General features: G+C 39.8%; 1 protein-coding gene across 1 annotated transcript; it reads right to left on the bottom strand.

Annotated features, from left to right (window-relative positions):
- Positions 1–23,657: 23,657 nt before the first annotated feature.
- LOC103033177 (cytochrome P450 26B1) lies at positions 23,658–58,015 on the bottom strand. Its single transcript, XM_007248099.4, has 6 exons — positions 56,700–58,015; positions 40,214–40,438; positions 28,712–28,987; positions 28,238–28,393; positions 25,275–25,556; positions 23,658–25,149 (listed from the first exon to the last, which is right to left on the bottom strand). The coding sequence occupies exons 1-6, from the start codon at positions 56,901–56,903 to the stop codon at positions 24,757–24,759; spliced, it is 1,536 nt and encodes a 511-aa protein (XP_007248161.1). The 5' UTR covers positions 56,904–58,015; the 3' UTR covers positions 23,658–24,756.
- Positions 58,016–72,089: the final 14,074 nt, after the last annotated feature.

Genomic DNA, 72,089 nt, shown 5'->3' with positions numbered 1-72,089 from the left:
GTGCCTGTGGAAGTCTTTTAACTCTGATTTAACAAAGAGACATAAGACCTGATAAGGTGCCTTGTAAACCACACTGAGACAAAACCGCAGTAGATTACTAAGAGGCTGGGGACGTAGAATTTCCACTCTGTTTAAACACATGACAGGTGAAAGAGTACGTGAGTAGACTCACTTAAACACACACACACACAAACTGTCAGTAAAAAAGGTACTGTAGAGCAAAGGCGTCAGAAGTATTGACTTTTATACAATGTGGATTATAATAGAAAATAAAAATAAAAAATTGATGATAAAAAAAAGCTTATGGGCCAAGCTAGCTAGCTAACTTCCTAGCTACTGGGCCCATGCTAGCAAGCTAGCTAGCTAGCTAACAAAATATTGGGTGAGCTAGTGTGGGCCCATATGCTGGCCCATACTGTTTCAATGTGGACATTTAACACTTTTTGTCTGTCCTGTGTCAGAATATTTAGGAAAGAAGCAAGTTGAGTGCTGCGCGTACCCGGAATTCGGTGTGGCCAGCTACCTAGCTAATAAAGCCATGCCCAGCTCAAAGTCGGTCTTTATTAAAAACCTGTAAAAGTACTAGTTTCAAAACTACTTAAAGTATCAAAGTTAAAGTAATGTAATGAAAAATGACTACAGTAAAGTATAGATAACCTAAATTTCCACTTCTGTTCCAGCAAGTTGCAGTTCATAGCAGGTCTGTGCCTTGTTGGTTATTGGGTTGTTCCAGACAGAGGTGGAAAAAGTACTGAAAATTGTAATTAAGTAAAAGTACCTTTACTTTGCTAAAATTCTACTCTAGTAAAAGTAAAAGTACCCATCTAAAAATCTACTCAAGTAAAAGTAAAAAAGTACTCAATTTAAAATGTTTTTTCTTTACTGTTAAAAGGTTATGGTCATATAGGTTACTATAAACCATATTTTTATAGTTTTACAGTCATTATTATTTTTTAACTTGCCATTGCTATGCTTTAACTGCAATTTACATGTAAAGTAAGTTTTCCAATGTAGGGAAGTAAATTACTTGTGTCAAAATTAATTTAAAAGTAAAATTACCTATTTTAAAAACTACTATTTACAAAAAAGTAAAAAGTAAATTACAAATTACTCATAAAATCACAGTAACGTGAGTAAGTTTCCACCTCTGGTTTCAGACTATTCAAACCAATTTTTTCAGCTAAGGGAGACAGTTTGGATCTTCTTTCAGACCTTGGCAAGACATCCACACCTCTCATTAACTTGTAATTATGTAGAGTTGTTTAAACTGATGATCTAAAGCTTTAGCCTAAAATCTGCAGTTTGGAAATGACTTACATCTGCACTGAGCTTCCACTCTTCCATTGTATTGTGTTGATCAATCCATTGAGTGCTGTCAAACAAAGCCTTTTTATGTGGCCACAGAGACGCTACCAGCTGTAGTCGATCATGATCACTAACAGGAGCACTTCTTAGCACTTTCGCTGCATCTCAAAAACCTTGGCAAAGTGTTCTTACCATGCTGATATTTATGTTAACAACACGGCCTTCTCACACTAAATCTGTATCACTCTGCGGGCGCGTTGCTGAGTAACGCCATATACACACATATACAAGACATTTTTGTATCATCATCCATCTTCAGCAGCATTAGCATTAGCTTAGCATAGAGGCTAGCACCCGCAGCCTGCAGCGCTGGCTCATTTTTTGTGAAAAAAAAGAAAGAAAATCCATCAGTCACCTCAGCTGCAATCTGACAGCCAGAACAGTAACCAGCCAGGCTAGAAAAACTGTTGTATAAAAGGAAAAAAACACTTATTGCAAATAACATCACACCTGTGATTATCTATGACACTCGCCTTCGGCTCGCTATAACACACTCCCTCTTATGTTCTATTGCTTAATTGAACTCTTTGCTGATAACAAGTTGGATGGTCCTTTATCAGTCTGCAGGAATAGTTTTCCACTTTGCCTCGGTCCATTTTAAAATTAGGGCATGGTGGCATTTTTTGTGGCATTTTTGGATTATGTTAACAAACTGATTCTTCTTTTCATGACACAGCTTTACCTTGGATTTGTTAATTGGATTATTTATGGAAGTGTAACTCAGCCTTGCAAACTTCCCGTAAAGAATCTTGCCAGTTTTTAATGAAGTGTCATCTGAGGGACTGAAGACTGATCACCAGCTTTGTCCCTTGTGCACAGAGATAATATTAAGTGTTTGAGGATATTAAGTTTTAGGTAGCAGTAAATTCAAAGTTCTCACAATTTTACAATAAGAAACATTTTTTTCTGGAATCGTTCCACATTTGTAGACACAGTTCTTGGTTAACTTCTGCTATAGCTTTGCATCCGAGAGATTTTTCACAGCATCCCAACTTTTTGGGAAAATGATATTCTACAATTTAAATTTAGAACTTTGTCTTTTTTTATTTTCAGTACTTTCAGTCTCAGTGAATAAATATATGTTTTAACCAATGGTTTTTCCTCATATTTGGATTGCCAGCCGCTGGATTAGACTCATTAGTTTGTTCAGAAGAATTGTCAAATATATAAACATTTATATCCAAAATCAGCCGTGTCAGGACAACAAAGAGAGAGGTTTGACACAGTTGTTGTGAAACAGTCCAGTAAAGGGTCAGGGTCTGTACTGTTTATGGAACACTGCTGAATCTCATTAATGTTCATGTGAATCCAAACGGTTTGAAATGAATACAAAGGATTTTGATTTTATGGCCTGTGAGATGCATTCCCTTGTTTTAATGAGAGGTTTCCACCGATATCACTGTCAGAACTCTCAAATATGGGGACTCTGTGTGGTCTAGCGGGCTAAGATTGCTGATTTGAATCCCGGTCATGTAGCTTGCCATCAGCTGAGTAAGCTGATGCATCAGAACCGAGTCTCTGCGCTTTCCTCCGAGTATGCTGTGATGCTACTTTGCAATTCTGCATCTGCAGCAGTTGGAAAAGAGGTGGTGGCTGACTTCACATGTATCAGAGGAGGAATGCGATTTTATTGATAAATCTTCACTTTAAGTAAGACACCTGTCAGAAGGTCAGAAAGTATTAGGTTACAGGCTAACCTTCTTGGAACATTTAAAAAATATTGCTTTCTTTTATAGGATTTTTATAATGTTCTCAGTTAGCTGGGTGCTAAAGCTATAAAATGAGTGTGAGTTTTTGTTTTGGGGGGGTGGATTTGATGTCTTTAGCTGGCTGTTGCATCGATGGTTACATCAGCGTTTTATCATCACTGCTAATTTATGGATGTGAATGTAACATCTGCCTAAGACATGCTAAAGGGTTACCATGAACTCATCGTAACTGGTGCATCTGTGTGTGTGTGTGTGTTAGAGACAGAGAGATATGAAGCATGCTGACATGCATTTTCTGGTGGCTGGTGAAGTCATCTGTGCAGACGACAGCGCTAAGGTCACTAAAGGTTCAATTTAGTGTCTTATTTTGTGCATTAAGCAGAAGCATCCTAGCAAAAAGCAGATGCATTACTTGAACCACTCTCTCTCCACCAGTTAGGATTATCCTAACAGAGGAACAGGCTGTTTGGAGGGCAGGGGTGAAAAAAATGCATCTACTGCATGACATGCAAAATGCAAAAAAATCTATGCTGTGTCATATATGATAAAATAGTCTTCATCCTTGTTTAAGATCAGAGGCGTGCAGACATAGACATCAGGTGGTGCCAAAGCACCATCAACTCTACCCTTTATCAACCAAAGTGCCCTTTTGAAACTTCTTTTTTTTTTTTTTTTGCTATTATTAAGATTTTACTGAGGCCGGTTTGAAATTATCTTTTGAAAACCTGAGCCATTAAAAACGAGTGAAAACAGAATGCCCTGAAATCAGCTCGCACACACCCGACCTCTCGCTTCCTCTGTCACGTGACCCCGCGCGGCCGCGCGCAAGGCACACTAGATGCGCTGCAGCAGCAGTTCAGTTCAGCGAGTCTTCAGCACAGCACGCACGGCAACAGTGCCCCGTGTCCCACCAGCCAGGTAACATACACATCAAGTAAAATCCTACCGTTTGCCCTCTAAGCCCAACGTGAAATCCAAAATGTCTGTGCACGCCACTGTTTAAGATGTTATTTGCATAAAACTTGATCACCTTCTTCCACACTGCTTCAGAGTTCCAGAGTTATGGTCCAGACTGCGTCAGGCATCTGAACTTTCTAGAGTGGCTGTGGCTTAAACTGAAAACTTACATCTTACATGGATAAGATGCACGTTTAACAACTGCAATAAATAAACACTTATTTTCTCCCATTTTAGACAATAAAACAAAAAACCTCTGTGAAGCAATTAGGTGGCTCTTATCTGGGGTGCTGTTAACTTGCAGGAATCAGTGTCATCATGAAGTTTTGGACAGTCTTTGTGACTGCTCTTAAGGATACGGATATGTCTATATATATATAGTCTATATGTATATATATATATATATATATATATATATATATATATATATATATATATATATATATAATATACAGGTGTTGGACAATGAAACTGAAACACCTGTCATTTTACTGTTTTATGGCTAAATTGGAGCAGCCTGATGGCCAATCTTCACTAATTGCACATTGCATCAGTAAGAGCAGAGTGTGAAGGTTCAATTAGCAGGGTAAGAGCACAGTTTTGCTCCAAATATTGCAATGCACACAACATTATGGGTGACATACCAGAGTTCAAAAGAGGACAAATTGTTGGTGCACATCTTGCTGGCGCATCTGTGACCAAGACAGCGAGTCTTTGTGATGTATCAAGAGCCACGGTATCCAGGGAAATGTCAGCATACCACCAAGAACCACATCCAACATGATTAACTGTGGACGCTGGAAGCTGTCTGAAAGGGATGTTCGGGTGCTAACCCGGATTGTATCCAGAAAACATAAAACCACGGCTGCACAAATCACGGCAGAATTCAATAACTTATTGTGGTCTAAAACCAGGTGTATCTATCGTAGGATATACATTTTGGTCATATCATCCAGCCTTTCCACACTGTAACACTGTGAGCACACTCTCAGAATCAGAATCAAACCAGTGGAACTTCTCTCCAGTGTTCAGTGTGGTTTTGGTTAGCAGGCACGTTAGCATGTGTTTGTTTGGAACTAGTCAGCAGGACCGGGACTGCGTGTTTTGGTGACACCTGGCTCCATCAGAAAGGCTAGACTAAATTATCCTGGGATCAAGAACATTTAATCTAATGACTGGGATGGCCACGAGCTCTGCCAGACACAAAAGAAAGCCTCTGATCTCCACAACTGGAGAAAGGGAAAAGTCCTGTGGTGAAATGCTAATCAGTTAGCGCTGTATCTCCTGGAGCTGTGGAGAGCAGGGGGACTTTGGCTGCCCTGTTCAACCAGTTCACATTAGTGACACTTCCTAAGTGCTGTCCAGAAAACTGTCTGAACTCAAAGTTCATATTCCTTTTTTGTTCTAAACCATTTTTATTTTATTTTTTTACTTTTGCCGAAGTTTTCCCTCCGCCATCATCAGAGGGATGCTGTGATAGGAGCGTAGGAACAAGGAGAGGTACACGCATCTGATATTTATTCTCGGCATAATCTTTTCCAGATAGCTCTGAGCTTATTGAGGTTTGGATCGTGACCTGACATGACGCTACCAGACATGAACTTGTGAACCCCGAGTAGCAGATCCTCATCTGAGCTGATTTAATTGGCTATGAACGTGTGTTTGTATGTAGGATTGTGTCTCTGTTAAATCTATTAGGAAAATGCGTAAAGGCTGATTCTTCATGAAGTTATGCATGAAGTTGATGGTCTTTTTTCTTCTTCGCTCGAATCCTAATGCAGGATTCTCACTATAACTCACGGCTTAGCCACTAGATTCACATAAAAGTGTCAAGATTGAGAGTGTTAAACTCTTGTAAAGCTGCCAGTAACCCAGATGTGTCATTTGGCATGTGTGTGTATGTGAGCATGTGTGTGCATTAGGAACACAACGAGGATCAAACGAGTCCCCTGCAGGAGCTCACGCAAAGTGTGACAGAGTGTGTGTGTGTGTGTGTGTGTGTGGGGAGTGCTGTGACACTTGAACTTTATCTGATATGGATGGTTAGCACATGTCGCTATGACATGCTAATTGACTTGTGCAAGAGCCGTACACACGCATTGTCTGTTTTCCGTGACCATTTTTGCGATTTTTCATCTCTAGCCGTTCAAAGAGAAAACATCTTTCATTTATTGAGTTTCCTTCATAACAAGGGACAAATGGTTAGAACAGAATATCATATTATTATGTAGTATCAATATTAAAATGTGGCTTTTGTGTCTGATTGCTCAAGATTTCCGACATAAATATCAAGGATTTATGACTCTGGAAAAAAATAAGAGACCACTTAAAAATTATGAGTTTCTTTGATTTTACTAAATTGAAAAGCTCTGGAATATAATCAAGAGGAAGATGGATGATCACAAGCCATCAAACCAAGCTGAACTGCTTGATTTTTTTGCACCAGGAGTAAAGACATAAAGTTATCCAAAAGCAGTGTGTAAGACTGGTGGAGGAGAACATGCCAAGATGCATGAAAACTGTGAATAAAAAACAGGGTTATTCCACCAATATTGATTTCTGAACTTTTAAAACTTTATGAATATGAACTTTTTTCTTTGCATTATTTGAGATCTGAAAGCTCTGCATCTTTTTGTTATTTCAGCCATTTCTCATTTTCTGCAAATAAATGCTCTAGATGACAATATTTTTATTTGGAATTTGGGAGAAAGTTTGTCCGTAGCTTATAGAATAAAACAACAATGTTCATTTTACTCAAACATATACCTATAAATAGCAAAATCAGAGGAACTGATTTAGAAACTGAAGTGGTCTCTTAATTTTTTTTTCAGATCTGTATTAGATGCATTTAGACACATTGTTAGAACATCATTCATCTTCACTTTAAAATACTTTCTATACATGTTATAGAGTTTTGTTTGCTGTAAGATGCTTTGCCCTGTCTGCAGTGCTGCCTAGTTAGGATGAATGATTTTCCAGCTTTATAATAAGTGTCTCCAGTAACTGTGTAGTTACAGATTAACAACCCATGTAATAATTCAACCTCATTCTAATGTATAATTCTGTAAATATAGATTCTGACATTTTCATTTTGACTTTTGTTCTCTTTCTTGTTTGAAAGGTGCCTGTTCTGTGTGTGGTGCTTGTAGGTGCATGACATACCAGACTACTCTTCCCTGATTGGCTAGGCGCAGAGCAACGTACTCATTTGAATAATGTTGAGCTCTGCTAAACTTTTTGCTATACAGCTGAGTTTGATGCAACACAACCCATCATGTACAGCAGTATGCTGTGGCTCGCACAATTGAAATGAATAGGACATGTCAAGTCTAAAATGCTAGTGGACGCGTACCATAAGCAAAAGTCAGGAGAGGAAGAATGAGTAAAATGAGAGTCATAATTCAGGGGTGTCAGAAGCATTTTTAATGTTGGGGAACACACTGGGGGGACGAACCCTCAGAAAATATTTCTAATATACATAATTTTACTAACAAAAGTGACTTGATTAGAGAAAAAAGACTAGTTTAGAGACAGATTCAACAATACAACAAGTCCTGATTCAACTAGTTTATATGTTCATTTGACACACATTTCATTCATAACCTGTCCAGAACGCTTTATCACTCACCACAGCAACAGAACTCTCTCCACATTTCCTATATAATGAGTAAAGAATTTCCTTATGTCCATTTCCTTATTTCCGTTTCTGGGGATGGAGCAAATATTGCAAACAACTGATCATCAACAAAGAGTAACCGCCTGTTTTTTTTTTTAGATAAGACAAAGCTTACTCCTAATATTTCATTGTTTAGTTCATTTAACGTGGTCTAGGGTTGATTGTGAGGGCATATAACAAAAGAATGAGTTTTTAGCAAATTGTCTATGCACCTTTGCACTGAAGATTCACTTCACTTGCATGAAATTGTTGCTGTAGGCAACCTGGAAAACCAAGAGTGGACTTTCAGCTGTATATCTATTTTTTTATCAATCAACTGGAGTGGATTCCAAACAAGTAATTATGATTTTTCATTATGGCTTTAATGGTAAATATGTACAAGAAGAAGTGCAAGACTCAGAGAATGGAAAAGGAGAGAGATGGGAGTCAAAAGAGGTGGAATGAAGGAACAGACAGAACATTAAAGGGCTGTGGAAGGAGAGTCAGATCAGGGAACAGAAGTAAAAGAGTTGAAACAGGGGAAAGGCAAGTCAAAACAGAATACAAACAGGAGGAAAGTGCCAGATCTTTAGATCTGATACAGCAGCTAACAGATGCCTGTGCTGAACAGCATCTCCACAGTAGGTGATGTGTGGAGAGAGAGAGAGAGAGAGAGAGAGAGAGAGAGAGAGAGAGAGAGAGAGAGAGCACCATCTACCCACCCAGATAGAGCATGAATGCTGCTGATGGCCAAGCAGTACGATGCAGATTTTAAACTGGCAATAATAACAGCTCCATAGTCTGCAGGATACTCTCAATGAGACAAAACACAGTGCAGTGGATTGTCAAACTTGTTCAGAAAGAGAGAGAGAGAGAGAGAAAAGAGAGAGAGAGTATGTGACTAATAAACTGTTAAACAGTCTTGAAGGGTTTTGTGCTCTCGTATTTGTGTGTGCGTGACTCTTAATGCAGATGGGAAAAGCAGCAGTCTTCCTGTGTCATCAGAGTGATCATTTTCAAAACGTTCCTGTTTTGCATTCTCCGTGCTTAATGAGGGGAGGAAATTGCCCAACTTAACGAGGGATTGATTTCAACTCCAAGGTTCATCATAATCTGAAGCTGAAAACTATAGCAGCTTTTTAAAAAATGCACTTTCCTTATGCTGCTCCTAAGCACCTTCAGATGTTTCTCAATAATAAGCAGCGGCGTGCAGTTAATATAGTGCAACACAATCAACACATTGATGAATATTAGTATAACTACATATTCTCTGTCTTTACTTAGTTTTATGAAATTAATACACATTAACAGCCCACAAATACAGCTACAAACTACAAAAGTATACAATAGACCAACAATCAATGCTTAAATTCCCTACAAGTACAACAGTTCAACAAAGATCACTCAATTGTATAACTACAGTACACCAGAGCAGCCAAAACATTAAGTACACACAAAAACTCACCAGTCAGGCAGCCTGTTATTGTGCAATAGTTTCACATTGAGGAACAGCCTTTAAAAAGGCTTTTTAATATGATGTGATACAATATCTGTCTCATTTGCAGTCGCAATTCCATGATAGTTAGCTAACTATTGAACTAATCCAGCATGAGCTCCGTTTTACACTAAACACAGTCATGGCCCCGCCCCCGTAGTGAAAATCATGAATCTGATTGGTTAGATTGTCCAGACTCATTGCTACACCCTTCTTAAAATCAGGAGAAGGTTCATGCAGACACAAGGGGGCAGAATCAATTTTAAAAAGCAGTTTTGATTGGTTAGAACTGCTGTCAATCAGATATAATTGATAATAATCAGAGTTCCATAGCAGCTAAAAAAAAAGGCAGACAGATGCTTTGATTTAGTTGCTGTTTTTTTTTATTTTAGTTAATTTATAAAATATATGCTTATAGTTTACAATAACTATATATATTTCCTTATTAAATATTATGTACTCATTTACATGCACCTATTGTCATCCCTTCTCTGAAAAGTTAGAAGGGCCTCACTGCACACCACTGTTACTAAGTCTAATTAAACTCATTTCATCTTTTTTTTTAGAGGTAATTTCTCGTAACTACACATTTGAATTCATTCTTCAACAGACAGACAATAGCACATCACACCTGGATACGGAGGCGTTCAGATATAGGAGGTGAGGTCATGCACTTTCTGCACCATACCTGATAAGAGCTGATATCTCTTGTGCTGGCGTTCCCATGGTTATTTCTGCACGTGGCTGGCTTGTTGTTTTTTCATGTGGTTTGCAGGTGGTCCTCCGATACCATTCACAAAAGCACGTAGCCCTGTTTTCCAAAACGTGTCCTCCTTTGCCATATATAGTGCTGGCTGCAATAACACTGGGTGAAAGGCTCATCTTTATTTTGTCTTCAACTTTAGAACTGTGGAATTCTCTTGTGTTGATTATTTTCAATCAGTGAATGAATAAATCAACCTTTATTTTCACTTTTCACTCAGTATTTACAATTTAAAGAGACTGAAAAAGTAAAATGATGTTTGATGAAGTATTTCATCAGGTTACGCTAAAATAAGGAACTTCATAAACAAAACATTAATAGTTGAATGGCAAAAGAACTAGTGTCAGAATCAGTTGTGTCACTTTCTGTATGTCTGCCACTGACCTGAGTTTTCTTGTAAAAGACTCCATTTTCCAAGATGAACCACTGCTTAACTCTCCAGACATGCCACTTCACGTGACGCATCAGTGTTCCAGCTCACCATGCTATTGAGATTGCTTACACCTGGACTCATGTGTATATATAGCCCCTGCTTTCACTCACTCCTCTCCTGGTATTGAATCTATTTTCATAGCTTTTCTACCTCATATTTCTTTTGTTGTTTGATCTTTTGTTTCCAATTCTTTTTGCTACCTCGACCACTCTTTTGCATAGCCTTTTTTGTTTATTGCTCACTCTGGAATGTTGTTTGTTTATGATGCCATTTTGTTTTTGACCCTGCCTGTCCCTGACTATTCTAATAAGCCTGACCCCTCATTTAAAAACTGTATGTTTGGTATCCACGCTTGTCTGTCCAGTGTTTGGCTCCTGTGATAAACAAATAATAACGAATGAATTTAAAAAATCAAAAACAAAAAAATAGTAGAAGGCCATACAAAAAAACACTGAGATAATAAAAAAGTAGGGTAAAACAGAAAAGAAAATAAACAAAAGGATTAAATCAATGTAATAAATAAAAAGGTAAAAGCTGAAACAGTTACAGGGTGTCTGAAGGTGGTTAGAAAAAAAAAAAAAAAAGTATTTATTGACACCAGCTAGCTTAGTTAGCTCTATCAGCATATTGATCCAGAAAGTCATTACATTTGTGGAGAAAGGCAATTATATTTTTTTAATATTCTGTAAATACATGCATGGTAGCAGGATTAGCAGAGGGATTTTCTAAAGAGGGCATCTAATATTTAAAGCAAAAACAAAAGAAGTGTTTTCTTTAGTAGCCAATAAGTTTTAATAGCATAAACATATTAAACTGTATTGTGCTGAAATTAATGATTCAGTAAACTAAAATAAGTTTGTTTTTGGACAGATATGATATGTTCTAATGAAAAGTAACTTCAATTTTAGTTTCTCTGTGGATGTTTGAGAGTCAAACTCCAGTTCAAGTTTCATGTTTAGCTCGTTTGTTATATAACAGTGAGACTGAATCTGAATCCAGAATACTGTGGTTTTTCTGTGCATTTCATCACTTTAATAACCCTGATCTGATTGGCAGCTTGCTGCTACAGTACATCCCAGCCCTCCTGAAGCTGAGCATAGGAGAATGAGTTTATTGGTGTGATTATTCTCATCCTCTGCTCTCTGACAGTGGTTTTATTTTGGTCTCCAGGTCTACCCGGTGAGTGTTTATGAATCATGTAGTAAATTTCTGACTATTATTCTCCTAAAACAGTACATTGGATCCTTCCTGACTTCGGAGCGCAGTCTATTAACAGAGCTCTGGTCCTCCTTCCTCTGAAAGGCCACGTCCATAAACAACTTCCAACTCATACACACATATACACACAGTCTCATAGCCCACATGCTGTCAAAATACAATCAAGAGTAGAGCCTGCACTCTCTGTTCGCCAGATTCAGAGGACAATGGGAGCATTGTAAATTTGGAGAAAGAGAGAGAGAAAACTAGAGAAAGAAAGAAACATGGAGAGAATGAGAGAGAGAGAGTAATAGAGAAAGAAAGAAATATGGAGAGAACAAGAGAGAGAGTAGAGAAAGAGAGAGACATGGAGAGAATGAGAGACAGAGAGTAATAGAGAAAGAGAGAGACATGGAGAGAATGAGAGAAAGTAATAGAGAAAGAGAGAAACATGGAGAAAATGAGAGAAAGAGTAATAAAGAAAGAGAGAGACATGAAGAGAATGAGAGAGCGTAATAGAGAAAGAGAGAAACATGGAGAAAATGAGAGAAAGAGTAATAAAGAAAGAGAGAGACATGAAGAGAATGAGAGAGCGTAATAGAGAAAGAGAGAAACATGGAGAAAATTAGAGAGAGAGTAATAGAGAAAGAGAGAGACATGAAGAGAATGAGAGAGAGAAAGTACTAGAGAAAGAGAGAGACATGCAGAGAATGAGAGAGAGAAAGTAATAGAGAAAGAGGGAGACGTGGATAGAATGAGAAAGAGAGAGTAATAGAGAAAGATAGATACATGAAGAGAATGAGAGAAAGTAATAAAGAGGGAGACATAGAGAGAATGAGAGAGAGAGTAATATAGAAAGAGAGAGACATGGAGAGAATGAGAGAGAGTAATAGAGAAAGAGAGAGATATGGAGAGAATGAGAGAGAGTAATAGAGAAAGAGAGAGACATGGTAGTACGAAACAAAACATGTCGGTAACAAAGGGAATAAACAAAGGAATTGCGCTGTAGAAGAGCTAAATAACTAGATTTAATACTCGGCAAGAAACAGATGCACTGCATTAATATTGCATGGGAGGATTCTCACAGGACACCATTAAGAACCTCTACAACTCCATACTGAGACGTGTGGCAAGTTGAGTAACACATGCATACCTCTGTATTTGTGTCTTAATAAATATACCCTATGGTCTTGAAAATCTTTATTTTCTTTCTGAATAGTATTACAATCTCACACTTCCTTCTGTCTGCAACTAGTTTTGGAACCATTTCACATTTGATAATCCGTGTATTTATGTTTTAAATTGTGCAAATTATCACACGTTTCAGCTTGAAGCTTAAAGCTTTGGTTTTGTCAGTCGGTTGCTGTAGCCAGCTGATATTAGATGCCTCCATTATCTGAAAGTCTTTATCGTGTTACTTTTTTTTGGCGATGGTAAAGGCGGTACAGCCACGGGGCTCATTCCTCCTTCCAAACAATTAGCTCGACACACAAAAATCAACTTAGTTCTGGATGCAAAACACTGATCTTTTCAGCGTCAGTCCTATCCCTGGATGGATCTCATTTCAAATGATACATCGCCGGACAACGAAACACAACATTATTCCCTCATCATCCTGCTGCAGTTGAAAAGCCTAGGCCAGCATGTCCAAGGATCTCTGTATCAGCTCAATGAAACCTTTGTGTGTCTAATTGAGGAAAATTGGCAAAACGTCTGCAGGAGAAATAAAAACATTTGAAATCTCCTCAAGAATGCTGCGCAGACGAGGGACTCGCTGGCTCGGAGGGGTCGAGGCCCAGCAGCGACCGTGTTTCCCTCACTGAGTGTTCTCCTCAGAGAACAATGAAGGAGTCCAACCGTCCTAAATGCATCTCCTCCTTCTCCAAATATCTCCTTCCAGGCACACTCCCAGACACTGCGGTCGGAAATCAGCATTCCTGGCACGGAGACGGGTGCTGGGGGGGTGAGGGCTGAAAGCACTCCATTGTTCTTCATAGTAGCTGATAAGAAGTAAAGGGCAAGTGGAGTCACACAAGCAACTGCGGAGAACGAGCCTGATGTAAAGATGAGCGAGGGGGCATACAGCTTAGCCTCATATCTCATATTAAAATTCAATATATGACATATATAACCCTATATCTCGAGTTTCTAAATATGTTACCTGAATATGTCAGATACAGATATGTAATATTATTATCTGGAATTAAGTAGATTTAAGTTTTTACTGTAAATGCGAAATTTGTATACTATCTACTGTACATATAATATACATTTATACAGAATTCATTTTTATTGCGATATACTGTAAAAATACTGTAAAATAAATACATGCAAGATATTTATTAAAACTTTTTTTATTTATATTAGGTCTGGCAACATTAAAGCGCTAATGCACGCAATTCATGTGGAATCAGTAACTCGCCATACACAAATGAATTACGCCACCGAGTTTGACTTCAACTTCTGCCGTAATCTGCCCCCGCCCCCACCCAACGCACATTTGTTGTCTGGAGCGGTTCGCTTGTGGCGAGAACGTGATCTGGTCTCGATCCGACCCATCAAAACTCTCGACCTCGACCTATCAAATATACTAATATATCCGATTAAACTAGGTGCGGTTTAATCTGATATATTAGCCAGATTTTATGCTTTGAACAAACGTTGTCTCTGCTGCTTCATGGTGTTTACACACATTAAGATATGGGCAGCGTTCACTGCTCGCAGACACGACACTCCATTTACTACTGCATTGCACGTCCCATTGAAAACACTGTGTTTAAAAGTGCAGTGGAAAGTTTTTAAAGCTTTATGAATAAATTTTTTTTTCCCATTTCTATTAAGTTTCATATGCAATTTTAAGCCTATATGGCCATTTATTTAATATATGACATTACATTTGTGGAAGGAATGTTGTGTAAAGTTGGTGTTCTGAACAAAGTGTGTACAGTGGCAATTGGCCTTTCTATGGCCATGAATGCTTTATATAGTAGCCGTATAAATAAATAATCTGATTAGCACTGTTACACAATTACCCTGACATGCCAAAAGTCACGGAATAGCAATACTGCTATTCACGCATAAAGTGTTACCTCAGGATATAGCTTGAAAATGCGCACACTTCAATAGGATATGCGTGTGAGGTTTCTAACACTGAATGTGGATGTAATTTCTGCTGAAGTCTCTTGTCTGTTCACACAGACAATTCTAGCCAGATGCTGCTGGTCACGATCATTAGCACTCACTGACCTGTTCATTGATCTGGTCATTGACGGGTCATCGTAGCAAAAGTCATGGGACACAATGCTAGCTTCTATCCTTTGACTTTTTGTATGTCAGTCTATGTATCATCATCATCATTATCAACATAATCTTAATGCCATAGTGTGGCCTGAAACCTGAGAGTTAAAGAAGCAGCTTCCAGCTTTTCCTGCCTTCGTTCGTTCATGGATACAATCTTTAGTCATTCAAGGCACTCACTTCCCTTTACCCAGCTTTCCTTTCTCTAATAGCTTACACAAAAAAAAATCAATATCATAAATCATTCAGCAGATCTCAGATTTGCTGGGCTTAAACAGTATTATATGCAAACTAGAAAGTACCATAAATAATAAGTAACTTAGTGCCACATATTAAATGGCAAATTTGGTTGGCTAAAGAATCATGTTTCAAAATGAGAATTTGTTAAATGTTTAAGGAACCTTAACACACATTTTTTACCACTTTCCAATTTTGTGATACCTTTGATCAATTACAGTTAATTAATGGGGGGTGGGGCAAACACATTTTCACACAAGGCTAGATTGGTTTGGATAGTTGTTTCCCTTAATAAATGAAATGGTTATTTAAAAAATGCTTTTAGATTATATTTTGTCTGATATTAAAGTGTTTTTGATAATCAAAAAAATATCATAATGACAAAAATGCAAAAACAAAAGAAACCTGAAAAGGGGGAAATAATTTTTCACGCCATTGATTATTCCATTCCATTGATTAATTTAACTTACATTTGAAAATCCATTTTTTTTTATTTCAATGTTTAGAATAATGTGATTAAGTGTGGATTGTGTTCTGATAACTCACTGTCACGCCTGACCCTGTCAGCGCTCTCGTTTCCCCCACACTCAGCTCTATCTGTGATTCAGCACCTCAAGACTACAATACCCAGAACACACCACTCAGAGACTCTTTCGATCATGTGACACTTCCAGGAAGTAATTCTCCTAATTACTAACCCCTGTTTGGCCAGGTATTTAAGCCAGTTCAGAACTTTGCTCAAATTTTGCCTTCCCTGTATTATAGACCACTGAAGTCGTGTCGTCATTTTGTAGTCGGCGCCATGTTGTTTATGCCCATATTTGGGGTTCCTTTGGGGTTCTGTGTCTAAGCCGTCCAAGTCAATACAGGATTTGAATGGGCTTTTCAAAAACTGGCCTCTGTCACATTCTGTGGTAAATAAATACGTTCAGAACCCTGTATGTTTTGTTCTATGTACATTTACCTCCTAAATATCACTGGATCCTCTGAATTTTGAGATCGTTTAAGGGGAGTAATCAGAAAAATGCTAACTTTAAGCTAATGCTTAACTGACGTCACAGCACAGCGGCTACTAATGACCCCGGACTGGAGTCTGCACAACACCGGTGAACTCCCATCAGAAAGCGTTTTGGATTATTATGCTTCTTCACAGAGGATCATTAAAGCATTTAAACAGGTGAAAACTCTTTCAGTAATGTTGAGCAGTGTAGTCTGTGTTAGAGCTTTAAAAGGCAGATAATGAGAGAAAGTGGCTCTCACTTCGGCAGCGCTTTCCTGCGGGTTTAGTATTTAATTACGGTCATTAGTTTATACTAATTACAACACCTGACCCAAATAATCAACTAACAACTAACTAATCAACCAATCAACTAACTACCTGCCCTCGCTGAGGCGACAACCAACCAGAAACACCCATTTATTTCACTGCATAATAAAGAGGGTAAATATTAAAACGTATTACAGCTGGTTCTGGAGTATCACTGACCTGTTTTAGTGATTTTATGCTGTGAGACTCTCAGCTCTCCTCAGTAAGCGCAGTTAGTTGATTAGTTTTATCAGCTGTGTGTAAAAAACTCCTAACTTACGGCTGGTGTTGCGGCGAAAACAGTCCCCTGCTAATCTCTGCAGCGGCGCCGGGAGGTCAGTTCACTGCGCTGTAGCATTAGCTTAAAGTTAGCATTTTTCTTAATACGACCCTTAAACGATCTCGTGATTCAGAGGATCCAGTGATGTTCAGGAGATAAATGTACCCAGAATAAAACGTACAGGGGTCTGAACAGATTTATTTACCACAGAATGTGACAGAGGCAGGTTTTTAAAAACCCCATTCATTTTTCTCATAGGGAAAAACCGCTAAGACACGGAAGCCGTACGAGCACTACAGAATGACGCACAACTTCAGTGGTCTATTGCTCTGCCTGTGTTTTTTACCATTGGACTGTGTACTCCACTACGGTATGTTTAACCCTGTATGCCCCTGTTTATCAGTATTGGCCCTGCTTTGTTTGACCACTCTCTGTGCTGCCTATCTATCTATTAAATACTGTTTTATACATCTGCGTTTGTCTGAATTCTGGTACACTATGACACTCACACATTTTATAAAAAAAATCAGTAAATAGAAAAAAGGGAAAAAAAAGAATCAATAAATTACAAAGTTAGACAAAAATAAAACATTTACAGCTTTTTCTCTTATTGTGGAGGACATTAAAAGGTTAAGGGTTCTTTCTAAAATTACTCACTGACTAAAGGAAATTCTACCCTCTCAGCTAATCATATTTGGACGAGTGTGTATAAAAGGGCTTTGCTGTACATACTGTGCTAGAACGCAGAATAAATAAACTTCAGAAGCTGCGAGTGTGGAACGGATGGTTCTCGGTGGGCGTACTTCCAGTCAGAGTTGTCTACCAGCGCCGGGTTTTGATGTGAACATGCTGGTCCGCACATGTTGCTTCTGCTGTTGTTTGTAAACCGTGCTCTGTGGCTGTTCCCTCCGCTCTTCCACTTGAAAGGGAGATGAAATATGTGTGTGTACACGGCGCAGAGTATCAGATGAATAGATCACTGCAAAGGAAATTTGATGTCATGCTATTGTCATTTTCTGGACAGGATATATGTCTGCAACAAGGCACTTCCTGCATCACGGATGACCCCGCTCTATGGTTGCCATACATTCAGAAGAAGGGAGCCCGTCCTATAGGCTATAATTGATTGAAAACTGCTTTTTATCTTCACAAAACAAGCATGGATTAATGACAGAGCTTCACCACAGATCATCAAAAGAATGTTCTGCGGTCTCCAGGAAATGTGGGACAATGACAAAGAACTGTGCGGTTGACAAGTAAAATGTGTTTAATCGTAATCAGAAACTCATGTTGATCCCAGTTGAAGCGGAGCAGGAAACTGTGGGCCTGGGTGAGGAAGCTAGTAGACTATATTGTTTAGATTGCATGTTTATTGTTACTGTCCCTCATGCCATCCCGTGCTGTACCATCTACTACTACTGCTCTCACGTCTCACTTTATTGTAGAATACTGTATATCGTCAATATCTATATATATAAAAAACTTTAAAACTCACCTGTGTTCTAAGAAAGTTCCAGTTCACTCTAACCTTAAATCCTGTATATATTTACAGTTTGTAAACAAACTTTGTGAGGTAAGGTTGATTTCCGTTGCGTACTGAACATTATTATTCTGTATTTTCTGACTGTCCTCTCATTACAACCTTATTTTTGTGTATATCGGTTTTTGTTTTTTGTCTTTTAATGCATTATCAGACTGTCTTTTGGTTACGATCCTGAACTGTTTTTTTCTACTACGATTTCTCTGTGTCTGGTGAGAGTTTTGTTAGCCTGGCTATTCTGGTTATTTTATTTGATTTACTGCCTGTAAATAAACCAGTCATTGCCATTTACTCAGCTAGCGTCACTCCATTCTGTCTGGCGTTACAATTTTACAAGTCAAATCTTAACAATAAAAGACTTCAAAAATGAAATACTAAAAGGTTACATACAGTTTCTTTTCTGTGAATAATAAAAAAAAATAGTAACCAAACCACTCATTTTTACATCTCTTTTCTGGAAAGTACTCTTGCTCAGCGCTCATAATGGAAATGTTCTGCAGTTATTATTAATTTAACAGCCAGCACTGTCATTTTCGCATTTATTAGTATTTTTTTAATACATTTTGACTCTGTTAAATGAGCTAGCTATCATATGAAATGTACTATTATGTATATTACACATTGCTACCATACATTTTACAGTACAATTCCGGAAACTACAACTGCCATTATTTTACTATACTGCCCTACAAAGCAAAAAGGCAGTAACTGCACAGAGCACCAAACTGAGAAAAATGACCTTAAAGTTATCTTGTTGTCCAGCCCAAGTACTTGTAGGTAGATTATTGGACATGAGGCAGTATTGTTACTCCATATAACCTTATTCTTTGCAGATATCAGTAATTTTAATATTTTTTTTATTTTACCCCTTTTTTACAGTTACTGTATTTTTGCTTTGTATTACTCCTACTTTCGAAAGTTCCATACCAAGTAAGAAGGCAGTAACTTAATATTCTTCAAAAACCTTTTTTGTCATAGCTAGGGTTTTGTTGTATTTGAGTTGTACTGATTGGAACCATTTGTATCCTGCAAGACATTGTTGCCACAGCTAATGTAATTAAACCATTTAAGGTGTTAATAGTTCACTCAGATTTTTTTCTGGTGTTTATCACATCTAAAAAAATATAAAATTTCCAAGCTGCATCAAGGGCCAAATGAGCAGCGTTCATATTTTTATATGGCCCTATTATGGGAGTGTACTTAGTGTGTATTCTTAGTTAATTTATGTTCATTAATCTCAAACACATCTGAATTATCTGCAATACATAATATACACTAGTTTTAACCTGGATGCACTGAAATACAAGTTCATCGTCAAAGTTGTTTTTCAAGTTGATTTAAAATGTCATAGCCTACACAAACATACTTTTTCACGGAACCCCCTGTCACCTCAGACTCCGGACCTTGAGAACCTAATACACAAAAGTGATTAATGAAGTGAATACTCAGGATAATTTTTATTATTATTATATATTAAGTTATTTTATTAAAAATAACCTTCTGTACATTAATTCGGCTTATGACTAAAATATTGCTTTCATTAGGCCAACACAATAATAAATAAATAAACATGCGTTTTAAATTAGATGAAACCAAACATAATATAAGTAATACACAAATCATTGTGAATATGTAGACTGATATATGTGATCAGGTGTAAATTATATGTCTAAAAAATGTTGTTTTTTATGTCACAAGAGGGCGAAAGAGCACACTAAAGGGCAAACGATGAAATACATACAGTAATCATTTTGATTTGGTCTATTATAACTTAAGGTAAGAGGCTATTTTTTTTTTTTTTTCATGTCTGAAATGGGATGGAAGAAAATGTGCACGACTTGGAGTTGCAGAAGTTAGATTGGGGTTACAGTCAGTGTTACAGAACTGTGTACAGAACCCCCCCTTCTTAACCCCTCCCAGCACAGATCTTTCTGGTGAGGGAGAAAACTCAGATATAAATATAAAGTTCAGCCGTGATATGTGAGGAGCCCAGCCGAGCACAGCACAGAGACCCGGCCACTCGGAGGGACAGTGCCGCTGTGCACACCGTGCTGCGGGCGCAGAAGGCTTGTTAGCCAGCTAGCTTCAGCACGGGTCCAGCACGGAGCCTCACTGTCACTAACACCGACTTACCGGGTCTCCGCGCTCGCCGTGAACCTGATCCTAGAGTGAATTTGCGTGTATTGTAAAGTAAGACGTTTTCTTAGATACAGAACATATAATATAAAGTTAGGGAGGATAAACTAGTTTGTAGGGGCGGGGTGGAGAGTGGGAGGGGGCACGGAACGTCTCCTGACAGAAAACAGCTGATAGCGCTGACAGGAACTTTTGTGATACGTTTCTAATCAGTCATAATCATTCGCTGTTGTTACTTACCATACTCCGGATATTTTCTTTTTAATGCCAGTTCCACCATCTTTTTCCCTCTGGATTGGGCCATCGTAACAAGAAAGTGCAGTTTCACAGAGTAAAATTGCAGCGTCAAAAGAGTCCCGCGCTGTGTTCTCTATGGCAACAGTAACATCGCTGTGGCAACAGCGTAATTATTACGTGAAGTGATACAACAAAGAATGACAGTAACTGTCACGCTACAAGGCAAGAATACAGTAATGGCGCTTACTGCCTTTTTGCTTTGCTTTACTAGTAGTTTTTGTAGTTACTGTACAAACACCCACCAATTTTCTCCAAAACGACACACATTTGAGATGAGATATTTTGTTACATGACAAATAATGCTTTGAATGTTACAAAAAACACAATAACTCATTTTCGCCAAAAAATGCAGTTACTGCCTTTTTGCTTTGTAGGGCAGTATAAATTGTGTGGATTTTTATTGATGTGATCTGGACATGGACATCTCAACATGTTGGATTTTTTTGTGATTATTTACCAAGTTTGGCCATGAGCTCATTCTATTTACAGAGCCTGGTGATACAGTAGCACTTTTATTTAGTCTTGTAAACAAGGCATCACTGCTGTTCAAAAGGTAGATTACTTTTAATTTATTTCAAAATATGGAATTAAATCTCATAACTAGCTCTCATTTTCTTACACCTCCCTTCTCTCTGCATTTATCTCTCACTCTCTCTGTCTCTGATCACTTTTAACAGTCTTAAGCTTCTTTAGCCTCTATATTTTATTTACACTAGTATTTATACAGGTTCTGTTTATACTGTTATTGTCAGTCCCTTTTTATTCCCCCCATCATACTTTTTTTTACGCTAGGAGGGGGTGGAAAAGTTAGAATATCGCATCGCCAAAATTCGGAAAAACTGGATGGAAAAGGGTTTTTCGCATAAAAAATGACGTATCACCTGTGGTATATGGTGCGCCGCGTTATTGCGCTGTGCTATTTCTCGCGCCTCCGTCGCGTCCGGTAATGCAATGTACCGGTTCATTAGTTTTATTCGTATTGCTTGGCATACAGCGTACACACAACGATGGACTGTTGTTACGCTTACACCAAATGTTTCACCCACTACTCTGTACTCAGCACAGGTGGCCAGCTTGTATATGGCGATGGCGATTCTCTTATCAGTTGGCACAGGTGGGCGATGACTGGAAATACGTGGCCCTACATATGGTCCAATCATGACGCACAGCTTTTCAAACGTTGTTTTGGACATTCTAAAATGCCGAATCCAAAGCTGATCAGAAAAATGGCTCTGAACGATGTTCTCCCAGAACAGTTTGTTTCGTTTGCGCTCCCAGGTATACGGTGGCTGTCGCCGTGGTCGCGCCGAGATTTCCGCCCTTAATAACGTTTCCAGTGCTCGTCCTGCCCGGCGTCTTTGAACAGCAAACACCATCACCATGTAGAGATGGCAAATGGACACGAAAATAATTCTGCACAGAGCAAAAACAGAATCAAACCTCCCCATGCTTGTTTGGCGTCCTCTCCTGTAGTGAATGGAAACACTGCTTAATTCGCATTTTTTTCTGCCGAAATTTGGAAATTGCGCATTCTTTTTTCGAAAGGTTTGGATGGAAACCTGCCTTTTGTCACACACTCTTTCACACTCACACCCTGTTGATAAAAATTGGTCTTTAAAATAAAATAAGAAAATGCTGTCATAAAGATATACTGTAATGTCTTACACATAGTAAACATATATTTTATGGAAAAAATTCCTGAAACTGCAACTGACAGTATTTTATCTGATTTTTATGTAATTTTATCTAATCTATCTATCTAATTTTGTTAAAAAGCATCATTCTAAAAATCACCATTTTATTTCAAGTAAAATAAGAGTCAGATGTCCACATATTGACTTTTCACATTATAGTTTATTACAGGGTTTTATAAAATTGCCAAGTACATTTAAGAATCATTGTAACAAAAAAAAAGGAAAGGGAGGAAGAAAAACATTCATATTTGAACTAAGTGAAATGTGGATTTGTAAAAAGACATAAAATTATGTACAGACAAACTCAACAATCAACAGAGAACAGAACATGTAGTCGCATGGCACTCAATATAAACATACCTCACAAGTGCTTCTGTGTTTATTAAAACTAAATGCAATGATGATAATATTGATAAAAGATAAAAAATAATTACAATAACATAAAACCATATTAACATTTTAAACACTGTTTACAATATAACTGCCATATTCATATTCTAAATATAACAATATTTACCAACAAACTTTATTTATACTAGAACTCTATTCTGAAATATAACAAAAATAGCACTTCAAATAATATTTTATTACAATAATATTAATAGTAATAATAATATTAGGATATTAGACGATGCAAATAGGCGTTTACCCATGGCTTTCTAAAACGAGTGTAATTCCGAAGCCTCTTTGCGCACACAATCATCACGATTTTGCTTTACGGCCGGCAAACTTCACTTTTTGTGGACTACTGTAGCAATCTACTCTCTGTTAGAAGCAGCAGACTTCAGCTCGACTCGTCCGTTTATTAATAAGAGAAAGATCAGTGGCATGGTTTATCAAAATAAAAGTCCTTCGAATGATGTGTGGAAGTGAGAGGGTTGAGAAAGGTCCTCCGTGAGGCTTCCACCAAGGTCCTAGTGGCCCTCCTGTTAAATCCCACTGCACCTCGCTGGCTTTAATAGTTCCTGTGAAGTGGCTTTGAAGAGTTGAAAGATAGTATGAAAGAGATTGACTGATGATTGGTACTCATCACCTCTGTTCATCAACCTTTTCCTTTCTTTTTTTTTGTCTTTCGCATTATAGTGTTGCAGAGTGGAGCAGCAGGAAAAAAGGACAGTCGTCCTCAACAGAGGGCAGATAGCGCTCTGCTCCGACAGAAGAATACAAAAGCAACTCTCAAGCAGCAAATTTGGTGACCAGCAACCTCCTCTCCGCCCTGTAGTGACTGAATTCGCTCTAGTCACTCTAGAATTATACACTTTGCAGTATGAATGACTTTCTACTTCCCAGTATAGCTTGTTTTTTTTTTTTTTTTTGAGAGTCTCTCTCACAAACACACACACACACACATATACAAACACACACACTCAATACAATGCAACCTGACACACTGACATCAACATCATTGCATCAAAAAAATGAAAAAAAAAAAAAGCACAGGTTGAGTATTTTCACCTTGTTCACTCTCTCACTCTCACACTCACTCAATGATAATGAAGAATTGTCTCTTATGTGCAGATATTATAGATAAAACATAGAATTGGGTTAGTCTTAAAGGTCCTTCTATACTACATACACACCTGAGTAATCACACCCTCCTTTCATTCGTTCTAGCTTAAACTGTTTCCTACACTCCTACTAGCCTGAATGATAATCCACGCCTTCCCCCTAAATATGTACACTCACATATACACACACATACATACATACATACATGCATACATAGGCAATGTAACATACACACAAACACACACATGCACACTAACCCTGAAAAATACCCCTGTACTGAATCTCATTCGCAGGCCGTAATAATAATAATAAGAATGACTCTTCCCGTCCTTCCTCAGAATCGGCCACTTTACTGTGAACGCGCGTTTTGGCCATACCCTGTGACGTCTGCTTATCTGAACACAAATAACACGACCATCCTTCTCTCCGATACAGAACCTCCCAGTCCTCCTAACCTTCTACGAACATTCAGAAACAGCTTCTTTCATCTTGTGCACTCATCTTATCTCGAAGCATCTGCGTATGATGTAACCTGTAACACGTAACACACATAGTTGTTTCTCCGTTTTTCCTTTTTGTCGATGCTTTGTTTCTGTTGTTTGTTTTTTTTTGCTTACGTTTTTTTACATTTTCTTAGAAAAAAGATAGACTGTACATTTTTGGCAGATCAAAGTGACATCTTGAAAATTACAAAGAAGAAAAGAGAGTCTCTCTTGACTGACTGACAGCTTGCCGCTTGAGAGGGGCAAATTTTTCAACAGTAACAGTGTCTTTCTCTCTCTCTCAATCTCTCTCTCTCTCTCTCTTTCTCTCTTTCTCAACAGGCCCCGCCCACTTTCCACTTTCTCATCCACTACCTCTTTACAGCCCCCGTCAGTCCAGCCAGTTACACGGTGGCGCCCAGCAACTCCTCTGTCTTGGCCATGATCTGGTTCTGGTTGGAGTCCAGGCCGAAGAACTTGACGCGCAGGCCATCGGTGGGATGGACCACGGGCACGGACACCATGCGGGAGAACGTCCGGCTGGCCAGCTCGAAGCGGCTCCCCCCGGCCAGCTCCACAGCCAGCAGCTTCAGAAAGAGGGTGGCCAGCTGCTTGCCCAGGCAGGAGCGGACCCCGCCCCCGAAGGGCAGGTAGTGGAAGCGGCCTTCGCGGTCCTCGCCACGTTCTGCGCTGAAGCGGTCGGGGTCGAAGGCCTGGACGTCCTTGAAGACAGCCGAGGTGTCGTGAGTGTCGCGGATGCTGTACATGACGCTCCAGCCTTTGGGAATCTGCACACCCTGTGTAAAGAGCGAGTGATGATTAGAAAATATAGCGAATTAAACAAGAAGATCAGAAGAAACTTAATCTAAATTCTAGATTCGAATAGTCTACTCTACTGCTGCATGACTTCTCTGCTACTTACATCCAGCTCAAAGGTCTGCATGGCGATGCGGTATCCTCCAGACACAGGCGCGTAGAGGCGGAGGACTTCTTTGATGACACAGTCCAGGTATTTTAGGTTGTAGATGCTGTCCAGACGCAGCTCTCCCTGGCACAGGCAGCCGTCGTGGAGCAGGCCGCAGTTGCGCAGCTCCTCGCGCATCTTCTCCAGCACAGCTGGGTGCTTCAACAGCTGCATTACCAGAGAGGTGCTGGCGCTGGCTGTGGTGGCGAAGGCAGCGAAGATCAGCTCAATGGTGGACTCCTACAGAGAAGAGTGAATAAACATTGGGGAACGATTAATAATGCACAACCTTCACATAGACTTCCATTGACCTGCTTTCAACAGTTGCAGACTTCTGTTCTGCACTTTTCCACTTTTCAGGAAATCCTTGAAACTATCAGTCTGAATCAATATCATTCTGATTCACAAAAAGAACGAGGGATATTTCCTGTGGTTGCACTTGAAGCCTCGATTAAATGCAACCTAGGAAGTATAATTGCGAACTATGAATTACATTAGGCACAGAACTGTTCATTGTTTAGTTATGAGAGAAAGATCTGCGTGGGTATGAATCTGTCCTTCCCCAGCTAATAGTTTCGGTTCCTTTTTGGTGTTCTGGAACAATTTCTGAATGTTACAGTTAACATTCTTAGAACCTTCAAACTGTCAAGTTTTCTGGATGTTCTTAGACAATTTTATTGACCATTTTATTTTAATGTTGCTGCAACGTCACTTGTTTTCATTGTTCAATGATTAGTTTGGGGAAAGTTGCTTTTACCATTTGCATAATGTTATGTAAGATTATGTAAGAAACATTCTAATCACATTGTGATGCAAACCATTATTACTTCACACATTTTCATAAAGTTCCTGGAGCTATATTTCCATAACTTTACAGGCTAGACTTCTTGGAGCCTTTTCAAAATGTTACTAAAAGTCCTTATAACGTTCTCTGTTATCTGGCTACTCGCTAATCTATTTTTTACTGCACTTTACTGAAAAGATATTGATGTGTGGACCTGTTAGACTGGGTATGTTTTTAAATCCAGCTGCAGTATTGCTAAATCCTTCTCTTTTCTATACTGGAAATATAAAGGCTCTGGATCTTACAGCACAAAGTTCACACAGATATGGAACCAATCAGACGATCCCTTTTATATTAAGCCCTCCCACTGGAACTCCTGTTTCTGAGACTCCAAGTATTGTTAGCTAGCTAACTGTGTTGAGAAGACTGGGCTAAGCGCTTCATCCTGAACTTTGTTGGTGGGAAAAAGCCATAAGAATGGTTACCCAACCTTTTCATAGACTTTGTATGAGAGGCCAAAGATTTGTTTGTGGTTTTTTAAACCTCATGTGGCCCACACTTACTTCAGTAATCAGTAAGCACTCATACTAGCTACGCATGACGCAAATACATGGTTCAGGGGGTGAGCGAAAAAAAAGTCCAATTGGGGTGAATGTGATGCCTTCTGTGATTCCTGGTTTTCCTGAGCTTTGAGCTGCCTTCCATTGGTTTCAGTGAAGGAGAATGGGGTCTCTCTCTCTCCTCCACTCTTGCTCTGAGGCTTGGCAGCCACTTTTTAGAGGTCAGGTTTTTGCTTTCATTTGTTTTAATGGCATGCCAGTGAGCTGGTGCCGACAGGCCTGAGGGAACCACCCGTCTGCCTCTGTCTGAACACAGTGTAGAGTGTCTCTCCAGAAAAGAGAACCCGCTCAGCAACAACCTCAGAAACAGAACGGGTGGAAAGTGCTTGTTGTCTATCAAGTGTGTCTAAACCAGTTTCCATCACCTCCAGTGTGATGTGAGAGTGAAGGTTGGAGGAGCTTTCTTAGCTTTTTGGCTACTATGGGTCAAAAACAGAGAACGAAGGTGACAAAAAGAGCTAGGTTGTCCTCTACACACTCTAAGAAATATAAGTACAGATTTGTACTTAAAAGAGTACAAAGCTTGTCGCTGGGGCTGTACCTTATATTGAGGCACAAAAAAGTACCTTTCAGTGAAAGTCCTTTTTTGTACCCATGGTTTTTGTGGCAGTAAAGATCATAAAGATTATAAACATTATCATCAACTAAATATGGCTCAAAAACTTGATGATACAAAATTGTCTGGCTTTCAAATAAAAAATGTGCAATTTAAATATATACTGTTCATTAGTGCAGTGATGCAGAATACTGAATGTACCCTTAGGCTGGTTAAATGGTACAAATTTGTACTTATTGCTGTTAGAAATGACTTTGTACTTCAGAGGGAACAAATCAGACCCTGTAAAGACCAGTATTGTACCTTTGAGGGTACAATTATAAAGAATGTACCTTCGAGTACAAAAAAGTACTCATATCGTACCTCTGTTTTTTAGAGTGCAGACCAAGAAATGGTCCATTTTTTTGTCCTGGAACTCTAAAGACCAGGAATCTTGAGGTAAAAAGTTGATGCATATATTGGAGCAGTCAGGAGATCTCTATGATCTCCACCATTTCTTGTCCTGTAACTCTAAAGACCGGCAATCTTGAGGTAGAAAGTTGACGCATATGTTGAGCCAGTCAGATCTCTATGACTTTAATTCCTCACACTGAAGACCCAATTTGCAACCGTTCTGTCCCAAATCATGTTTTAATCAAGGAAGTAGAAGGTCCCTTGTTGTTTTGGCTTCTTTATAGCATCAAACAAGAATAATTGGATGCAAAAGTCTTAGAAAATAATCCCCAAACAGTAGATCACTCACCATTCTATTCATACAGATTGAATTACCTTCAATTATTCTAAAAATCTTTCCAGCTCTATTCCAACAACTCTTCAGTCTTCTGTCTCAATCCTTGCATCTTCATGCACAGTCACTCCACACTGCCCAATAATACAGTGACTAAACAATGCACTTCAAACAAGAAGCTTAGACACTGTGTGCTCCATGTAAAATAGAGGATTAATAAACACTAGAACAAACCTTAAGCTCCTGCATACTGAGCTCTGTCCCATTCTCCTTGGCACTCTCCAGCAGCACATCCAGAGCGTCTGAGTAGTCTTTTCCCTGTGTACACAGCGGTTTCTCCCTGATGGCTTTTTCTATGGCCTTCTGGAGGGTGTCCCTTGCACGAATGCCCTGTAAAACACCAATATTTGCAACTATGTTAGTCCAGGAAGAGATAAAGTGCAGTAAATATTTCAACCTGTCTAAATGCAACGCTGGATTTTGCCATATTCTTCAAAAATAATGGTAGCAAAAGGGTTATTCAGAGCAATACTTTGTGCAATTGTAATTTTTAGAACCCAGAAAAGCTTGTTAACTGTAAAAAGTAAAATTCACGAAAGTTGAATGACTACTTTCATCAAGTTGATTGGGAAAAAAAGCCTTAACAAAAAAGATTTTTTCTCAGAACCTATTGGTTTATGAATAAAGCTAGCAGCTGCATTCTCTTACCTTCCTGTAGCCACTGAAGGGCAGGTCAATGGGCAGTGAGAAAACGTTATCCACAAACTCCTGGAAGGTGTGGAAAAGGAAGCGCATCTCTTCCTCAGACACACGGAAGCCCAGGAGAACACGGATGGCCATCTGGAAGGACAGGCGCTGGGATTCACGGTACACGTTGATGGGCTCCGGGTTGGAGCTCCACACCCTCAGCGTCTCCTGGATCACCTGCTGGATCTTCGGCAGGTAGCTCTCCAGCGCCTCGTGGCTGAAGACCTTGGCAAAGATCTGTTCAGAAAGAAAAGAGGGATTTAGCATTACAGACAAGCCCATCAGGTCTACTCTTAAAACACATAAGAACTGAACTATTTTACTTTTTTTCATGTAGCTACTAAACAATAGGCTTTCAACAGGATGGGAGGCTTCAATTCTGGTTTAGACTCCAACATAGTTGATGGATGATTTTACTTGTTGAAGTCAATGTCCCCAATCAGCAAATGCAATCTAAGACCAGAATGGAGATCCTTTCTTTAGAATATGGATGTCTGAGGGGTTTAACACTCTGAACCTTAGATAAGTATACAGTTATTAGTCTCAATGTAAAGCATTTGATAGTTTTGTTTAGTTAGACATATTTTGTTGTGTCGCATGGGGTTCAGTTCATCAGACTGATGAAACTGGTGCTAATTGTGCTTAGCACTGGTGCTTAATCTTCATATCATTCAACATGTTTAGAAATAAATGTAAGTTTCTGTAGGTTTTCTAGAGCCAAAATATACATACTAAAATATACTAAAATGTGCAAGATGAACAAGATATACAACAGGGGTCGGCAATTGGTGGCCCAAGGGCCAGATGTGGCCCGCAAGCATGAATCATCTGGCCCGTGAGATTGTTCATATAATAAACTATAGTGAACGATAATGAAAGAATTGAAAATTAAAATGCTTCTCTGGTGAGCTTTTGTTTACCTTTGGTGTCTGGTGTTTTTGTTTATTTTCTGTTTCTCTGCCTCGCTTGGCGTGACTTTAGTTTCACTATCTCCTTATAAGGGCATTTTTTTTTCTCCCAGCTGTGTCCCAATTCACTAGCTGGGGCAGCGGTAGTGTATTGGACCACAACCCTTACGACAAGGGTTCGATCATGCATGAGGAGCGATGTGTTTATTTATTTATTTTTTTTTTTCATTTTTACCTTTTTCTTGGGTTTATCTGCTTTGAGAACAACTTTTCTCCAATTGGGTTCCACAACCCTCTGGGCTGGAGAGCTACTAGTCCATTGCACTTCATTTTCCAAAACAGACTTAATTGCCGATCCCTGATGTACAAGATGTAAGGGCGTATGACTGTGTGTCCCTCAGTCAGCAACACTCATAGGCTTGTAGGCTTCAGTGTGAGAAACTTCGATCTGCAGGTAGAACTTGGCACTGAGCAGCATGCGGTTGGTGTTCTTCTCCGAGTACTCTCTGGCCTTGATTGACGGTTCTTTAAACTATAAACACACCTAAGCAAAGCAACCAAAAGATCCCAGCATTTCAGAGCGGTTCTGCATTAAGCACCCTCTACAAGTCTGAAATAACAAATATATGAGTATTTTGATATATGAATGTGTCTGAAAGCACTTTGGCAATGCATGTGAACGCAGGTGTTAGGGTCGCTCTTTTTTCAAAAAACTAAAAACTACACATCCCACAATTCCACAATTCCACTGACCCTCGAAACCAAGAGCAAGTGTGGTTGTGTGTGAGGCTATGCTCTGCTCAACAGAAATATCAAGAGAAATGTCATCTAAATATTATCCCGAAGCCACAAGTCAGCAGCTATATTCCAGGTTTATTTTCCTTCAAGCAGGGAACATGGAACATTCTCATTAATTCACAAGTCTCCACTATTTTTGACCTCTTCGCTTTTAATCACCCCCCCCCCCCCCCACCTCCCCCACCTATCCGTCTCTCTATTATAGTAGAGCTGGATAGAGCGAGTTTCCTTGTCCATCAGCAAAGAGAGAGAGAGAGAGAGAGGGAGAGCAGGGAAGGTAAGATTTTCCTGGCCACGGCAGCGCATTTCTAATGTGCTTCAGTCGCGCGGGTTTGTTTGGTGAAATAACATCCATGTTCCCCCTTAAAAGCTCCGGCTCCACGACTAACAATAGCACTTTTTATATGCCATCTCACCCCAAATACCTTGGCTCCACGCTGCTTTTCCAGCGTTGTAAAGATGACGGGGGCGGAGCCAGTGACAAACTCACGGGTCCTCCCTCTGTCTCTCACTCTCGTACTTTCTCTCTTTCTCTTGCTGTCTCTACCCATCCTTGCTTTTCTCTCGCCGTCCCCTCTCTCTGTTCTGTCTACCAACACTGCAGATCTATGGGTCATGCAATGATAGTATATATGTATATACAGCTCTGGAAAAAAATAAGAGAGCACTTAAAAAGGATAAGTTTCTTTGATTTTACCAAATTGAAAACCTCTGGAATTTAATCAAAGAGGAAGATCGATGATCACAAGCCATCAAACCAAGCTGAACTACTTGAAATCTTGCACCAGGAGTGGCGTAAAGTTATCCAAAAGCAGTGTGTAAGACTGGTGGAGGAGAATATGCCAAGATGCATGAAAACTGTGATTAAAAATCAGGTTTATTCCACCAAATATTGATTTCTGAACTAAAACTTTAAGAATGTGTATGTATTTGAGGTCTGAAAGATCTGCATCTTTTTTTTGTTATTTCAGCCATTTCTCATGTTCTGCAAATAAATGCTCCAAATGACAACATTTTTATTTGGAATTTGGGAGAAATGTTGTCTGTAGTTTATAGAATTAAACAACAATATTTATTTTACTCAAACCTGTACCTATAAATAGCAAAATCAGAGAAACTGATTCAGAAACTGAAGTAGTCTCTCAATTTTTTTCCAGAGCTGTATATATAGTTACAAGTTTGAGCACACCCTAAATGCAGTGTTTTATCATTATTTAAAAAAAAACATGTTCTGCATTGTAGATTAATACTAAAGTCAACCAAACTGTGAGAAAAAAAAACAGCATTTCTTGCTTAAATGACAAATTTGCACATCTTGGCTTGCACATTCATTTTCTCAGGTAGAGTTGGTATACAGTGAATTTGTATGTATGTATGTAAGTAAAGTTTTAATCCGTATTATGAAAAAATAAGTACTTTAGGAAATGAAGATCAGTCAATCAAAAACATTTTAAGAACTTTGAGAGTATCCTTTAAGTGCAGTCACAAAGACCATCCAAAACATTATGATGAAACTTGCTCTCATCAGGATCCGCTCTCATATTTGTTTCAAATCCAGCACAGGGTTGCCAAGGGGGTTGGGTCTAGCCTTGCCAATCTATGTACAGTAGGATCTATGAGCTTTGAATAGACCATTAGATCATAGTGACAGTGCCTTAGTCTGCTGGACCACTTATAGCGATTTTCCACCAAAAGAACTTTGGTTCATGAATCATTTCCTTCTTTTCCACCAGTTTTAGTGGAACCCTTAAAACGTCACATCATACGTCTTTAACCGAGGATGTTGTACAGCGGTGGTGAACACGATTCGCACTGAAGAGCCTAGTATTCTTCAGTTCCTGCTGCTAACGAACATTCCTGGTTCTGGAACCTACTTTTGTTGGTGGAAACGTGGCACACAGCTCAACTTATAATGATGAACCTTATTGTAACCTTAGTTATGACTCAAGAAATCAAGTGTAAAAAAACTTTTTTTGCAGTTTAAAAATCTTAGAACCAAAAAAACAAACCAGGAATCTAACCACGTAACATTTTAAGGTGTTTTTAAGCTCTTGTCCTTATTGCAACTTTTTTTTTTTAGCTATACTGCCCATTAATATATAGTATAAGTATATATAGTATAAGGTCACATTCCAGTCACATCCACTACTCCATCCATTCAACTTCTACCAGCTGTGGTATCTGACAGAGACTGTAGCCTCACTGTTCTCACTGTTTTATTTCTCAGAGAAATGCTGTAAAAAAGCCATTTATCAAAGCCAAAGCTCGCTTAAATGATGTGTGTCTATGTGCACATGTATAGTAAAAACAGTTCCAAAACTTCCATTAGCTCCCGTTTAAGCTATGGGCTGTACACTAAAAAAAAGTCCACATATGTGATTCATTGCCATACAATAGCGCATTCCATGCTTATTCACGTATGGGTCAGCAGCAGTGCGCTGGAGGGCTTTCTGTTTTCCCCTGTGAAGAGTACAGTGTCTGCCGTCTGCTGCCGAGACGTCAGTCAAACACAGCTAACGCCAGGCCGGCCACATCATCCAGCGAGAAACTCCGTATATTACTGAAGAAAATACTTAGGCTGCTCCTCTGTCTTCTATATGAGAAAGAGGGATTTCTTGTATTCTCCCGTTAACTTAAAAGCACAGAAAGAAAGAGAGAGAGAGAGAGAGAGAGAGAGAGAGAGAGAGAGAGAGAGAGAGAAAGACACAGAGAGACCTTCTGAAACTCCCCTGCCTTAATAATTTCCATATGCCTTAAATTATATGAAACTGCTTGAAGCTGCTGGTTTGAGCAGAATGTAAGGGCTTCTTTCTTCTCTCTCTTTTCTCTCTCTCTCTCTCTCTCTCTCTCTCTCTCTCTCTTTTTCTCTCTTGCAGAACTAAAACACAATCCCTCATTCACAGGGACAAATCTGCTGGGAAGCAGGTGAGCTGTAGTATTAAAGCACTATGCCCTCTACTGGTCACTCCAGCAACTGCATCATTTGCAGACACAAAAAAAAAAAGAAAAAACTTCCATCCACTGATCCAACCAGTGTGGAAAAACTCATTTATCACTTCAGGTCTAAGGTGGTCTGGATGGTCCTTCCTCTTACCCAGATTGGCCTAAACAGCATGAAAAGTCTCCTGTGGTAAAGCTTCACAGCAGTTTCATGCGTTCCACAGTCACCTCCATCTTCCTCCGTCCCTCTCCCTACCTGCTTCTGTTTAGCGGAGAAAAGAACACTCTGGCACCCTCGCCGTAAAAACGTGCCAAAAGAACAACGAAAACAGGTGGAGGAGCTTGAGGTCTAGACGAGCACAGCAGACCGAGAGCAGCGGAGCGAGACAGACGGCGACAGAGAGACGTAAACACAGGAGAGAACTGTAAAGGGTCAATTTAAAGGCCATCTTTAGAACATTTCAGAGAGTGAACTGTATGGAACCGAGCTGTAACTCCAGCCCATCATCATCCCTTCTTAAACATGCTCTAAAAATAAAGGCATCCAGAAGAGTTCCTCAGAGTGATGATGTAGAAAAAGATGGGCTTTTTTTGGTTCCTTTAAGAAACGTACAATGGAAGGTTCTTCAAAGAACTGTTTCTGAACCTGAGATATGTGATGTGATGTTCATATAAACTATGTTCCGTTTCGCTTAGAAAGTACAGCAATAGTTAAAGTAGAGGAAAAGTTGAAAAGATGTATTTTTCAAGTGCTTAAAAGTATGTATATATAAGGACTTATTTCTTACATTTAGAATTGGTTGAAAGTAAAAGTCGTCTTTTTCATATGGTTGAATTGAATAGATGATTATGTAAGGCATAACAAACAGCATTAATGTTTTTTTTCAATGTCTTTATAATGACATAGTTCTGAGTGGGAAGGTTGTGTGTGCCATTTAAAAAATGTTGAAAGTTTGTAGAACAATAGTCGTAGAAATTATATTTAATTTTGGTTGATAGTAAAAGGTGAAAAGACGTGTTTTAAATGGTTGAAAAGACATTTATGTAAGGATTTACATCCCTAATACAGATTTGGTTGCAAGTGAACATTGAAAAGACGTCTTTTTTAATTATTGAAAAGTTGTTTATGTGAGGACTTATTTCCTACATACAGATTTGTTTGAAAGTGAACATTGAAAAGATGTCTTTTTTAAATGGTTGAAAAAAACATTTATGTGATGACTTATTTCCTACATACAGATTTGGTTGGGAGTGAACTTTGAAAAGACGCCTTTTTTAAATGGTTAAAAAGACGTTTATGTCAGGACTTATTTCTTTAATACAGATTATGTTAAAAGTTTGTCTGGAAGTGAAAGTGAACATTGAAAAGAGGTATTTTTTTAAATAGTTGAAAAAATGTTTATGTGAGGATTTATATCCTTTATACAGACTTGGTTGAAAGTGAACATTGAAAAGTCCTCCTCTTTAAAAGGTTGAAAAGACGTTTATGTGAGAATTTATTTTCTTCATACAGGTTTGATTAAAAGTTTTGCTGAAAGTAAAAGTGAACTTTGAAAAGACGTCTTTTGGAAATGGTTGAAAAGATGTCTTTTTTAGATGCTTGAAAAGACATTTATGAAAATTTATTTATTACATACATATTTGGTTGAAAGTGAACATTGAAAAGGCGTCCTCTTTAAAAGGTTGAAAAAAAGACGTTTATGTGAGGACTTATTTTCTTCATACAGGTTAGGTTAAAAGTTTAGCTGAAAGTAAAAGTGAACATTGAAAAGACGTCTTTTTTAAATGGTTAAAAAGACATCTTTTTGGATTTTTGAAAAACGTTTATGTGAGGATTAATTTACTACATACAGATTTGGTTAAAAGTTTAGCTGGAAGTAAAAGTGAACCTTGAAAAGACATATTTTTTAAATAGTTGAAAAGACCTCCTTTTTAGATGCTTGAAAATACGTTTATGTGGGGATTTATTTCCTTTATACAGATTTGGTTGCAAGTGAACATTGAAAAGACGTCTTTTTAAATGATTGAAAAGACGTTTATGTGATGACTTATTTCCTACATACAGATTTGTTTGAAAGTGAACATTGAAAAGACGCCTTTTTTAAATGGTTGAAAATACGTTTTGTGAGGATTTATTTCCTACACGCAGACTTGGTTGAAAGTGAACATTGAAAAGACATCATTTTTAAAAGGTTGAAAAGACGTTTATGTGATGACTTATTTCCTACATACAGATTTGGTTGAACGTTTGGCTGGAAGTGAAAGTGAACATTGAAAAGACGTATTTTTTTAAATAGTTGGAAAAATGTTTATGTGAGGACTTTTAACCAAATAAGAGGTAGTTTCAATTAACCACTCTGACCATTTTTTCATCTCTTTTTAACAGCATAAGGGCTGGATATGAAGGTTGTATTATAAATAATCTGCATTTTTCAGAGAACCAATATCTGTCCATATGTGAACTCATACTTGGGGCTGATTCAGCAATGCAGTGCTTCTTACACACGATCAGTTCAGTGTCCTTCACATGAGGGGGCATTCGGCCTCTCCTCCATCCAGGTCATGCCTGGGGCCCTGGATCCCTGAAGGCTTACGCTCACTGGAGGGATTGGGGTCTCGCCCCGGCCAGTGTTTGTGTTATTGTTGTGAATGTTGTTTTAGTGTTCAGGGCCCTGAGGCGGCACATGGCCCTCCTCATGTAGCTTTAGTGACGGATTAGCCTCCGGAGTTCAAGAGCTGAGTCTTATCACCACAAAATCCCACAACAGCCTCTGAGTGTGCTGAGGGGAAAGTTTCCATCACAGGTCAGGTCACTCAGCGGTGATAAGGCAGACGTTTACACCAGGAATATGTCCATCATGCTTTGCTTCTGAGGGGTAGCAGATTATCCAATATTGTCTGGCATTTGATTCATGGTTTTTAAGAGACTTGTGAACCTCTGAAATACAGCATAGAGTCAGGAACAGGCATTACTGAGTTATTTAAGCGAGTTAGTCTTTGTGTAGCTCATTTTGAGCCATTTTGAATCCCAGTCAATAATAGAAAAGGGGCCACAACAAAACTATCATTAACTAGATTTGGTAAATAGTTTAGACATTTAGACAATAGACAGGGTCGTGGCATACAGTGTTAATGGATGTTGGCTTTATTGAACGCAGAAGTGTTTCTGAGAATGGATGATGCCATTAACTGTGCCATATCAAAGGCTACACTTCCCTACAAAGTACAGCTATGTGGTAGTTATATCTTTGAAAGCGCCCACCTAGCTGATACCTAATACACTGACAATTAAATTACTTAGTTAGTTAGTTAGTTAGTTAGTTATCTAGTTTATTCCATCACCAACCAACAATGGCACATTGTAGGTTTATTTACTATATATGTAGCCCATTTGCCAGCCATATTTAACCCCAGACATCCATGAAAATGGGCCACAACAGAACTATCATTTACTAGCTTTGGTAAATAGTTGGTAAACAGACACAGCCATGACATTAATAGGGTAGTAGTGTACAGTATTAATGGGTGTTGGCCTTGTATTATAAGCAAAGTAGCATTTCTGGGAATGGCTGGTAAACTGTGCCATATCAGAGGCTACAGTCACCTACAGGGTACAAGCTATGAGGAAAATATATCTGATAAAGTACCCACCTAACTGGTACCTAATATACTGATAACCTAACTAGTTGGTAAGTGAGTTTATTACATCGCCAACCAACAATGTCACATTGAAGGTCTATCTATCTACTGTATTTGTAGCCCATTTGTCAGCCACATTTAATCCCAGTCATCAATGGAAAGGGGGCACAACAGAACTATCATTTATTAGATGGTAAATAGTTGGTAAACAGAAACAGCCATGACATTACCAAGGTAGTGGCATACAGTATTAATGGGTGTTGGTCTTATCTTACAGAATGCAGTAGCATTTCTTGGAATGTCTGGTTAACTGTGCCAAGAGTTAGAGCTGAAGAGTAGAGCTACCTAAAACACTAATACACTGACAATTCATTTCTTTCTTTCTTTCTTTCTTTATTTAGTTACTTTTTTGTTATACCACCAACCAAACGACACATTGTAGGTCTGTCTACTGTATACAGTATGTAGCCAATTTGTCAGCCACATTCAACCCTGTTCATCAGTGGAAAGAGGCCACAAAAGGATTATCATTTTCCACATTTGGTAAATAGTTTGGTGTGGATACAGCCATGATATTGACATGGTAGTGGCATACAGTATTAATGGGTGTTGGCCTTTTCTTACTGAGCATATCTGATAAAGTGGCCAGTGACTACCTTATACACTGACAACTCAATTAGTTAGTTAGTTCGTTAGTTAGTTAGCTAGATAGTTCCTTATATAGACCAACCAAATAACACATGGTATGCCTATCTACTGTATATGTAGCCTATTCGCCAACCACTTTTAACCCTGTTTATCAATTGATGGAAGTCAAGAAGCAATGGAAACAGAACCACCATTTACCAGATATTAGTTTGGTACTATTAGTATGGTGGCATAGAGTATTAGTGCATGTATACAACAATAGGGGCCTACGCTCCCCTACACAGTACAACTATGTGTTAGGTGTATCTAATAAAGCACCAATCTAACTGGTACCTAGTACACTGACAACTCAATTATTTAGTTCCCTGGTTATCAATGGAAAGAGTCACTAACATGAACTGCCATTAACCTGCTGGAAGGCTATAACTGTAATAAACAAAGTAAACTGTGCAGCAACAGGGGGCTTCACTTCTCTACAGAGTGCACCTATGTGGTAGGTGTATCTGATAAAGTGGCCAGTGACTACCTATTAAACCAACAACTCAATGTAAACATATAGATAAATGATATATGTCCTAACTGCACAGAGCACGAAGCTGCAGCTCGTCCGAAGTGGCCAGCAGAGGTCCACCCAGCCGCAGGCCTGCGTGCGGATAAAGCCGTCTTTGTGCGGCGGAGGCGAGCTGACTAATTAGTGGTCATTAGTGGGGCTCGCGTGAGGCCCCCGGGCCTGCAGGATTAAGCAGACTGATTACACCCCTCTGACCCCTCAATGGGACAGGTGTGTGTGGGGGGAAACCTGAGCCCCTGCGGGCCTGGATGGGACCAGACCAAAAGGCCCTATTTTGGGTCTGGACAATAGCAGCAGAGCGGAGGAGTTTTATCATTTATTATAATGTTCCTCTACGTCACTGATTAAAGATCGTTACGGTGCGAATGCAAGAGCCAGCTAATGAGAGAGGTGATATCTGCTCCCGAATCAAAACGAGACAAGACACAGAAAGAGTTGTGTTGTTACCTCTCTGTCTCCATCTGACCTCCTATCTCTCTCCTGTGCTTTCATTCTGTGTCCTGGAGATCCCTTTCTGCTCTCACCCTGCAGATAGATGGCTCTTATTTCTCACAGTGCTCTCTCTCTCTCTCTCTCTCTCTCTCTCTTGTCCATCAGAAGAAGACCTGATACTGGCAGTTATCACCTCAGTGTAGGTAAATAGAGATTTTCATTTATTCCATTTAACATTAAGGACAACATTATAATGATTCTAACTTTCCTGTTTTTTCTTTCTTTCTTGAAAAAAAAAAATCGGGATTGAGACACAGATGCGATCTGCTAGATTAGGCTGAAACCTTACTTTTGGTAAGATAAAGGTTTCAGAATCAGATGTTTATGGACAGAAAATTGTGGTTAAATAAGATTATAGTTGCTGCTGCCCTACTTGCATGCTTGCTCACTCAGGGTTGTAGATGGTGCGGTGAATGGATGTCAGTGTTTCTCGGTGCTCTCGTGTCTATGTTACCTTCTGGCACTTACATTTTTCTGAGTTACTGACAACTGCCAACCTGTCTGAAAGTCGAATCATCTGGATTTCTTGATATTTCACTTTAGACCAGATGTGCATTGTCCATCTGCTGCTGTCTGCCTACCCTTTGCCTCTTTTATTGGCTAAGTTGATGTTAACATGGACTATATTTGCTATTACTATTATTACCACCAATTATCATTATCATTACTTATATAATATTCTTAGCACCAGTACTACTGTAAGATAATATCAGAACACCTGAGCTTAAAGCTGATGTCTGTAAGTTTTGAGATTCGGAGGATTTGGGTTCCTCTCTGGTGAGAGTGAGTAATTGCACCGAGCGTGCGGAAGAAACATTTTAGAGCCTTTTGGAGCGGATGAATCCGAATCCAGGTTATGTTCAGTCAGAGAGAAAGAGAGCGCTCAGTCAGAGAATGCTGAGGGAAATGTCTTCAGAGGATGTAAAGAGTTTTTATATATATATACGGTTGTCAGATTTGTTAGTGTCAATGAATGAGCTACTAAGGTCTGAGTTTCCCCTTCTGAAGTCTCCACTGACCCACCAGCCACTCGCGTTCATTAAAACTGAGCCGGATCCTCTTTTAGAGGCTGTACGTGTGACGTAAGTATGTAAAGACGTGTTACGTTGCCAGAAGAACTCCCGTGACATCGACCCGACACCCTAGGTTTTAGAATAAATATATATTAGGCTTAGCAGGGATGCTTCTGCTTTTAGTTTAGAAACAAAATAATATGGGTTACCACTTTAACAACATTTAGTCTCATGTGTTTGTACAGTGTCTTTTTGTTTTTGTCGGTCATTTCGGTAGTTTTGACCAAAGGAGGATGGGCTCCCCTTGAGAGTCTGTTTTAAGCGTTATTGACATCTTTCTGTGAATGTATTTTGCAGCAACACCAGTTGTTAAAGATTGAATACAAATAACCTTACTTATTAAATGTCTGTGTGTGTGTCTGAGTGTGTGTACGAATGCCTAGAGTGTTCGTACCTTCCTCCTCTTGCGGTGGATGTCTCCGATGGAGTTGGCGAGGCTGTTGGGCCCCAACAGAGTGCTGGTGCTCTGGGGCCAGTCCACGCTCACCAGAGTGTGTTCCCCCATCAGCACCTTCCTCACATTCTCTGCTCCAGTCACCCTGATCAGCGGCCGTCCCAGCAGATGTGTCTTAAACACATTACCGTACTTCTGCCTACGAGAGGCATGGAACCCGGCACCCTTCACAAAAGAGAAAGATAAGGATAGAAGAAAAGGAGAGAAAGAGAAAAAAAGAATTGATCAGGACTAGCAGAACTGCTTAAGAAATTTAAAGGATCATTAAGGATTATATTTTGTGTAGTAACTTATAACGTAATTAGGATGTAGATATTAAAGAAAACACACTAAGTGTGTCCTTAAGCACAATTTTTTTTTTTGTTGTACCCTCTCCCATATTTCCACACCCTGGATTGCCAGGTATAGAAAGCAGCCTGAAAACAGTGTGCTGCTGCTGTGAGAACAAGCAAGCTGATTATTTTTTTCTGCTGAACAGGAAATCACTGAGCTTCAGTAAGGTTGCCATACTAACTATAGCTGGGTAATGTATCACCAACACTAGATTAGTAGAGACGGGCATTTTGAACACTGAAATGTATGTATATTTACTGATTAGTTACAGAGTAAAACTCGGCATTGCTTTTCCAATGTGTGTCAATCTGGCAACCTGTGTTAGCTTTGTGTCTAGGGCAGAAAAGCCTATCAAGTGTTTGGAAATTGAATTCCTGTAGCCATTTTAATGCTCACACTTATTCCTGATTGTTACTTTAAGCAATATCTTTATTTTGTTAAAATTTTGTTAAGAAGCTGCAGATTGAAAGGTGAATGGAACTAGCATTAATCATATGTATACATCGTATTTGCCTGGCTATAGGAAATAACTGGAGCGTTATTTAGAGTACATTTTTATGTTTATTTAATATTTACTGTTTGATGAAGTGAAATAAAAAAAATAATCTATATATGTGCATAGCTATGCATCATGCTAACAAGGCAAACATCAGCTCTCATGATATTTTGAACTAGCTAGCTAACTAACTAGCTAGTTATGCTAACGCCTCACAAGCAAATAGACATTTTTTCTTGGATACCATCCCTTGTTTCGTTTGCTTCTGGCAACTGGTTGCTAACAGTTGAAGCTGAGTATCAAACATGCAGTGAAATATGTTTTTAAGTAGGTTTCAAGCTTTACTATGTAAAGCTAGCCAGGCTTAAACTGTAGCAGTTGAGATCTACGCCCTTTACCCATGACACGATTAGGAAACGGTCAAAACAATTCAGAATTAAGCACATTTTGAGTATGCACTTAAAACTAATCCATAATCTTTAGGTTGAGTAAAGTAGCTTAATGCAGCGTATGAAGAATGACCCCAATAGACCCCAGTCTGCCTGTTTAAGAGCAGGCTTGGCGTTTTTTATGCTGTTTCTGAGATGCTACAGTACAGAGGAGACGTCAGCATTAACGGTCATTTAGAGAGAAGTGTGTTAAAGAATTATCCCATTATTATATTCATCCATTTGTTTTTGTTTTACAAGGGTGCAAAGGTTTAAAATGTACCAGATACCTCAAAATGTACAGAGACACATTACTCAAAACTAGTTTTACTGTTCAAAAAAGAAAACTTATACCCCACATTGATGAGGATAAGCATAAAAAAAAGCTCCCCACCACCTCCAGCATAGCCCATGCTAATAATTATAGCTCCGGAATAAAATGAGAGACCACTTAAAAAAAGATGGGTTTCTTTGACTTTACCAAACTGAAAACCTCTGGAATATAATCAAGAGGAAGAATTTTTGCATCAGGAGTGGCATAAAATAATCCAAAAGCAGTGTGTAAGACTGGTGGAGGAGAACATGCTGAGAAGCTTGAAAACTGTGATTGAAAACCAGGGTTATTCCACCAAATATTGATTCTCTTAAAACTCTTAAAACTTTATGAAATATGAACTTGTTTTCTTTGCATTATTTGAGGTCTGAAAGCTCTGCATCTTTTTTGGCATTTCAGCCGTTTCTCATTTCCTGCAAATAAATGCTCTAATTTTTTTAATGTATACTATATGTTTAACACTTTTTTCACAATTGCAATAAAACTTTTTATTCTTGTAAGACCAGAATGAATGAATGAATGAATGAATGAATGGAGCACATAGAGGAAGTAACTCAGAGGAGAACTTCATTGCACTAAACCAACCAGGCTAGAATAGTGATGCCTATCCAGAGTGTTATTGCTAATGATTAGCATGGGGCACGCCCGGAAGCGAATAATGGCAGCACAATTACAGCTTTCTTAGACTACTATCGTGACATAAAGCAGATCACTGTCCTGCACATAGTCTAAATCAAGCAACTTTTGGAAAACCTTTAGAAAGGTCTACAAAATGTAAAAAAAAAAAAATATATATATATATATATATATATATATTTCCCGCCTAAATCCTACATACACAATGTACACCAGAGATTACACCACATATGACATCCATGCTACACAAGGTCTTACAAACCCCTTACAAGCCACACTGGACTTTATCTAACGCTCCTATGAAGTATGGGTCTATGGAGGGGCTCTAAGTAGTTGAGTGTGTTGCCCTATGTAATACACAGTAATTGACTGCAGCCCTTGGGACCTCTGCAATGCACATAAAGACCCACTGTAACCTCACAGCTCCACATACCCACACACACACACTGATCCCACAGCAGGGAGCTTAGCTGGAACTGTTTGCTCCCTTTACCCCCTCCTCCCTCCCCAGGCCAAGATTTGTGACCTGTTTCTCATAGAATGCTACACGAGCTCAGGCACACAGACGCTTCTTTCGGGGGGATAATTTTAGCTGCATGGAGGACTTTTTCCTGTTTGTTTGGCTGTTTGAGAGGGCAGGCCTGAATACACTCCACCTCAGCACACTGGTGCCGTATGCATGTGTGTGTGTGTGTGTGTGTGTGTGTGTGTGCGTGTACGGCTCTTAGGCCTTGATTATACTAAAGAGATGTGACAAGTTCATCTGTCATCAGCAGGCTAATGATATGCTCAAAAGTATGCAGGATCCATGATGAATTTGACACATGCAACAACATAAGGTAGAGGCCTGCATGCTTCCAGTTACAACATTCCAATTTTTTTCCAGTGTGAAATTTAGATGCTGCATTTCCAAACTGTATTGTGCAAAATTTCAGCCTTAACTGTTGGATTCTAGTCATGTTTCCAGTCTGACTTAGATCTGCTTCTGGTCCACATTTACAGTCTATATATGATTCCAGGCTAAACTTTTTTTTTTCTTGCATGTTTTGTATGTTTCCAGTCTGAATTTTACATTTCGTGTATGAATTTTGCCTACTTTTTTTCTAAATGTCCATTCTTCATGATTCCAGTCTTAATTTTTGGCTGCTTTCATTGTGAACTTTAATGTTTCTAGTCTTAATCTAGTTTGCTTAGACTGAATTCTCAATCTTTATACCTGCAGTCTTGATGTAGCGTGTGTTGCATGTTTCCAGTATGAATTTCTAGATTTTAGTCTGAATTAATTCTGCTCTCAGTCTGAACATTCTGTTCTAATATTTCCAGTCTGAATTTTGCATATTTACAGTCTGAATTTTCAGACCTCGTATTTCATAATTTTGTCTGTTTCCATTTAGAGTTTTAAGCAGTCATGTTTCTAGTTTTAATCATTGGAGACCCTGCATCTTTATATGGTAACATTGCATCATTGCGTTTCTGTTTCTCTGCACTATAATACTTAAATTTTCAAATATTAATGCTTTGCCTCATATGGAGACACTATCTCTACCATCTAGTGGTCAAATGACAACATTACATTCAATTGTTTTAAAATAAGATGGCGGGAAACCCAGTCAAAAGTTTCTACAGCCAGTCCAAACAGAAACTGAAATGGGCCAGACAAAGATTCTCAATGAATTTACATTTGAAACTAGTTTATTTACTTACTGTAGAAAGCTAAACCTTTGGGACGAATTGGTCCTTCTGATCCCAAATAGCAATAGCAGGTAGCAAGGGTAATTTTTAAATGTTAAATAATCTAAAGATGCACACCAAGCAAACGTCTGGGTCTCAGGAGGTTAATTTTTTAGCTTACAGTCTGAATTCTTTTGTCTTCATACTTGCAGAGTGGATTCAGCATATGTTACAGTGTTTCCAATTTGAAAAGAGTCTGTATTTTAAATCTTCATGTTTTTACTTTAACTCAGCCTTACTTTACCTTTGAGCTTGTTGTATAGAGAATTTGCCAGCATGCTCTTATTCTCACTAATCTAATCGAGGACCCTGGCACATTGCTGGATGAACTCTGGAAACAATACTGTGTGGCCTCCAGTAACCAGCTGCTGCTGCAACACCCCTCCCCACCCTCCTCACCTCATTTACAAGGAAAAAGAATGATCAGCTTAATTATAAAACGGTTATATGATCACACTAACAGGATTAGCGGATGTGTGTGAGTGTGTGTGTGTGTGTGTACGTGTGTGTGTGTGTGTGTGAGCGTGAGCTTGGGTTAGATTCAATTGGATTGAGTGTCACTTTTCATCGTTTGTGGATTCAGTACTGGCTGACCTTTGGATGAGAGTGGACCTTGTGGTGAGTTGTGCTGAGGTGAGCTTCTCACTAATGTGTGTTTTGGGTTTGTTAGGCATTGTCTTGCATTGTTCAAGGGAAAAGCTGGCTTGTCCGTAAACAAAGGAAATTGCAAGTCTTCCCTTAACAGAAATGAGTTCAGGAATTCGAACCGAACTACGGTTGACCACTGACGAAGCAGCAAACATGTTGGGGGGGGGGGGGGGGGGGTCAAAAGAAACACAAACGTCTCAAAAGAGAATGTGTGGCAGAAACAGACATTTTCTGAACCCTTAGGCTAAAAATAAACTTTGTTTATTGTTTTGGTCATGCTTTCACGCTGGCAACCGGCTATGTCAGAAACGTAATTGTTCACATACTTGCCTGTGTGCTGCATGTGTTACTGGAGGCTTCCTCTAGAGGGTGCCACTTCTTACAGCGACAATAACCCCTCATGCAGGAATTGGTGTTATCCACTGTGCCACACCAACCACCACTATCTGATGTATCATCAGATATCAAGGAAACATATCTGGTTTAAGCACTGGCAGCTCCTGTCATCAAAGCTTCAGACAGTATTTTCTTATTTGAACTGTGTGGTATTTAATTGAAATCAGTGTGGATTGTGATCTACAAATCTGTCCACCACTATTCCCCCAGTAGTTCCAGTTTCACACTCAGGGTTGCCAGGTACAGACAATAGCAAGCAAACCAAAAAAAGTGTTCTGCAGCAATGAGCTGGCTATTTTTAATCGCCCGTTTCCATGGCTAAAGAACCCTTTTTTTTGTTGCTGTTGTCTATACCTGGCAACCCTGAATGTGGAACTTGGACACGGGAAATAGTAATCAGGTAATCACTGAGCTTCGGGAAGGTTGCTGACCATAGCCGAGTACCATTGAAACCTATATATTTACTGAATAAGACTTGTTGTTGCTGATTGTTGCTTTAACAAATATATAAAATATATATTTACTCTTAGAAGTTGTGATTGCAGTTCTCAGAACAATAAAAACTTAATGTGATTGGATATAAAGTATATATGAATATAGTATATATAAAAATATATACCATGTCTGTACTGTACATTTGACGGGCAAAAAAATGAATAATAGCTCTTGGCCTCTGAGAGGTAAACATCATGGCTGATATTTCACCCATGTGGAACTCTGGCTGGGCGCCACACACACACATGACAGAATGGGAGTTAGCCAGGCTAGGTGTGTGAGTGGGGGGGCGGGGGTGTACAGGGGTTCTTGAGTGTGTGTGTGTACAGTAGGGGTTAGATGGTCAACAGCCAGCTCGGTGTACAGTTAATGTGAGGAGTTAACATATCAAGTGAGTGTGAGGGCAAAGGCTAACACTAACTCACCTACTCACATTTTACACACATATATGCACACACACACACACACATGCACACACACACACACACACATTCTTCCAAACCCACCAAAAGTATTATGTGGAGAAATAAATGTAGCATCTTTCACCACATTGTGAGAGTTGTGTTTGCGTGTACATTTTTTTTCTTGTGGAATGCAGCTTAGCTCTGCGCTGACACCTAAATCTCACCATCACACCCACCCCCAAGTAAGTGTGTGTGTGTGTGTCTGTGCCCCTTCCTGCTCTCCTCTCAGCAGTTGGGCTGTGTGCTGTGCGAGCAAGGAGCTGTTTTTGGAGGAGCACGACAGGCAAGGGACAAGGGCGTCTTTCACATACACGCAGCATGGGATCTCTCCCACACACCTACAAATACACACACACTCACACACACGCACACACACACACACAGAAAAAACTCTGAAGAGGTGTGTTACCCTGGCACTTCCATATGCAAGCTATCCTATGGTTTTAAAGCACACTTTAGGACAACGAGAGACACACTGCCAAGCTCAGATAGTCCCACATGATTACACATAGCAAGATTCTAATATACCATACTTACAATGCACTCGTTTCTATAGTTTCACAGTTACATCATGCTTACATCATAACGCATATAAAACAGTGTGTGTGCCACAATTACGAGCTCAAAATCCAGTGTTTGAGACTCTAGGACAATGAATGACACTACATTGGAAAGGCCCAATCCCATTCCACCCCTTGGCCCTACCACTTAGCCCTATCCCTCTGTTTTGTGTGTGTATGTCTAGGGGAAGGGTGTCCTGATTTTTGATAGGCTGGAAGGGTAGTAGGAAGTGACAGGGCTACATGGCCCTTCAAACTGAGATTTTTCAGAGGAACAGGCGCCTGGGAAATGGCAAAGAGCTACCAAAGAAACTTATTTGAGTATTTTTCTTGTTAAACATGATAATATCCACTATATTGCCATAGTTTGATGTGTAGTTTCAATGTTTTATGCCTATTTTCTTCATAGCACGCATAAACAAATCAGTAGCAAACTTTCTTGTTACACCTTTAATGTTATAACAGTTGCCATGGGTTAAATAAGTCAAGATAGATCAAATAAAAGCCAATAAAAGTTGATTTTAGCTCCACATCACAGAGCAATTAAGGAATGAACAATAATAATTTATCGCTGCATCACCTGTGCCAGTCCTCCTGCTCTGGACTCTGAACTACTCAAAGACTGCAATTCCTAGCAATGCACACACACCGGACTGCTCTGATTCTGCTGATCACGTGATGCTACAGCATTCCCGCTCCCCCAGTTACTGATTTTTTCCACTTGGCCTGTCTAGTATAAATACCCCTCAGTTTGCTCTGTTCCCTACCGAGTATTCAATCTAGTTATCTAGCTCTTGTAAAAAGCATTTTCTTTGTTTATTATCATTTTTTACTGACTTGTTTTTGTTTCCGACTGTCTGACTGTCGATTTGTCGCCTTGCCCTCTCTATTGTTTATTCCGTTGTGTGTCAGGCCAGCATGAGACTTTTTGCAGACTTGACTTGCCAGACAATGGAATCCATGCTTGCTACAGGTAATGTGACATTTTCATACAGTAGACTACAATTATTTTACCAGATTTGTACGTTTTATGCAAGTATTATTGCAACTGTTTGCGTATACTTTTAAAACCTATTAGTTTGTTCACTATTTTTCCTTGTTTCCTTCTTAATCTGTCAAAATTCCCTTTGTCTTTCATGCTAATTTGTCTGATACTGTCCACCAGGTGCTCCGCCACACTCATAGAAGTACAGCATGTCACTGTGTGAGACTCAATAAAGGAACATCATGTCTTTTTGCATGCATGACTCATTTATCTTTGTGTATATGAAAGAATTTGTTGTAATAGCTTAGATGCAACAGACCTGCATGTGCAGCATTAATGCTACTATAAAAAAAAGAAAACAAGAAAACAATGTGTACTCAAATGTACAAGCTTGTGTTTGGTTTTGTTTTTTGGCTAAGGTCCAAAACTTCCACGAACAGCAAGTCCAGTTTCTCAGTACTTGTTCCACATGGGTGATGTCTTGTAATTGTACGACAAAATTGTGATGCTTGAACCAGTATTATGTGAGTTTCAACTGTGTTTTGAACCACCACTGAAGGATACAATGCACACATGCAGTTCTGGACAAGCTGAGAGATTCAGAATCATCATTGAAAGAGATGGAATGAGCAAGAGGACTGACTCTATTATCAACATGATCATTTTTAGCTAAAAATGCTACATAATGTTGCTTAACAAGAAAATTCACTGTCAAAGTTCTGAAAGCCTGAGTCAGTGGTGGTAAGGACAGATATGGAGACTGAGTGTAAAGAGAGAGAGAGAGAGAGAGAGAGAGAGTAAGAATGATGATGGCAAGGCACAAAGCGACGGTTGCAGAACGGTTGCAGTCTAATTCATAGGTGGCTGAGTCGCTGGGCTGGAAATAACCGGGCAGGCCGGGAGTGGACGAAACACAGAGAGAAGCGGGACAGGGTGTGGCAGGGCAGATGACATTTGGCCAGAAGGTGAGAAATGTCCGCCCCCTTCTCTTCTCATGGGGCCACTGAGGCGCAGACTTGCAGAGAAAGAGGGAGCAAAAAAAAAAGAAAGGAAAACCCCAAAAGGGCGACTGACTGACGCACGAAAGTGCCACACACCCTGGAAAAGCAATGAGGTAATAATTCGCTCTTTCTTTCACTCTTTTTCTCAAATATGCATACACTTGCTCTCTCGCTTGGCCGTGTACCCGTTGTTCGCATGTTCAAGCATACGGATACTGTATAGAGAGTGATGTATACCAATATGAAAAGAGAAGAGATGAGAGGTGTTTTGTTCACGTTCTGGCAGCTGTCACTCACTTACTCATTCGCTCATTCGCTCGCAGCCAAAAACGTGAACATTTCTCCTGAGTGCTGCATCAGCACTGGAGCTTTTTCTTCAGCACCGCAGAGAGAGGAATGGCTACCACCACAAGAGAGCCAGCTGAGACAGGCCTATGGTCAGGGAAACACATGAAGGATGAGGATGCTGTGGGTACGCCTTAGGGGGAACGAGAGAATAAAAGAAAGAAGGAATCTCATGGCCTGAGTTCTTTTTGTTCTGAATTCTGTTCTTTTGTTTCCTGCTCTTCACCCACATGTATTTAGTCTGTCAAGCTTATTTATGTGGAAAGTCGAAACCCCTGGAATGAAGGGATAGTGGTGGTGGTGGTGATGTTGGGAAAGAGAAGGAATGAGGAACTGAGGGGACTGATAAACGGATGACAAAAAGATGAAGAACATGTTTGGAAAGAGGGAAGACAGATGAAGAACAAGCGGAAGTAGTAGAAAAGGTCGGATTTGTAATTGTGTGTGCTCCACTCTCCACATCTGGTATAGGCTGGTCTTGACTGGCTTGGCCTGGCTTGTTTATGGGATGTTATCTCGTAAGTGAGGCGGAGTTACACTGCTGGTCAGCATGTTCATGACAAGGCATTGTGAGTTATCACAATATTTGAGATATATTTATGATCTGATATTGGGTGCCAGATGGATGGAATCAGGAATACATCATAGAAGGCATACCTAATACCCACAATAGAGCAATGTTAATAGACATGCAACTCTGGCAGAAATCATGTGAGAAACTGAGTATACTGATAAAAAAACAGGAACATGTTTAAAAAGAGGAAAGACAAATATAAGAGGGATGTGGGACAAACAAAGAAGAGCACACAAATGTTTTACTGTGCGTATGGGTCTCTGTATGTCTCAGCTAAAAACACAAGCCTCCTCTGCACACTGTACTCTCAGGTCTGGCCTGGTCTGGTGGTGAAGAGGTTAACCCACCCTACTCAAGCGTTTATTCGTTTATTTTACGTCTGAAAAGAAATTCATCAGATATTATACAAGAGGCACAATAAAAGAGGAGGACTACTTGCTTTCTTGCTGTTTTTTCCACTGGCCCCCTTTCATACAAACTCACACTCTCACACACACTCAATGTGCAGCCTGAAATACAAACTAAAAATACAAATTTCTGTGTAAATTGGACACCGGTCGAGCTTCCCCGCTCCATAAATGTAGCCTTTGTGTGGCAGTGGAAATGTTTTACAAATGACCCCTTTTATAATCACCACAAAAAATCTTTTAATTATATTTGTACAGATCGACAAGAGGGTGACCCAACACTGGGGGAGCTTAGCGAACAAAATCGGGGGGTGAGAGGGCTGAAGGGGGTGAAGGAAAGGTGGGTGTGGATGGTGTTAGTGGGGTGGGTTATAGTTATGTGGGGTAGTTCTGTTATATTAGCAGTACAACACATTCAAAGACAGAAAGACAGACAACAAGGGTCGCACAGGGAAAGAAAAACGACAGGCAAAGCAGAAGGATTTGAAAAACGTAATCCCTGTTTAGGTTGGCGCTCATATCTACCTCATCTGTCTCCACCTCCCTGGTCTTCCCTTCTTTTTCTGGCCCAATCTCTCTTGCTGTCGCTCTTCTGCTCTTCCGTCTTTTGCCCCCTCACCCCTCCCACCGTTCCTTTGGCACGAACCCAAGTGTTTGGACGGCTCAGGATCTGCTTGGCCGTGCCGTTTATTGGTTTAGTGCCGCAGGTAAGAACAGCGTGGGGGAACTCTCCATGCTAACTTGCACCTTCAGTCTAAATACAGCTAATATGTATGTCCCTTTACCGCTACGGGCAGCTGGAATCTCTCAGGATGTGTACGTTGGACGCTTTCCACTGGGCTATAGGAGAGAAGGTGTGAAAGAAGAGAGGCAGAGAGATTAGAGGAAAGGGACGAAGGAGCGAAGAAGTGATGGTTGCATTATTCCGCCATCCATCAGCCCCTCCCACCTCTTAAAAAAAGAGCCACTGTACCCGGCTGCCAAAGCGGCTGCTAGGGCGGGGTGAAAGGCAAAAGGACTGCATGGGGTCTTAAAGCCTTTAAACAGTGGACGTGACATGAATGAATTATATCTCCGAACAATACTATACGCATTGCTTTGCGTTTTGGGGAGGAATTCATCCCCCCACCACCCCTCCCAATAAAACATAATGGGTAAGAACTCTTAGGGTACCCTTCAAACAGAAGACTGAAGTTCAATCCCCTGCCTAGGCAAGGCAAGCGCACCATGCTATGCTAATACTACTAAGGAGTCCATTCATAAAACTCCTAGTACTGCATGCATATATACATTCTAATGCTCCTTGTAATATACATTAAATGTAATGCATTTTTCTATTGGAAAACTAACTATTAATATTTAGAGACTTTAGAGAGAGTTTTCAGGGATGCTAACCATGCACCAGTAGAGAAACTAGCACTCCAGGGTGTTATTAAGCCTCATGCACATATATTTGTTTTGTTTCTTTTTATATAATATGTTGAGTAGACTGTATTTCTTCCCTATGCACTCATTTATTAGAGGCACTCATCTATTATTTTCTTGTTCTTGCCAAACATCATAGGATAGCAGTATGTAATTTGATCAAAGATAAGTGGAGTGGTATCTATCTATTTTATGGGGCAGCTTGGGGACACCCACACCTCTACAAGGTCTGAGGTTTTATCTTGTGAAAAGGTGAAAAGGTGACGTGAATTTTCGAAGTTCAAGCAAGACATTCCTCAATCCACAGTGTCACATTAGTGTAAGTAGTGTAAGTGAACAGTGCAGGTAATGATGGTAATGATCGTGACCGGTGGTGTCTGGCTAGAATTGTCCATGCAAATAGGCATAAGCAAGCAACTTGTCTGGCAGAAATCACATAAACATTCATTGCTGGTTGCCCCCCATGAGCATATCCCACATGTCCAAGTTGAGGACGATTGCACGACTGCACAGTGGAATAGTGCTGCATTTTCCCCAACCAAAGCACAGGACATAATCTTTAAAAATTTGTGTAATGGTGTCCAAACATATCTCTAACTAAACAAACTAAACAAACTGAATGACTGGGGAAAGATGCGATGCGCCAAAGCTCTCATGCAGGGCTTAAGGCAGAGACGCAGTGTAACAGATAGGAATCCCCACAGAAAGAGGCACTTCACTCAGAGCTGATCGGGTGCCAGAACCCACGAGTCATCTGAAAAGAGAGTAAATCTGGCTGAACTAGTCCGGGCCAGGAGAATGGGCTCCCCTTTGACCTGGAAACAGTATGAGGAGAGAGATTAGGGTTGTTCAGTGCGGTGTGAGCGCTCACCCCGGGACCCTCTTTTATTCTCCCTCTCTCGGCCCCCCCCCAAACATCTCCCCCAGCCCTCCCACACACGTCCCCACCTCCAGCTTACGCTGCCAAGCTCAGTTGCCACCAGCTTCTTTCTCTCCGTCCCCCTGTAAAAGGACAAGAGGCTGTTTGAGGGGTTGGTGGTGCGTTCCAGGGGTGAAAGAGGGGCCATGCTGCGGTGCTGCCATTCACTCCTACTTCATGCCCACTAATCCCGGATGAGCTGAGGAGGAGGAGGGAGAGAGGGAGGGAGTGAATGGCTGACTGAGTGAGAACGAGTGAACGAGTGTGTACAAGGGAGTGAGTGAGTGAGTGAGTGAGTGAGTGAACAAGTGAATATGATTTGAATGAGCGAGCGACTCTGATTGGCTACTCAGGTACATTCATACAAAGAAATGCTTCATGTCATGAAGAATTTTGTTGATTGACGCCTTCGATAACTCCCTTTTTCCAAGCTAAAGCTTCTAAACATCAGATGTGTGAACTTCTGAGAGAACCATTTCTTCATGTAGTGCAGAGAACCTCCACATCATGTCAAGGTTCTCTATCAAATGAAGGTTTTCCTAGAGCCAGGAATGGAGGAACCTGTATTTTTATAAGACTGTAAACGAGAGTTCAGTACATAGGAGCAAAGTGTGAGTCTTAAGAATGCTGATCAGGCCCCAGGCCTTGTGGCCTTTATCCCAGCAGGGGGGGTGAGAGCAGTATGACCCCACTAGAGGAGGGCTTTGTGGCCCCCCAGACAGAAGCGATCTGGGTCAGGGTGCAGGGATGGGGAGGTGGGCAAGGGGGGTATGTTCTCGGAGCTGGAAGAGCAAGCCACAGGGATAGAGGGCTCCTCGCCGATGCCCGCTGGGTGACCTGTGCCCTGGAGAGAGCGTGGCAGCAGGCCTCTCACACATAGCGCAACGGATTGTGCTCAGCACCATTCACTCCGTGATACAATTAAGCTCATTGGCTAAAGACGTCCATTCACTCAGTAATGAGCACTTAAAGCTCCTCCATTCTCCACGATTTTCACCATGACATTGATGTGCCGTGCGGGTTCTAAGGAGGTTTCAGGGCTCCGGGGAACATCGTTTGGGCAGCACGAAAGTGTTTAACTACGTGAATGTCATTCTAGAAGGCTGCAATGCAAATCATTGACTGTGAGATGGGTTAAAGAAGAAGAAGAAGGGGTCGAGACCTGCATCAGGACCACTGCAGGGTCCAGACTTCACCACTGTTATGCTGTAAAGCATGTATAGGCAAATAATTATTGCTGAAAAAAATGATAGCTTAAAGAGTGGGAGACCTTGAGAGTAAGAGGTGGTGGGGTAGGTCGAGAAAGAGAGAGAGGGAGTGAGAGGAACACAGGCATACTGCACACATCTACATGCTCACTGATGGGGGAAAACTATATGAAGAGATCCATCCCAAAACATCTGGAAAAACTTTGTATGAGGAGAATCTGGGAATGACAGGAGGGACAGAAATAAAGCGGGAGGACTATGGGGTAGCACTCGCACGTGCACAAAGACAGGAGTCCATTAAGGAGGAGCGTGAGAGTTGGGGCAATGACGTAGAAATTAAAAGTACTGTATACACTGTATGATTTACGTGCATAGCTCAAGTACGTTTCGATACATTATATTCCATTATTTTAAAGTAAGAAACACAAGTTAAGCTGTTATACAGTAAAACCCAAAAGTTACATTAGTTTACAGTAAGCACCATAAATTCCATTATTCTACAGTATAAACTAAACGTTCTGTTATTTTATAGTAAAACCCACAGGTCCCAATATTTTACAGTAAAATTCCAAGTCATGTTATTTGACAGCAAGACAATTGAGGAGGAGCATAGGAGTTGGGGCAATGATGTACAAATGAAAATTACTATATACACCGTATGATTTACATGCATAGCTCATGTAAGTTTTGATAGATTGTATTCTGTAATTTTACAGTAAGAAATACAAATTAAACTATCAGTAAAACACACAAGTTAATTTAGTTTACAGTAAGAACCATACATTTCATTATTTTACCGTATCAAATACAAGTCTCGTTATTTTACAGCAAGATCCACAGGTTACACTGGTTTACACTAAGAACCATAAATTCCTTTGTTTTACAGTATAATTCACAATTCCCGGTATCTTACAGTAAACCCATAGGTCCCGTCATTTTAATAAAAAACACAGGTTCCGTTATTTTACAGAAGCCACAGACTGCCAATCAACTCTAGCTGCGTTTTTGAGAAGCCCACCCTGACTGCACGCCACCACTTGCCCACTGTTCCTGGCACCCTCCACACACTCCACACCTTCTCAGACCCCCAGCAGAAACGCATGTATACTGTACTACTACTGTATGCACTCTTCTAAATAAAGAACAGTAGCCAAATAACAACAATGCAAAACGACACGATACAACTCCATATCGATTACTCTACTAGACCTATTAGCGCGAGCCTCACGCACGGCTGTTTGCTTTTGCGGGCGCGCTGCCAAATGCAAGGCAAGTTTCTTGAATTCGGGTCAAGTTTGGAGAATCTATTACGGGAGCGGAGTGATGCGCGCGCGCTGCGATGCCGGGGCATTTCCACTGAGGAACGGGCAGCTCCGAAACCACACACACATACACGCGCACACCTCACACAGATCACATGCACATATTCTTTAATGAGCTCGACAGTTAACAAATATTACAGTACAGTAAGTACAGTATAACCCATCCAACTGGCATTTCAATTAATGTTATGGTTGAATCAGCGTTGGGTTTGGTGTTGATTTTGAAAAGTCAATGAATTGATCAGTTGATCAATCAATCATTGATATGGCAACGTTGTACGTTAAATCTTTAATAAACCATAGTTAAAACTAGGACATCATATTGATTCAACGTTAAATTTTTAACGTTGAAACAACAACAGACCTTACTTCAACCGTATTTTATCCGCATTTAAACGTTAAAGTCGGTTGTGTGCCAGCATAGATACGCATTTTCTGACAGAATAACTGCGCTCGCTACTGGATTTCTTTACTTCTAAAACTTTTTAAATCTTGTTTTACTGTTTTTGTTTGCCATTATTTCTTCTGTGGATAAAAAAATGACCCCCTACCCGCGAGCGTGAGCGCGCACGTACTTTCCAGCAACTTTCCCAGCCAAGCAGCCCTTATTAGTACAGAAGACCGAGGTTCAGGAGGAACTCACCACCAGACGTGGCAGGCGAACCCCCAAACCCCCTTCACTACCCAAACACACCACACACACCTTCTCGCGCACTCTTCTAAACCCCTACTCCGGCTCACACCTAACGGCGCGTGGGACTGCACACAACAGTAACAGTGGTGGGCGGGTGGCGCGCGCCAGAAGCTGGTAATAGTAGACGTGCCGCGCGCTACACTACGCTGCTGCTCTACTGCACTGCACTGCTGGAACACAACGCACTGAGCTGCACGTGGAGTGCAAGTAGCTGCTGCGTGGAATCCCCCCTGGAAGAACGCAAGGGATGGGAGTCGAGCGCGCGCCAATAGGCTACTCGCGTTCACATCAAGATAAACCTTTTTTACAGAATCTTTCCGGGGAGAACATCGTTGAGATTCATCTTCAACGTATAACGTATAATTATAATCAACATCCTACCATCGACTGTGAATTACACCTGGTGCGCGGGCGCGCGCGTATGGAATCCCCAAAAACAAGATGATGATGTACATGATGTCACAAGAAAGAAAAAAAGATGAGTTTTGGGTGCGTCATAAGAGTTCAAACAGAAATACTGTCCTCAAAATGCCTAAGCGAATTTAGATCGCATACGGTATTAAAAACGTGAGCACGTGGCTTCTGTAACCACTCATTTTGCGTTACTTTTAAATCCCAATGCTAACATAATTAATGCATAGTAAACTAACGCATAAATGTTTCTTCATTTTTTTTTTGCGTGACGTTTACGTTAGCCTGATTTGCAATTAAAACACGCAGAGTATAAAAACGTGAGCACATTGCTTCTGTATTTTTTGTGTTATTTAAAAATCGGGCTAGCATAAAAGGAATGCAAAATGTTTCATCTTTTTTTTCGTGACTTTTAACGCGAAAGTCACGCAAAATTTGAGTACATGTGACACGTGTACATCTAAACACGTGTTTTGCTTTGCTTTTTCTTTCTTTCTTTTTTTTAACGTGTGCGTGCCCCTGCGAGCGCGTAACCGTGACTGTGTGTGTTCGTGAATTTGTGTTTGTGTGTGTGTGTGATTGTGTGCGCGCCCATGCACGCGGGCGCCGCTTACCTGCATGACCCAGTGGCACGTCTCTCCGATGATGGGGAAGCCCATGGAGCCTTTGGGCATCGGCAGCTTGCAGTTACGGTCGCGCGTGGCCGTCCAGCGCAGCTGCCACAGCTGCTGAGAGACGGCGAGCAGCAGCGCCACAGACAGCAGGCACGCGGCCAGAGTGGCCAGAGCTGAGAGCACGTCGAAGCCTTGGAAGAGCATCGCGTGAAGAGAGCGAGCGAAAAAGAGAGAGAGAAACAACGGCCAGCCCAAGGGGCCCAGCAGGGGGATAGATGAATGGACGGATGGATGGATGGATGCTGGTTGAGGGGCTTCTTTCTGCTGTACAGGTACTAGTGAGAGTACTGTTACACAGGAGTGCTGTTAATTGCTCATCAAACTGGACAAAAAAATGGACAAGAAAACACGAGGAGGGAGAAAAAAAATGTAGCCGGAATGAAGCCTAAAACTCTTCTAAGCTCTCCTAATGTTTAATGCTCAGCTGAATGGTAAAAGTCTTGGTCTGACTTGAGTTTGACTGGGTTAAGTTGAGGTCAGACAGTAGAACATCATTTCTAGATGCAAGAAAAAAAAGGAAGAATCTTTAAAGATGTTTGATTTTTTTTAAGATAACAAATTGCGACTATTAAGACAAATTGGGAGATTGTACGAATTAGTATGCAAACACGTGGCTAATCAAGCCGTTATAATGCTGAAGTTCTGAATAAAAGTTATAAACTATAAAAAAAAATGATATCAGGCTCCTAAACTGCTTTTAAAGTTCAAAATCAAATTTCAAAAAGCCAAAGAAAATGCTTCAAAATCTTCATGCACAAAAAATAAAACTTCTCCGACCTGTGCTGTTGTGTTTAAATGTTTTTCAATGCAGTAAAAAAGTTAAAATATATATTTTTAAAAAGCAAAGAAAAGAAAAAAGAAAGAAAGGAAGGATAAAAGCAGGTACTGGAGGTGGAGGAATAATCCTGTGCGGTCTCTGCGCGCGGATGATGGTGATGCTGATGGTCGGAGCGCTAAACGAGCTCTAAATGAGTTCCTCAGACTCCCTCTCTTTTACTCTCTTTCGCTCTCTCTCTCTCTGTCTCTCTGTGTGTGCGCTTCGTCTCTGATGCGCTCTGTCTATCTCTACCTCTCTCACTCACTTACTCACTCACTCTCTCTACCTCTACTTCTCTCTCTCTCTTTTCACATACACTTTCTCAGTTTCTCAACGTGAGTTAGTTGGAGTCGCCAGTCGTGCTCCCAATGTGTGTTTATATAGCGGAGGCAGCGAGGCGGCGGTGCGCCAGTGCGCGCGCGGCTCCCCCCTCTCCCTCTCTCTCCCTCTCTCTCCCTCTCTCTCTCTCTCTCTTTCACTCACACTCACTCACACACACGCACACACACACCCCACCCCAGCGTGACGGGACGGGGGGAGGAGAAAGAGAGGGAGAGAGAGAGAGAGAGAGAGAGAGAGAGAGGAGCGTGCGGGATCTGGACGCATGCCCAACACAGAGAGAGAGAGAGGGAGAAAGAGAGAGAGAGAGGAAAGAAGGAAACGAGGTTAAAAGTTTGTGTTTCATTCGGAGTCCCCCTCTACCGTTAGCTTCAGCACCTGCGCGCGCTCCTCTTCTCCTCTTTCACTCTATCCCACCTTTCTTCCCCCCCTTTAGTTCCAGCACAATAAGATAAAGTGGCAGCAAACCTCTTGCGCTACTTTTGCGCACGATATAAACACCCCGGGTTTGTGTCTGTGCGCTCGAGCACGCGCGCTAAACTGTGCGCAATGGCTTGTGCGTCATGGCTAAAGTTTGGGTCAGTGAAAGTTGATCATAAAGGTTTAGGGCTGAACTGAGTGATGGTTTACTGTAAACACCACCAACAACACGAACTGCTGTTGTCTTGTATTGTGACGTCACAATAAGTGGAAACTGGACGCAATTAATTGGTTAATTAGTTTACTTAATAATTAGGCTATTTATGAAGCCCAGTTTTTTTCAATTAAGTATAATTAATAAAACACAGTCGTGACACTTCTTAAATAAGGCGTGAGATGGAGATTAATGAGTTATGGCCACAACTTATTAAGGAGGGGTAACGAGATAATTAGCTAAGTAATAGCCACAACTTAAGAAGGTGTGGAATGGAGATGAATAAGTAATGGATACAGTTTAGAGAGACAAGAGAATGAGATACATGCATTGTGGGTACAGTTTACCGAGATGTTGGAACAACAACTTAGCCTAATTATCGACTTAAGTCGTGGCCATATCTATATATCTTGTTCCTACTCCTTATAATATAGCATGGCCACGACGTAATCGTCTAAGTTTCACGCCTTTCTAAGACCTGGCCATGACTTACTTTTATTTATTATTAATATATATATATATATATATATATATATATATATATATATATATATATATATTTTTTTTTTTTTTTTTTTAGAATATAGATCTAGCGTAGACACTAGATTTAGGATGTATTATATTTATAGATGTTTTACTACAGTGTGTAAACACTGGATGTAGTGAAATATGGAGTTTAAAAGTTTGTTTGTTGGTTGGTTTTTAGTGCGTCTTCTAAAGAAAGCACTTCCTGGTGACTGTGCGTCAGAGCGCACAGAGAACACTGGGCTTAAGAGGGGCTGTGGAGGTAGTGGGGGGGCTGTTTGAATAAGAGAGAGAGGCAGAGAAATGTGGTGGCTTCAGATACTGCTCATTCATTTCTGATATAAGAGCTCGAGCGCTCCGGGTGAAGCAGATGCTGTGCGCGCGTGCAGGCAGGACCGCGTGGAGCGCAGCAGGAGCAGAGAGCAGAGCGCAGAGCCCTGAGCGCGCAACCTCACCATCCTGTAAACTCTCCCTCACCCTCTGCGCTGTGTTACCAGCAGATGTAGCCCCGCGCAGATCCAGACCAGTGCCAAAGCCGCGTGTTTAAGCAGAGACGGAGCTCTGCGCTGTTGTGCATCATTAACGTTACGCGGTCGATTATGTAACGAATAAGCAGATTGCAGCATCACTTTGACTGGTCACTTGGTCACTCTAGCTTAAAGCACTGCTAAAGGAAATGCATAACTAGATAATAACATATCAATCTAGAGGATAACATCAACAGAACGTTCAGCACCGTTCTGAAAAGGTTCCAGAAAGAACAACATTGTCTAAACGTTTCTCACACAACGTTCCCAGTTGGACTCTATAGACACTAACCGTAACATAAACATTTTAAACAATGATAAAACTCATACTAAACATTACCACATACTCACTTGTGGTGTGCTATCACTTCATAATGTCTACATAATGTACAAATGCAACGTACAACGTCTTGAGAACGTAACCTACAAGCAAGTTGCTCATAATGTGCATAATGCAGCAATGCTGAAGGAATGTTTACGTTTACAGATGTATAATAAAAGTAAAAGGCGTTCGTTCTCAGAACATCCAGAAAACCTAACACACTTAGAACGATCTAAGAAGCAAAGGTTTCGTAACGAGTAGAAAACATTCTACTAAATGCTGAGACCCCTAATACCCCCAGCTGGCACATAACCGAGTTTCAACGTTGAAATGTGTTTGAAATATGACTAAAGTAATGTTTGTTGTTGTTTCAACGTTGGTTAAAAAACGGTTGGATGGAGGAATGAAAAAGTGTTTTTACTTCTATTTGCAGTAACTGTTTTTTTTATTTAACACCACGTTTATCTTCTATTAGTTTTACTGTTTTAGTGTTTTTGATGTCAGATGTTCAGAAATCTGTGGGTAACTTTCTTTATACTCTGTAGATTTACTACAGTGATGTAAGTTTATTATTAAGACTGTTTACCTAATTTTAGTGAGCTATGGTTTATTAAAGGTTGAAGGTATTGCGTTGAAACAACGTTGCCATGTCAACGTTGATTCACTTTTCAAACCAAATCAACACCAAATTCAACGTTGATTCAACCATTACATCAACGTCGATTCAACGTTGACATGCCAGCTGGGCCGTTAGAGTCAGCATCAGCACCCGCACATGAGGAACTTTTAGGGGTTCTTTAGTTTAAAACAGTGGAGAAACTGCTTAAGGTGATTCAATAAAAGTTTTTTTAAGTAAACCGTTTGTTAAAGGTTCCTTAAAGCACTTTAAGAGGTTCTTCTACAGTTTTATATTGAGGAAAACTAAAAGCTTATTTAAGAACCTACACTTTTAACAGTTCACTCTGTGAAGATGCTCATGATTCATGAGATCAGAACTCTGAACTGATTGATTGATGTTCTGGTGGATTCTACCTCCTCTTTCATTCATTCATTATTCCTCACACCCATCACCAGACGTCTCTCATTTTTTCCACATCCAAAAAAGCGCAGAAATTTTGCCCCGTGCTTAAAAACGTTACTTTTTAAATTATTTCTTTTTTTCCCTCCTGAGCCACACTTTCATTCAGTCACAGCGCGTCCCGCAACGCCGCAGCGCCGCCTAGTGGCCGCAGACCCGGAGTGAACTTCACACCGAGCCCAGCCAGGCCACGCGGGGCCACGCAGAAGCGCCCGACCCGCACAGCAGCCACTTCAACAGCGCTAATGTTGCGTTAAACTGCGCTAATAATGCGCCTTGAGATTTACAGCCGAGAAGCACAGAGCAGCTCAACACAGATCCCCATTAGATACACATTAAAATACTCTCTATATCAGGAATGTTCAGCACACTGCAGGACTGTTTTGATTTGGCTGTGTGATAAAGGAGCTATATTATACTCTGCTGCTTTAAACTGTTTTCCTTCTTCTTTTTCTTTTTTCCCAAGAAAACAAACGCGAACTAAATACGTTCTGGAGAAGTTTACATAAGTGAACAATCCAGCTGGAGAAGCTCCAGTAATTCTTTACAATAAACAACATAAGGGTCACAAACAACGGAATGAAAACTATAATAAACATTAATAACATATTTAATAGTTAAGCAATGTCTTAACTAATTATTAACTGATACTATTTGAGATAATATGATTAGTAAACTTTCCTATATTAAAAAAATATATGATTAATGATCACATACAGCTCTGAAATAAAACAACAACAACTAAAAAATGATGAGTTTCTTTGATTTTACCAAATAATCAAGAGGAAGATGGATGATCACAAGCCATACATCCGAGCTGAACTGCTTAAATTCTTGCACAAGGAGATAAGGTATAAAGTTATCCAAAAGCAGTGTTTAAGACTGGTGGAAGAGAACATGCAAATATGCATGAAAACTGGATTAAAAACCAGGGTTATTCCACCAAATATTGATTTCTGGACTCTGAACATAAAATGTCATGAATATTAACTTGTTTTCTTTGCATTATTTGAGGTCTGAAAGTTCTGCATCTTTGTTATTTCAGCTCATTATTCTACAAATAAATGCTCTAATTGACAATACATTTTTTTCAGAATTTAAGAGAAATGTTGCCTGTAGTTTATAGAATAAAACAACAATGTTTACTTTACTCAGACATATACATATAAATAGCAAAATCAGATAAACTGATTCAGAAACTGACCAGGTCAGAAAACATGACCAGGTCAGGGGCTGTCCATGCCCAAGAGCAGACCACAATATGATAATTTGATCAAATTTATAATAATAATAAAACTTTGTTGTTTTATTCTTTAAACTACAGACAACATTTCTCCCAAATTCTACATAAAAATTGTCATTTAGAGCATTTATGTGCAGAAAATGAGAAATTACTAAAATAAAAAAGATGCAGAGCTTTCAGACCTCAAACAATACAAAGAAAACAAGTTCATATTCATAAAGTTTTAAAAGTTCAGAAATCAGTATTTGGTGGAATAACCCTGGTTTTAATTACGTAAAAGTAAGTTTTATGCATCTTGTCATGTTCTCCTCCACCAGTCTTATACACTGCTTTTGGATAACTTTATGCAGTTCAGTTTGGTTTGATGGCTTCCTCTTGATTATATTCCAGAGGTTTTCAATTTGGTAAATCAAAGAAACTCATCATTTTTAAGTGGTCTCTTTTTTTTCCAAAGCTGTATATTTTGTCATTTTGGATCAAAAGTTTGTCGGAGAACACAGACCAGAGCGTCTGGAACAATGTGCTTTGGACAGAATTTTAGAAGAGTCTTGCCCTCATTTCTTTTTGACAGCAAGTGTTTCCTGCATACACACTGGCCATCAAAATATAAAGGTATTAAAACACCCACCATGTGCCCCTCTGCCACAAATGGATTTTTAATACTGTGCTGTTGGCCAAAATCACATTATAAAACCATGTCTGGGGCATCAGGCCTGGATGTCTGGTTTATTTCAGCTTTTTGCTAAAATGTAGCATTTCTTATCAGATCCTCTGAATGCCCTTATTCACCATATTATATCTTATCTATTATTTTCTGTAGATTGTTCATTTGATAAAATTGATGGACTTCCCCTTTAAACAAGATAAACTGGGGAAAAAGAAAGATTGGGAATTTTCATGGAAAGCTACAGTTGGACCCGCACACCGTCCCACCCAACCTCACCCCAAATATACGCACAACCATCACTTCCTCCTAAACACACCTGCAGACACCACCCCGTTCACCCTGCCCTTCAGGTGTTCAGGAAAGTCCTCAAAAGTCACTGCAGATGGAGGTGGGGAACTCCAGTCCTCGGCTCAGCTTCATGTTTTTCCTGCTCAAACTCACCTGATTCCACTCATCGGTTATTCGGCAGGTTTAGTAGGATTTTGTTAGAGCAGGAAATTCAGCACATGTTCAGGAACTCCAGCCCATAGTCTTCCAGCACTACATTTGATGGATGTACTCTACGGGTCTGAGTGAGTGTGTGTGTGTGTGTGTGTGTCACATGACTCAGCATGCCCATACATAAACAACCAATCTGAAAGTCTATGGTAGAACCAGGTTTGGCAAGAGGCAGGAAATGACAATAAATAAAACATAGAGGCTGAGGGATGAATCATATTGAAATCGTAATAGTTCCTAACAGAAACAATAAAAACCCTACGCAGAAACTGCCAGGGAAATTTTCAGTAGTGTGAGTAAGATCTTATAGATAATAAACTAATAGGGGGAATAAGGTCAAGCCAAAGTATCAAGGTCAAGCCATGCTAACGCATTCTGTATTTTAGATTTATAGATACTGTAGATCCTGGATATCTCAAAAAATATCTCTAAAACAGCAACTTTACAGGAGAGAGAAAAAACTTTCTAAACTTTTAAATGGAAGCCAATGTAAAAAGTAAAATGTAAAATTTTGAAGTATTTCTGTTGGTCTGTTCATCAAAAAAAATGGCAGAGTGTAAAGAACAGGATTTTCTTTTTAATTAATGTAGTTAACTAATAATAGTCAAAAATCAAGAATCAAGAAATACTTGTTTTTCATTGGACAGCGACGATATGTTAAAGCAGCCATCCCTAAGCTTTTTTCATTTAAATTGAAGGTAAAGAGGAAGAAGAAAATAAACAAAACAATATTTTAAAAACACAGGATTTTACACAGCAAAACTTTGTCTTCGAAAAAAACAAAAAAACAATGTCCTCATATGGGGACAGTACTTTTACTTTTGCCATTTAGGATCGTAATTAGTCCAAAAAAAATAGTTTGTACCTTTCTACAGTGAGTAAATAAACTCATTTGAAACATAAAATTCTATGAGAATTGTTACCTAGCCCAGGGGTCAGCAATTAAGTTTGGCCATGGGCCAGATACTTTCCAAGATATTACATGGAGGACCACAAAAAAAGTGTAATATGATGGAGTGCTATAGACTAGTAGCTCTCCAGCCCAGAGGGTTGTTCAACCCGATTGCAGAACAGTTGATCTCAAAGCAGAAATAAATAAACACATCGCTCCTCACGCAGGACTGAACCCATGTCGCCAGGGTCGAGGTCCAATACACTACCGCTGCCCCAGCTAGTGAATTAAGACACAGCTGGGAAAAAAACGCCCTTAACTGAGATAGGGGGCCCAAGAATGGGTGAAAAAAAGAGAATGGGTGGAAGCTAAGGTCACGCCGAGCGCGTCCGAGAGACAGGGGAGGAATTTAAACAAGAGATCCCCAATGAATGAATGAAAACGATAATTTTCATTATCATTCATTATAGTTCAAACAACCTCACAGGCAAGATGATTCATGCCGCCTATTGCCGACCTAGCCCATGTTTCTGTCTGGACTGGCTGTAGAAACTTTTGACTGGGATTTCCGCCAAATTTGTTTCAATCAATTGAGTGTAATGTTGTCATTTGACCACTAGATGGTACATGCCGTGTCTCCATATGAGGTCAAAGTGTGAAAGCTTTAGAAAAAGTTAAGTATGATGGTGCAGAGAAGCAGAAATGTCATGTCCCCATATGAGGACACAGGGTCTTAAGAGGTTAGAAGAACTGTTCTACATGCTCTGTGTGAATTACACATTCTCACCAGAGAGGTCTCTAAATCCCCAAAGCCCCAAATTTTACAGATTGTTGCTTCAATTAAATACAAAGAGTACGTTTTGATACAATTTATGATCTGAATTTACAAAAAAAAAAAAAAAAAATGAAATGACATTTTTAGTATTTATTTGGTATTCATTCAGACTGAAAGTGAAATTTCAGTCAACTTTCTCTCTCTCACACACTTTCTCTTTTTGATCACTAACCTCCACCAGACCTGCTACTTCAGCCCTTTTAGTTTCACTCAGTATCTTCTGGTCTGTGTTTAATAAAGTGTTTGTTAAGATCGAGATCTAGATTTGAGATATATTTTTTTTGCTTCTTTTCGCTTCTTAACAGAGAGACAGTCAGAATCTAGAGGAGGTGGTCTTGGCCAGGTCTCAAACCAAATCTGGCGCAGCTCACTTGTGGTGAGAACGTGATCCAGTCTCGATTCAACACAGCTATCAAATATACTCTTTTTATTTGAGCTACGCTGCTGAGAAGGTGCAGTTTAATCTGATATATTAGCAAAATAACTCTAATTACCACAGCTATGAACAAACCCTGTCTCTGCTCCATGCTGTTTACATGTACAGTTTGTGCTGCATTCACTGCTTGCAACCGCGCAACTTGTTTTTACTACGTGTACGTCTGCACTGTACATCCCATTGAAAACTTGAAACCCATTGTTTGAAAGCGTTTTTATTGTTTTGTATTAAAGCAACTTCACACTGCACAGACAGATATATGCTTTCGAACACAGAATCTTCTTGATATATATATATATATATATATATATATATATATATATATATATATACTTTCTTTCTCCTGTGCCTGACAGCTCTGACCAATCAGAGGAAACAATGTGCTTGTGTAGTTTATTGGTGCATAGGTAATTGGTGTTTTAGTTTGTGCCTGTGTGAAACCAAACCAAGCAGAGGGAGAAAACGCTCCAAATAAAGAACTCATCAACTGATTCAGACAAGAGAAACAAACTACAGGTGTGGAAAAAGTCCTATTAGGACCATCCCAATAAAGTGTTACCGGGAAGTGTGTAATTAAGTCTCAAATCTTCTCAACTCCACTGTGTTGTAACATTGTTAAATTGTTGTATTGTATAATGACACTGTCATAGATAAATAACTTTGCATTATCTATTAAACAACTCCAGTTCTATGAAGTTGACTAACCTGTACTGCCAGTAGTCATGCCACTGAGACTTTTAACCCCAGTTTGAACTCCCTCAAGCAGCGTGTTACATCATTTCCCAGCTCTCAGCTATAGTGTTCGTGTTGCTCATCTGCTGTCAGGCCTGATAATAATGCATTCCATAACACCGCTCTGATACGTCCACGTTGGTCACCTACATAGTCATTCATCGTTTTACAAACTGTTTTACAACACACAGTGATTTCACCAAACCCAGCAGACATATCGGCTTTCTTAATGACTTTGATGGCTCGCAGCTGTTGACCTGTCTGTGCTAAAGACTTCAGAGGCCACGGCACTGTAGCGCTGCTCTAGAGCAGTCAGAGTCATTACCTGGAATAGAGGCTGAGTCACAGAGGTTTCCTCGTGTAAATAAAACCGAGCCATTTTCAGAGCCTTCAAAAAGCTAGAGCCTGGAGCATGGGAAAATGTTAACAAACCAAAGTGCAACAATGCAAGTCAGTTGGAAAAGTTCATGTGGGCATGGGTGCATGTGTAGAACAGCAGGGATTAAGGAAGTTAATTAAGAAAAGAGGAACATCCATCAGAAAATATTGCATTTTAATTCGAATTTGGGTTGGGCCCTCGCAGCAACAATGGTCTGGAATCACAAGGATGTTCCACTGCAATAAATAAATAAATATGTACAGATGTATGACTTTAAGTGACAGCTGCAGGAATCTGGAACAGTTGCTCTAATCCCTGACTGTCATTAAAAAATTATACGATTCAGAGGCAGGAACAGAACAAATAAAAAACAGCCATGATGTGATGGGTGAGTTCACAGACAGAGCTATCCAGATTAACCCATTAGACCCTGTCTATATTCTCATAATGTATTCCCATACATTGATTTGGTTATGTTTGTATACAGGGGTTGAACAATGAAACTGAAACACCTGGTTTTAGACCACAATAACTTACTGCCCTGACAGACAGTTCTGATGGAAACAGGAGAGCTGAGGTGCACATTGAATTCTGCCGTGATTTGGGCAGCCGTGGTTTTTTATGTTTTTTTGGATACAATCCGGGTTAGCACCCGAACATCCCTTTCAGACAGCTTCCTCTAACAGCGTCCACAGTTAATCCTGTTGGATGTGGTTTGTCCTTATTGGTGGTTTTGCTGACATTACCCTGGATACCGTGGCTCTTGATACATCACAAAGACTCGCTGTCTTGGTCACAGATGCGCCAGCAAGACGTGCACCAACAATTTGTCCTCTTTTGAACTCTGGTATGTCACCCATAATGTTGTGTGCATTGCAATATTTTGGGCAAAACTGTGCTCTTACCCTGCTAATTGAACCTTCACACTCTGCTCTTACTGGTGCAATGTGCAATTAATGAAGATTGGCCACCAGGCTGCTCCAATTTAGCCATGAAACCTCCCACACTAAAATGACAGTCCAACCCCTGTAAGTATGTGTATTGTATAGGATTGTGTGTGTGTATAAAATGTATGTATGACTGTGTGCCCAGATATAAATCGACTACTTTTTTAGGCTCTGCTGGCTGTAGTGTGTTGGATGTGTCATTCACTGAAATTGTTGTGATTTCTTTTCGCAAAGTGATTTAATTGATATAATCGTCAAAGCCTGACGTATCAGAATAAGAAATCTGCAGGTCAGATTTGTTTATTTGTACCCAGCGCCTCTTTGCATCTGTGTGTAGCAATGATTGATGGTGTGGATTATAATAGATGGTTGGTCATCATGTGGAGCACACTCACTCGCAAAAAAGAAAGAAGGAAAGAAAGAAAGAAAGAGAGCACCAGAAATGACTCTTACAAACTGATGCCATGCCTTTAAAACCAGATGGGCTCTCCCTCATATGTCTATTGTTCGGTTTGTGAGCCAGTGGGCACTACCACCTCAATCCATCACTGACACAAACAGAGGGTAAAACAGGGCACTGCCAGCCAGGTGATGCCTCACAGAACAAAAACGAGACTGGAAGTTTACCTCAGTATTAGAAAAGTTTGCTCTGGAATACAACCAACTCTCTGAAGCTCCTTTCACACATGTCCTTTTTTACCAGGGTATTTAGCAGTGATTAAACAGCAAGCGGTTAAAAGCATAACAATAAACAGGCGTAAGTGTAATTAGTATCTAGCAATTTATCTGCATGAGGCCTGGTACAAGGTCTAGTGAGGTAATTACTGGGTGGCCTCGTGGGAACCAAAGCTGATAGCTTACGAGAAATAAGACAGTGGTGTCTTGATTAGACTCGACGAAGTAGAACATTTTGGCAAAAACTTTTGTGTGGGTTTTTTTCTGAGTGAAATCAGGACTAGATTTTTTTGTATATGGGTCACTATCGAAATACTGTGCCTTCTGGCCCTCAAAACGCTCTTTTGATTATGTCATATTTATAAGACTTCAGACTACACAAAAATAATATATTTTTTTTATATTTCTTAATTACTTTATGTTTTTACTTGCATGCAGTTGTTCATCCTATCAGGACAAGTTATATGACAGTGTGGACAGCTCTAGTAAAAAATGCAATTTATTAGTAGGTAGTTGCAGGTATTTGAAATTCTTAATAGTGAACTCGTTCTTTGAAATTTTCTAAAATATACATATATTTTAGTTACCTTAATATTGCTTAAGTTGTACCTCTGTTATGTATGGTGTCACACATGGCACCAAAGCACTTATATTTCATTTGAACCTACCAGCGATCTTCCATTTCTGGACTACGTTGCCCAGAATGCACCACACAATGACATCACTCATTCACTCTCTCTCACATGACAGATCACATGACACCTCCCAGATCAAAATCACCGGAATATAGACTTCACCTATTGCACTCAGTATATTTACCCTTTTATCACACACACTCATTACCAAGTATTTGATCTGGTTCCGTCTGTCACTTACATATTATCTTACCCGTGATCCTGTTTATTATGTGTATGAACCTTTTTGATATTTGAATTTTGAACTGTCTGGCTACCCTTGGTATGTTTTATGCTTTAAGTGTTTGTATTTTGGTTTTGATCCTGCCTGTTGTTTACCACAATTTTAGATGACCCTTTTTTCAATAAAGCCTCATTATTTTATTAGGTTATTAGTTTTGTTTTAGGTTATAAAGCCATTTCTAATGTTTTGGGATGCAAGCAAACCACAGTGAGAGCCATTATCCATTATCCAAGTGGTGAACCTTCCCAGGAGTGGCTGGCTGACAAAAATTGAGGAAAAAGAACATTAATGTTCGTCTTAATTTTGTCAGAAAACATCATGATGATAACCAAGACTTTTGTGAAAATACTCTGTGGACAAAAGACAAAAGTTGAACTTTTTGGAAAGTGTGTGGAAAGTTTCATTACATCTGGCATAAAAGTAACAATGGAATTCAGAAAAAGAACATTATACCTACAGTAAAACATGGTGGTGGTAGTTTGGTGGTCTGGGGCTGTTTTGCTGCTTCAGGAACTGGAAGACCTGCTGTGTTAATGGAACCATAAATTCCATTTATAATTTCATCAAAAAATACTGAAGGCGAATGTTCAGCTATCTGTTGATATCCTGACCTCAAGCTGGAATGAACTTGGGTTCTGCAGCAGGACAATGATCCAAAACACACCAGCAAGTCCACCTGAAGTGAAGACTTTAGAGTGGTCAAGTCAAAGTCCTGACCTGAATCTTATTGAGATTCTGTGGCATGACCATAAAAAGACAGTAAAAAAAAAAACCTCCAACGTGACAGAATTACAACAATTTTGTAAAGAAGAGTAGAACAACAGGACTGTGAAAGGATTATTACCACATGTTACCACAAACGTTTGATTGCAGTTGTTGATGCTGGGGTTGGAACAACCAGGTATTAGATTTAGGGGGCAAACACTTTTTCACATACAGTAGATTCATGTAGGTTCATGTAGGATTTTTTTCACCCTTAATAATAAAAAAACCTTTGTTTAAAAACTGCATTTTGTGTTTACTTGTGTTGTCTTTGACTAATATTTACATTAGTTTGATGATCTTAAACATTTAAGAGTAACAACCATGAAAAAAAAAGAAATAATGAAGAGAGCAAACACTTTTTTATACAGCTGTAGCTAAATAAGTAATTGTCTAAATGACTAAGTATTATTAATATCTGACAGTTCACAATTTGTTCATATGCTTTTTTCACACTTTCCAAACTTCTAATTCGGGGTTTTACAAAGAAACATTCCATAGCCCTCATTTTTGAGTATGATCATGAATGCTCATACACACAAAAAGTTAGTCTGCATTTTCTGAAGGCCTTACATGATTGTAAACATGGCGGACAGAGGTTGGGGCCAATTTCAGTGAAAAATCAGCCTTTGCTAACAGTGACCCAGATCCTGGTAAGCCCCCTCCCACCCCTACCTTAACACTGCAAGAAAATCTGCATGGAACCCCTTCAATTTCTTTCCTGTGCAAAGCAATTACCTTAATATAATCAGACACTTTAACTCCACATAAATAGTTGGAAGTGAGATCAAAAAATCCAGTTTTCAGAGTCCAATTTCCCAATTCCCCCCCCACCCTTATAAAAACCATTATCATTTTATTTTGTTTAAGTCTCCTTTACATGGTTGGGCGTCCTCCAAAACAGAGGGAAGCTTACTGGAAAGGGGAGCGGGGAGAACATGTGCAGTCACTTTGGAGACAAACCGGTTTCTTAAGAAAGGAAAAAAAAAAGCACTATTTATAGTAAATTTCTCAACATCTGTAGCATGCATCATGAACATCTATTACTCCTGGAATTCTGACCGTTTTACCCTTTACTCCGTGCCAACAGGGAAAAAAAAGAAAATCAAAAGCAATACTAAAACCGTAAGTCGCTACTTAATAACGAAAAAAAAAAAGAAACCATAAGAAAAGGAATTGTGGTTTCAATTTCAGAGTAAACGTGTACAGCGTGGATATCAGCACTCGGAGAGTAACAAGATCCCGAAGAATCCCAAAGCTGAGCGAGTTCAAACCTAATCTCACCAAATTCCGAGCAGCTACATTCCAGTATAGTAATTTAATATACTGTATCTGAGTGTTTTGGGGAGAGGAGTGGACACTCTTGTCCGGTCAACTTTCACACTATCGCTTCATCTAAGAGGAACATTTTAATGGAGATTCCCAGTGCCAAAGACACCAGCTAGCCATCATCCTTAAGCAGCTTATTTAATCTCTAAAAAGCCTAAAATTCTGTACGCCATATAGAATGATGGATCACACATTTAATAGATTTAGTTCCACTCAGTCCAATCAAAAGATTGATCATAATTAGATTTACAGGAATGCACAGGAGCAACAGGCCAGACGACAGTCATACAGTCTTCCTCTAGAGACGGTAAAGATTGTAAATAAGTAGCACAGATGATGAACAGAGAAAGATAGTCGCATGGGTTCCTGTTTAAGAAATGCCAGATCTCCTAAAAGCTGGTATTATTTCAGGCAGCATTCCAGATGATTGATAGTAATGGTCTCTGCAGACGGCGTTCCAGTCAAAGCAGAAGACCGGGAGAGCAGTAAATCGGAGCGTAATTGAACGCCTTGTTGGCCTGAAGGATGGAGATGGATGGCTCAATGATAACCCCCACTGCCTACTGACTTGTGGGGCTGGCGTGATTAGCATGACCAAGGGACCTCCCCACAGCAGACCCACAAAAACACACTCACACACTTACACACACACACACACAGGCTGGATCTGCTTCGTATACACATTTAAACACTTACACTAACTCTCTCTTTACGTTTTTCTCCCTTTATAAGAATCCAAATGCAAGCATGTACCAAAATGTGAACATATTGTCTT

Source organism: Astyanax mexicanus, chromosome 8, assembly GCF_023375975.1.
Source record: "Astyanax mexicanus isolate ESR-SI-001 chromosome 8, AstMex3_surface, whole genome shotgun sequence".
Classification (NCBI taxonomy): domain Eukaryota; kingdom Metazoa; phylum Chordata; class Actinopteri; order Characiformes; family Acestrorhamphidae; genus Astyanax; species Astyanax mexicanus.
The sequence above is the reverse complement of the archived record's forward strand: the minus strand, read 5'-3'. Positions and strand labels throughout refer to the sequence as shown.

Bases quoted from the DNA above. Each gene is read 5' to 3' on its own strand.
- LOC103033177 (XM_007248099.4), bottom strand. From the start codon at position 56,903: ATGCTCTTCCAAGGCTTCGACGTGCTCTCAGCTCTGGCCACTCTGGCC. The intron at 28,988-40,213 runs GTACGAACACTC...CTTTCTGAACAG, and splicing joins TCCACCGCAAGAGGAGGAAG to ATCTTTGCCAAGGTCTTCAG. The intron at 25,557-28,237 runs GTTTGTTCTAGT...TCTTCTCTGTAG, and splicing joins TCAGTATGCAGGAGCTTAAG to GAGTCCACCATTGAGCTGAT.